This window comes from Chenopodium quinoa, unplaced genomic scaffold, assembly GCF_001683475.1.
Source record: "Chenopodium quinoa cultivar QQ74 unplaced genomic scaffold, ASM168347v1, whole genome shotgun sequence".
Taxonomy (NCBI): domain Eukaryota; kingdom Viridiplantae; phylum Streptophyta; class Magnoliopsida; order Caryophyllales; family Amaranthaceae; genus Chenopodium; species Chenopodium quinoa.
The window spans coordinates 630,664-702,752 of record NW_018742817.1 but is presented as its reverse complement, the minus strand read 5'-3'; the positions used below and the strand labels follow the sequence as shown (position 1 = coordinate 702,752).

Here is a 72,089-nt window from a genome sequence, read left to right as displayed (position 1 = left end):
TATTCCACTAAAATGCTTTAGGATGACTTAAAGTCTAAATATATGGCTCGGGATGCATCTAGCAAGAAATTCCTTGTTAGTAAATTTAAAAATTATAAGTTTGTTGTCAGTTGGCCGGTCATGGAATAATATCACGAGGTTTAAAGGATTTTAGAGAGTCTTAGGCAACATGAAATTAATCTTGATGAGAACTTTATAGTTTCTTCTATAATAAACAACTTGTCTTCCTCTAGTAAGATGTTAAGGATAAATTAAAGCTTAGAAAAGATAATATTAATCATGAGGGATAAAGTTCCCACATTCGGATTGAAAAAGAAAACTGGATTTAAGAAAGACTAAAGGAGATAAATCCTAGTTCTACCACTGTTAACATGGCGGAGGATGGAAAGTACAATGAGAGGAAGAGAGGATATGACTCAAACAAACAAAAGGGCAAAAAGCCTAAAGTGAGTGGTGATAGTAAACCCGGTCATTTTAAGAAGGATTGTGCAATCTCGAAGAAGAGATTGGGCAAGAAAAAGTCTCAAGGTAGGAAAGGCAATGCTAAACGATCCCAAGACAAACAAGGTAACTCTTATGCATTAATTTCATTTAATTCATTTATGGATTAGTGTGTATGATTTCTTAAATCAATTGTGTACAGGCTAATTGTTCGTGGTAGGGCGCATCGAGACATGTATGCAAAGATAGATTATTCATGACATTCATGGAGGTTGATGCTGGAATGATTTTCTACATGGGTAATGCCTATCGCTAAGGTGCTAAGCAAGTGGAATGATTTTCTATATGAGCTAGTGTTTAGGTTGGGAAAATGTCTTATTTAAAAATGTGTTATTTGCTCCCGAAGTTAGGAAAAATCTTATACCCGGTGCGATCTTGAATCGATTAGGATTTAAAATGGTTTTTGAGTCGGATAAGTTTATTTTGTCTAAAGGTGGTCAAATTGTAAGACTTGGATATTTGTGTGACGTTATGTTTAAGTATTTTTAATGCTTTTAAAGATCGTGTGTATGTTGTGAATGACAATTCTTCTCTATGGCATTTAAGACTTGGTCATGTTACTTATAAAAAGTTATATGTTATATTTAAGCATGATTTGATACCCATGTTAGAGAAGTGCAAGACATGCATGTTAAAAAAAATCACAAGGACACCAATTCTTAATGTTGTTGAGAAAAATACTTCCTTGCTTGATTCAGTGCATAGTGACTTATGTGATTTTCACAACAAACCTTTAGGGGGAATAAGAAATATTTGGTAACATTCATTAATAATTTTTCAAGATTTTGTTATGTTTATTAGTTATTTTCTTAAGATGAAGCCCTAGACAAAATTTAAAATCGAGTAGAATTGCAAACTAATAGAAAGATCAAAAGCTTAAGAACCGATAAAGGAGGCGAATACTATAATCCAAGTTATTTCCGAGAGTAGGTTTAGTACATGAAACTACCGCGACATATACACCACAATAAAATGGTGTAGCGGAAAGGAAGAATAGGACACTAGAAGAAATGGTTAATTCTATTTTGTCCTATTCGGGTTTAAGTGATGGATTTTGGGGTGAAGCCGTTTTAACGGCTTATTACGTATTAAATCGTGTTCCCATGAAAGGGAAAGATGTAACCCCACATGAGCTATAGTATAAAAGGGAAGCCGTTTTAACGACTTATTATGTATTAAATAGTGTACCCATGAAAGGGAAGGATATTACCCCATATGAGCTACTATAAAAGGAAATCAAACTTGGGTCATCTCAAAGTTTGGGGTTGTAGGGCAATTATAAAAGTGCTGGAGCCTAAAACGTAAAAAGTTAAGTGAAAGAGGAGTGGAATACATTTTTATAGGATATGTTGAACATAGCACATCCTATAGGCTCTATGCAATAAAACAAAATGGCTATTGGTCTGTTCATACCACCATAGAGTCTAGGGATGCATTGTTTAATGAAAATAAATTTTCGTCAATTCCTAGACCAAAGGATGTTACTCCAAATACCGAATCTTAAAATTTTGATCACGTTTTAAGAGGTAGATGATCAAACTCATTTAAAAGAGGCATCTACATCATCATCATAACCTAGGATAAGTAAGAGGGCAAGAAAAGAAAAATCCTTTAGTCCGGATTTTCATGTGTACTCCCTCCGTTTTTTTTTTATATGCATCACTTGGTGATGCGCGGAGTTTTAGAAGGGTAATATAATATTAGGAGTGGATGAATAATTTATTATAGCATAAGTAAGATGGGGACCATGAAAGAGAAAGAATGTGAGGGAGAGTAGATATTTTTATTATATAAGTGGGGACCATAGAGGAGAGAGAAATGATAAAATAATTTAAGTGGGGTTTAAAGTAAGAGAGAGAAATGATAAAATATAGTATAAAGTTTCCAAATAAGGAAGTGATGCATTTTAAAAAAAACACCCATAAAAGGGAAGTGATGCATTTAAAAAAAACGGAGGGAGTACTTGGTTGAAAGATCAAGGGATGATTTTTAATGTGGAAGATAATCCTTTAACTTATGAAGAGGCTATGAAGTCTCCAGATGCTTCAAATTGGAAATAAGCAATTAATGATGAAATGGAATCCATCATGAGAAACAACACTTGGGTGTTAGCCAATTTACCGCCTAATTTTAAACCAATAGGGTGCAAATGGATCTTCTAAAAGAAATTGAGGGTTGATGGAATTATTAAAAAGTTCAAAGCTCGGTTAGTGGCACAAGGTTTAACGCAAAAGTCTGGTATTGATTATTTTGATACATATGCAGAGGTAGCTAGAAACTCAACTAACTATTAGATTGTTGATTGCACTTGCGGCAATTAAAAATCTAGTGATCCATCAAATGGATGTCAAGACAGCGTTCTTGAATAGAGATCTAGAATAAGAGGTTTATATGCGACAACCAGAAGGGTTTGTTGTTAAAGGCCAAGAGAAAAAAGTTTGTAAGTTTATTAAATTACTATATGGGCTAAAACAAGCACCTAAGCAATGGCATCAAAAGTTTGACGAGGTTGTGTTGTTTAATGGTTTTAAATTGAACAATTTTTACAAACGTGTGTATAGCAAATTTGATGACAACGATCGAGGTGTCATAAGTTTTCTATATTTAGATGAGATGTTGATCTTTAGAATGGATTTGTCACAAGTTGAAATGACAAAATCCTTCCTTAGTTCTCAATTTTCCATGAAAGATATGGGAGAAGCGAATGTCATCTTGGGCATAAGAATAAAGAGAGAAAAAAGGAAGTTGAACTTGTCAAAATCTCATTACATTGAGAGAGTGCTCTAGAAATTCAATGTTAACAAAAAGTTTCACCTTTCTTTATTAAACACCTATGGAACCTAGCACAAAGTTGATACCCAATGAACGTAATGCAGTTTCACAACTGAAATATACTCGAGTTATAAATTGTTTGATGCATGCCATGACAAATACTAGGCCGCATATCGCTTTTGGTTCACTAGTAATCCTAGTATGCTACATTGACAAGCGGTTCGTCGTTTGTTGAAGTACTCGAAGAAAACCAAGGATTATGGTTAGAGCTATAGTGGGTATCTTTCGGTTGTTGAAGGATATTCAAGATACAAGTTGGATCTCAAATAGAGATAATTCATCAACGAGTGGATGGGCATTCCTATATGAGGGAGGTGCCATTTTATGGACATCTAAGAAGCAAACTTGCATTGCAGATTCTACAATGACATCGGAGTTCATAGCATTACATTGGTTAAGAGATTTAATGCATGAGATTCATTTGTCACAAAAGCCAATATCGCTAATTGTGATACACTGCGATAATAATGAACTTTAGCTAAGGCACCTAAACAAGTGTATAATGGTAAGTCAAGGCATATTGGAGTGAGGCATTAGCTAGAGATGTGAATAATAGGATGACAATCAATTTGGGATTAGAACTAATTACCAATGAAGGAGTCTTAACTTAACACCCAATAAGACATTAGGTCTTCGGTTCAATAAGATTAACTTTCTTTTTTGATAATTAGGAACTTGTTTAATCATCAAAGGTAAATTTCAATTTAGGAACTTGTTTAATTATTGCCGAGCACGAGGATAATTTTTCTGAAATTTGGTTTCACACCCGGTAAGGCCACCACCACCTAGGTGCGTGAGGGTTCAAGTTTCACAGGCACGGCGAAACCGTCGCCCGATTCAGGCGCAGGTTGTGCATTGAGTGACAGTTATCTTATTTGTTGGCTTGTTTATTTTCTTGGATATATAAATGTTCGGAAACATATGATGAAAATTAATTCAAGAAATTTATTATTTTTCTTTTAAAACCATTTTGAAAACTCCAATTTTCATCATCATAATTACTCAAATTTTGCTTACATTTGACCACAAACATACTACACATTGCTGTGATTGTTCCCGTTGCATCTCCTAATAATTTCGTGATACCCGGTGTGTATAATAAGGATCAAAATATTACTTTCGGAAAGTGATCTTGTTCACGCCTGAAGTGTTTAATTTGTCCGATTTTGTTCCCTTTTGTGACCCGGTAAGCAAATTCCCCAACATTGACCCGCGTGTGCCAACTACGTGATAGCCTTTTCTTCTAATTGTACTCTTGTTTTTCTCCAAAACACTACTTTTATCTTCGTCATCTAATTCTGCACTATGAAACCACCTAGCTTCATAACTCTATTTCCATCTTCACCTTTTTCATTTCTTCCAAAGTTTTAGCCATAAAAGGATGCATCTATTCTTTCCAATCTCACTTCAACATTCTTCTCTTTCCAATCGAACTCTTTTTTGTCCCAATTTTAACCATTAAAACTTCACACAAACCCAAAAATTGTTGCTTCAACCGCTAATTTTTTTCTCAATTCACCTTTAATATTGGCTCATGTAATTTACCCAAATAATTAAAAGAAGTTATTCTTTGTTCACTTTCAAGGTACTATTCTCCCAACCGTTAATTTTCAAGAGATTTATCATTAATGGTGGGAAAGTGGTAACAACAAACGAAGGACGATTCCCATCATCAACCAAAAATAAGAAAAGAATACCCCTAACTTATCCCATATTGTTTGACAATCGTGATAAATTATCTGATTTTAGATTGTAAAAATGATGGTAGACATACATGGTGGTGCTAGAAGGAGAGAAAATCAACATGCTAGTAATTCATGGGACATGATAGTAAGATGTGTGCCTATAAACATCAACATGACCCCACCTAAGTTGGGACCATTGGGTAAGGATTGAGCATGATGTAATGACTCCCAACTGAAAGAAACACAATGAATGTTTGCCACTGGCTTCCATCATATCAAATTAAAAGCACAAACCAAAGTTAAAAGGTTAAGGATTCGATTCGAAACGTGGTACAAAAACGTATATGTAAAACGTTACTCTTTATGGATCTGGAACGATTGGGTACGAAAAAAAATTTAATACTATATTTTTATTAACCAATAGAATAGGCCCAAATTATTGTTGTAGGTCAAAGGCTCAAAGACCATCCAACAATAATAAACCCTAGCCGCCATACTACATAAAAATAGACTAAATAGTAGATAAAATAAAAAAATAAAAATAAAAACTTCCATCATCTGCCTTAATCTTCATACATCAACAAATTTTTAACCTAAAATAAATATGAAACTAAATCCTTACATACACAGATCTACGGAAGAAAAGTTCTAACTTCCAAGCTATGAATCGGTTCGTGGACTCTAGAGCCTGAGTCGAGATGCATCTGTACCGCGTTCCGGTACGAACGAACCAGGTCGCGGTTCGGGCCAACATACCGCAAACCTTGTAAAACCAGCACAAACATTATAGTGAATCATGAAGATTTCATCCTCATTCCTCACTGGATTTAGAGAATCGCTAACATAAAATTCGAGCATCATTACAGTATACTATATATAAAAGGAAAAATTGAAAAAAATAATCCCACCTTTGCTCAATCTACTTAAAACAAGTCAAGCTTTGAAAATTATGGGACAAGCCAACCTTTGCACCCTATTTTCTCAAAACAAGTCTTTTTACCTACTACCTATTTAACAGGGTTTTTTTTTTCTCCTCCCACTCACCACCCTTCTCCATGGAAACCACCTTGGAAAACACCACTAGCACTACCCAAGAACCAAAGAACCAAATTGACCCTCGCTCGACCTGAAACCCCCCACGTCCTGACCCTAAACCACCACACTTCACTTCCCCACCCCAAAAAACCACTCTTTCCTACTCCCTTACCCCGAAACTTCCCTAAAACCCGAAACCCCAACCTTCGAAACCACCTTATAACCCAAAACCCCACTACCGAAACCACCTTAACCCACAAAAAACTGATTCAAAAATCTAACCTAACAAATGGACCAAAATCATTCAATTTTTCATGCTAATGCAGTTCAATTAATTGAAATTCCTACAAAATCTGATTTACAAGAATAAGGAAGCAATGAAAGCTTGAAAGCTTCATCCACCCCCAAAACCTCTTTATTCATCCCCATAAACAACCTTTACCTTACAAAAGTAAACCCCAACTATCACCAAAAACAACCCAAACCACCGGATCTAAAAAAATTTGCAAGAGAGGAGAAAGTGGCGGCCTAGCGGCGGTGAGAAGGAGTTGGTTCAGTAGGATCGGGGAAGGGCAGGGAAGGGGAACAAGAAAGGAGAGTAGAGGGTTGGTTCTTTAAAAAAAAATTCCAAAATAATTATTCTAAGATAAAAACCAATTAGAAGGTGACATGTGGCAAGTCACCTTTTAAAACCAGTTAATAATTTTAAAAACTGGTAAAGGACTGTTTTGAAAAAATACGGGGCAAAGGTTGGCTTGTTCCCAAAATTTCCAAAGCTTGGCTTGTTTTGAGTAGGCTGAGCAAATGTGTGATTGTTCTTTGCAATTTTTCCTATATAAAAACAAAGAGGATGTGTAGCATGACTCTATGCACTAGTTTCCCTCCAAAACTAAATTCTTTACAGGAAATTTTATTCATAGTAACTCTTAGATAGTTTTCCAAGAATGATTTCATATAAATACAAAGTATGTGTAAATCTTGAATTAGCTACACATATTTAAAATCTATATATTCAAAAATTATGAAAAAAATCTGAACATTCAAATTGTAAGCAAAAGTTTAAATTGAATTTCACTTATAAACATATCCCGAGCTTGGCAAGAATCAAAAACTAGTAAATAACTACCCCCTAATTACTTTGACTGGACATGCTCGCTAGTGCACAACTTTAACTATCAATTTCAGTAATCATCTATTGATATATAAATAGGTTTTTTTTTTTTAAAAAGTATACATTAAGATAAGTTCAACATAACATAAAAAAACTTTGTTTTCACAAATTAGTATAAAATAAAATAAAAAGGATGGTTAAAGTGGATGTGTGAATAGTGTAAAAATTCAAAATTATGTGAGTAATCTAAACCAGAGGGATTATAATGGGAACCAATGATAAGAATCAAACTACTCACATCACCTCAAGTGCTCCTGTCCAAAGACTCCAAACTTCAATTCAACATTCCAACATGCATTTGGACACTAAACATTTCAATTCGTGCCAAAAACATGAATTATTTTCATAATATAGTTAAATATTGCATCAATGCATTTCTAAAGCAAGTGCCAAAGTCCAAGAAAAATTGGAAGGAACACCGAGTTTGATGCCTTAAGCTTCTTTCCAAATTGCCATAGCACTTCATGCTTTAAACATCCATGGTTAATTTTCTATAATAGGGTCATTAAACATGGGCATAGATCATAAATTTTGTATTGTACAAACAGCATCATATAAATTCAGAACCATTACTACATAACAACACAACACATAAGACTTGCAAGAAACTTACAGCATCTTTTGCTTCTAGTTTCTCAGCCCATCCATTCATCACATAAGGATCATTTACGGAAACACAAACTATAGATTCAATCCCTTTAGCTTTGAATTTGTCAACGTTAGTCTTGTAGCTGGGAACATGTTGAGCAGAACAAACTCCAGTAAACGCACCCTGGAAATAACTACAATGTTAGAATTGCCACACAAGGGTGTAAAAAGAGGGGTGTCACCCCCTTAATTAAAACTTAATACGGTGAGTTTCCATAACTTGTTTTGGATGAGTGATGGTATACTTAAAGGCACATAGGTCATATGGAGAGTGAGATCGCTGGTTCGGGGACAACAAATCTTCTTTTTATTATGATTTACATCTTTCATTTAAGTTGCTTTCTTTGTTTCCTTTTTTTTTTTTAATTTTTCTTTTATTTATAGTAATCCTAACTATCTAGATCTAGTGTGAACTGATTTTTTTCATAACGTTAATATTCAGATTTTTTTTCATAACGTTAGTTTTGTTTCCTTTTTGTTGTTTTTGTTGTTGTTGTTGTTGTAGGACTATAACTCTAAATACATAGATTTATACAAATGATTTTGGTGACTGATTACAAAATGCTACCTCCGTTTTTTTTATTTTTTTTTTTTTTTTTTAATTACATTGCATCACTTTGGCTTTTACACTATTGATTAACTCCACTTTAACTTTATACTATTTATAAAGTCCACTAAAAATAGTAGTGATCGAAATAAAGCATTGGCAGGGTAAAATGAGTAGTGTAGCAAGTTTAAAAAAAAATAAAAAAAAAAATTACTCATTAAGTATTGAACAAAATAATATATATCTCAATTTATAAGTATTTATTGAAAAATATCCTTTATTATGACAATAAAATATCACTGCAAAAAAATTTAAATAAGAAAAAAAAATGTAAACCTTGAAAAATAACACGAGCACTTTTACAGTTTTCTTTGCAACAATAAAGAGAGATAAAAAAAATTCTAAAACCCCCCTCTCCCAGATAAAAAATTCTTGGTTCTGCCATTGTTGCCAGACTCCAAATATCGCACTATTGTACCACCCTTAACATGACATTAGCAAAGGAAGACGGACTAGAAAAGAAGCACTCTTAGAGTTGCTGGTCCCCAAAAATACTTTCCAACATTTTTTATTGAAAACATTATCTACCATTTTCTATTGAAAAACACCATCAAGTATCTAAAACAGGACCAAAATATCAAATCCAACCACTCATCACACCTTTGTATGTTAAATAGACTTGAAGAGTTTTACCTTGACAAATGGCCATCATACTTGTAACAGAATAAAGATAACTATTCAGAGCAAGTATCAAGATTCATTAAGTACATAAGTGAGAAAATCAGAAGCACCATTGATTTCACCTTTTCCTATAGGCATTTAGATTAGGCAAAGTTGTTCAAAATAGAGGGACACATCCTTAAGTTTGGTATCATTGCTAAATTCTCGATTTCTCATGCCAAAACATCATTCTTCATACAGTCTGTAGTCTCCTACTCCCCCTTGTTGATACCATAAGTTTCAAATGTACATATAACTTAGTAGCTCAAAAAAGGATTACTTAATCCCAAAAACAAGCCATTCTCAAGGTTGAGTTATACTACAACAATAAGGTCCTTGATTGTTTACATTGGATTACCGTAAATCACCCTTATCCCAATATAACCACACTCATTTGAAGAAAGTTTATTCAGCATTAAGTACTTTGTAGAAATTAAATTGCAGTTGTTGCCAAAAAACCAATCTTTATGAAGACATTTTGTTTTGATATGATACCGTAACAAGAACATAAACTTTCATATATGGCTAGCCACACCGTGTGGCCAGCCACTTTTTTTCTTTTTTTTTTTTTTGAAAGAATGGTCCAGATTACTCGGTTAGTCGGGATTACTCACTCGGTTAGGGGTTACTCGGTTAGTTGGTCAGGGATTACTCAGCTAGTTGGTCAGCGATTACCTAGTCAGGAGGTTACTCATGTGTTAGCCGGCCACATAGTGTGGCCAGCCACACAAAAGTTGATGTAAGTGAGGTGTTCTTACACAGTTACACCTGCATATACTTCTCTCATTCTGCACAAAGAGATTATGCTACCATTAATTTAATCTTCAACTAGCCTTCTCTTTCTTTGTTTAAAACTTTAAATCCTCAATTGCCAATTATATTCATTAATGCCTTATCTTTTTTATTCCGTTTTAAATTTTCATCAATATTCAATACTATTATTCTTCCAACTTCCATAAAAGCAATTCAATTTCCTCTTTGGAAAAAAAAAATCCCAAACAGGAACAACATAAAAGAGATTGAGGGAATAATAATCCTAGCTAAAAATTGGATACAATTTTTCAATTTAAGCAAAAGGAATTAAATTTTCGAGATAATTATCATAATAAAAATTACTCCGTACCATCCAAACAAAAAACATTATTAAAAAAAAAAAAAAAAAAAAAAAAAAAGTCATGATCATAGAAGACTTACAGGGACGCCAAAGATGACAACTTTCTTCCCCTGAAAAACAATTTCTTGAAATTAATAACATTTCCAAATAATTATTAGAAATTGAAATCGAAAAGATAACAAAATTAGGGGTAAAAATGAACCTTGAAAATGTCTTGCAAAGGTGTAGTGGCGAATTTGGAAGAGACTCCTTCATCGTAGGAGCAAGCCTTAGGAAGGGAAACATTGGGTGCGGCCGAGACAATGTCAGATCCCACTGCAAGAGATGCATAAGCCCTTGATGCTGCGATTCTAAGCCCACCAGATATTGGTTTCTTCATCATCGCCATTGTTGCCATTTGATTCTGTTTCTAGCTTTTACGGTTGATGATGCTATGAAATGGAAGGAGAATAGGAGATGCTTTTTCAGGAGATGATTTTCAAGAGAAGTTGTAAAAACTACCAAGTACTATTTTTGGGTTGGTGATGCTTGTGATTTAGCAAGATATGGTCCAACAGACATTTGAGATTGGCCCAAATGTTACATGTTTGTCTAATTGAGAAGGGGACTATTGCAAAAATAGATGGGAAATCAAAATAGTCAAAATACACAAGAGAGATGTCCAGAAGCCCACAAGTCAGATCTCATAATGAGATTCCATCCTAAAATCAATTGAAAATAAGAAGAGTAATCCACTCGGGTTATAAATTGAAAGTCATTTCCATTTTTTTTTCAATGTGGATCAAACACTACTCACACTTGCACATAATAGGAAGTATTCTATACGATGTCAATTCTTCAAAACAAAATATAATAATGAGTCATATTTGTTAAATATGTCTTGAATTGAGGTTTCATGAAGTACCGCATGAAGTCCGCCGAGCATGTCAGTGTCAGGTCAAAAGATTTGTGTTCTCAAATTTTTGTCTTATTAAGTTCTAAATTAGGGCACAAACATACTTTGGCAAATTCAGGATTTACATAAAAAAAAATATTTCCTTATTCATGGATATATTTCCTAGCCATTGTGATATTCTTTATCAATATGTACTATGGAATTCCTCAATACAATAAAGCCTTCGTCTTGCCTGCCTCTAGATATAAGCTATGTATTGTTAATGAACCACGTATATCTGTGTGTTTTAATTCCATTAGTTATTTGTTCTTTTCACATTCAGTATAACAAATTGGTATCAAAAGGCTTAAGTTTAATCTAAGTGAGAAAGATGTTAAGGTTGAGTATATTGATAATTTCACAAGGAGAAGCAATTTTATTCTATGGCAAATCATGATGCGTGCTTTACTTGGAGCAACAAGGGTATGGGCATCGTTTACAAATTTAGAGGTCATTGGATTTGGGAACAACTGAGATCCTAAAAGTAGGGATGTACACCGGTCAAAAATCAAAATGGACCGAAACCGGAATCATGGTTTTTGGAGGATCGGAGACCAGGCCTGAATAGTCCAGACCTGGAAAATCAAATCGGGTCCTATCTTAAACTTGAATGGACCTGGTTAATGATTTTTTCATTTTTTTGTTTTTTGGATAGACTTGTTATGATGTTTTAGACCTGTTTTATAATACACTAATTATAGAAAATTCCAATCACCAAATTACATAAATTCCATTAAGTCCCAACTGTTTCAGGGGTTTTTGTCCCTTGGGAGAGTTACAACACTAAGACTGGATTCAACAAAGGACGTCAATACCTGCAAAGCAAACGGACCGTCGGATGGTCGGTGGTCCGCCTCCGAAGATTAAGTTAGTAAGCGTTCGGTAATAAAACGTGCGGAAGTAAAGTTATCTGCTCGGATTCCAAGCTCAGGTAAAGTGTTGTCTATTCTTTGAAAATGACAACTCTGTAGTAAGTGACGTATTGTCCCGTATTGCGTGTTTTTCCCTTCCGTCATAAATGTAAGAATGTCCCTATTTATAGGGTCCTTTTGGAAAGTGTGCCCTCCCTAGGATCTGGTGACCTAGGAATTAAGTCACGCCGCAAAACGGCGCCTCAAGATTTGGGTCCTTGAAGGCCGCCATTCCATAGGCAATGACTGAGTGACACGCGTTACTGAGCCCAAAAGGCCTTTGGGCATCTTTTTGGGCGACACGCGTCGTCGTCTGAATGGTCCATGCTGGATCATCAGTCTGTTTTAGGACAGAAGAATGTCCGCCCTCCACGTGTCATCATCTCATAGGTCCAAATGGCACCTTTACTGAGGACACGTGGCATTTTCTGATTGGGCCACCTGGCCGGGTAAAAATACCCAAATCATTTGCCCCTCACAGGGGTCATGTGCATTGCACGTGGCTCCTGTGACAGGTGTCATCATATGACTGAGTGGATTTTCAAATTGTTTTTTGGGGGGAAAAATTAGGGTTTCCCCTTTCTATAAATAAGAGGGTTTGACTTCATTTTTGTTTTCACACCTTTGCGAATCTTGGAGAATCTCTGGACTTTTGACTCTCAAAGACTCTTAAAGACCCTGACTTTTGTCAAGCATCCGACACTCGGCTTTTCTGACCGACTGCTTCAGCCATCCAGGCGTCTCAAATACCTACTTCTAAGATAACCGCATGCTCTTTTCTTTTATTTTTTCTTGTGTTTTTCGTTTAATCAAATGGTTTCCCAAACGTACATGGCACGACCTAGGTTAGCGATCAGCCGGTCACCAGGGACGCCTGAATCTAGAACTAGGAGTGCCGAATGCCCGTTCGAGAACTTTCTTTTAAGTACATCTCCAAATCCGACAGTGTCTGTGCATCTGCAGGACACGATGGCTCGAACAAAGCAGACAACAAGGAGATATAGACCGGATGGTTCCTTTTACCATTCGGACAGTGAGACTCCAAATTCGGACAGCTCCATTAGGGTGCCAGCTAGTGAGATTTCTAAGCACCCCCCAAACCCCTCTTTTGACCTTCCCCAAACTCCAACTTACTACTCTCCCTCTTCTTCAAGCGGCACCCCCAGGGATACTATACTGCGGGAAGCCGACAGTCGGTACCAGGCCGAGCCTTCAGAACAGGCGCTGGAGGAGAGTCTAGGGGAGGACCCTGATGGCCCTAGTCGTCAGTCCCCTAGGTCTGGGGAAAGTTCTGATGACGATTCGGCCTCGTCATCTTCTGATAGCGCCTCTGTTAACTCAGAGGAGGTCCGAGCAAAAATAGATACTACAAGGGAGTCCTTGTCAATAGAAAAGGGGAAGGCTGGGCGGAGCCGAGTGCTTCCAGTCGCTTGGAGCGCGCCCCCTACTATCACCATGTCCCGCAAAGCAAGCGGACCTCCATGACATCCGGTCTTGCCAATTTCTGGCGCAAGGTCGTAATGGGGCATGGCTTCTCCTTGTCCGTCCCCAACAAGGAGGATACTATAACCTGGCCCTCCCTGGCCAGTTATAAGGACAAAGCCTTCGGCTGGTACGAGGCGGTCCTTCAGGCTGGTTTACGCTTCCCTCTCCATCCGGTCGTGGAGAGGATACTGGACGGATACCAACCGGGTATCTGGCAACTTGTCCCGAAATCATGGATAAATATCATCGGGTACGTTGCCGCCTATGAAATGCTGAAGGTGGATCCCAGCTTTGAGGCATTCACCCATATGCACTATCTCAGCCGAGCGCCTGCCAAGGGCGGCGAAGGCTGGTACACCTTGTCCACCTGCAAGGGGTACATGATGGCAGTCGGCAAAGAGAACAAATGGAAGGATTGGAGAACAAAGTTCTACATTGTCCATTCCTCTGAAAATCGACTAAACCAAAAATACAATCGGTGGAACAAGGATCCGCCCCTCCTGGCTGACAAGAGTGCCTTGCCCCCTCTCCCTAGGCGGGCCCAGGAGGAAATTTTTGACCGGGGTCTGTTTAAAGTGTTCGTTCGGACAAACGAGCATGGGGAGAAAATAGTCGTCCCCCAGAGCTACATTCCCCTTTACAAGTGGCTAGAAGATGGGGTTCTCTTGGCCGCTTGTGGTCTAAGCTTTGAGATGTCGAGAGGTAGTCGGCCGTCTGATTTTAAGTAAACTTAAATTTTTTTTCAGTGTATGCTTATAAAGCCTAACTCCTTCTTTTTGGTGCAGACAAAGCAATGGAGAAGCTCTCGGCAACAAAGAAGATGGTTGTCGTCTCTGCAGCTAAGTACCGCACCAACGTCCTCAACAGGGCGAGTGATGAGCAGAAAACAGTCGGGACTCCCAAGGTAGCTGTTTATGATACTTGGTATATTTTTTTAATAGAGGTTAAATTTTGCCCGCCTACTTTTCTGACGCCTTTCCTTTTGTTCATGCAGAGAGTTTCCACCAGGCCTTCTCCCTCTAAACAATCCCAACCCAAAATTCAAAAAACAGGGGCGGGTGATGTGAGTGCATCCGGCAAGAACCGGAAGCACATCGCTCACAGGCCCAAGAGAGGGGACGGCTCTACTCTAGAAGCTGACAGGGAGGTCAGCAAACCGGATGCCACTCAGGCATCAAAGGGTGGCTTTAAGCAACCCAGCACTGCTGTCGACTCAGCAGGAGAGAAGAGGCGTCATGGGAAGGAGAAGGAGGAGGAGGCTCAGCCGGACGGTATGAGCCGCATCTTTATTGAATTTCAATACTTAATATTGTTTCTTGGAACTTGACTAACTTATAATTTTGCAGCTCCTGTGCAAAGGTCGACCGTCGTCCAGATGGTCAAGGAGATGCTACGGGCGCTTGATCCAGAGGACAAGGCGTCCGTAAGAGGACTCGACACCCTTAACTTGGATGCCATCTTGGGGAACCTCTGCGAGGTAAAAAAGTTAGCTAAATTTTCCTTAACATTTAGCATATATCCGACTGGTTTTGACCATCCGGCTTTTTCTTATTTCCAGGCCATGCTGCGCGTCCAGGGGCTAAGACGGTCAATCTAGGAAAAATCGAAAGAGGTAACAGCCGCTAAAGCTCGAACCGAGTCCGCCTTAGAACGAGCTCAATTTGAAATTGCTCGGAATGAGCTTCTGACCCTTGATATGATGTATTCCTAGGCGGACGCCAACCTGCAGGTGAAGAAGGACCTGGATTCGGCCCGCTCCAAAATCAATGACCTTAAGGCCGAAGTTAAAGGCCTTAAGGAAAATCTTGAGCCTCTTCAAGAGGCCGAGAGGGCCAAGGAGCGGGTTAGCCGCCTGGAGGGGCGTCTGGCGAACCAGCAGGAGCAGCTAAAGGCCAAGTTCCAGTCCCGGGCTGAGGAGGAGAAGCAGGCCCTTGTCAAACAAATGATGGAAGACTATGAATCCATCATGCGAATGGCATGGGAGGCGGTACAGCCGGGTGCTGATTTTGGCATCTGGAAATCTAAGTTTGATCAGGCAAACGAGGATTACAATGCTGAACTCCTTCGCTAGGCTGAAGAGGAGGCGAACAAGGATGACGCTGATGGTGAAGAGGCCGACTCCTCTTCAGGCTCCTCCGGTGATGAAGACGGGGAAGAGGAGGATGATGAAAATGAAGAGCAGCCGGCAACTGATGATGCGGCTGCCAATGCTAACAATCCCTCTGCCCCTTAAAGCTTTTTAGTTATTTCTGCGGCCGAATGGCCATACATTTCATCTTCCGGCCTGCGTGTCTAGTATCCATGTATCTTTACCGACCGAGGGGTCGGGTAATTTGACAATTTCTCTGGCGTGGCCAGCAAACAATCTTACTCAATCGTCTGGTGACGATTGGGTCCTTTAATCTAAATTCATTCGGCCGTTTGGCTGAAATTATTCATATTGTTGTTCTTTAAATTTTTTCGTTGCATGTTTTTTGGCCAAGTATTATAACCTGTATAGCATGCAAATGTTCTTGCCCCTGGACGGATGTCGAGTGGTTTCAGTTGAGTGGATTGATTGACTTAGAAATTATTGATACTTAGAAGAGTATACATGGTTTCTAAGTCAATCAATCACTATGGTGATTGCCCCAAACCACGTGACAAACGGCCATCCAGAGCTAATGAATAATTGTTTTCATTCAGCCATTGGCTCAAACAAAATACAAGATTTTTTACTTAGCAAATTTGCTAAAAAGAAATCCCTCGCCTGTTTTGTTCTAAGAATTAAAGCAGGCGCTACCGGCCTAAGGCCTTGACGAGATAAGATGCTAAGTTTTAACTTAGTTAATTTTACTTTAGAATAATCCGCATGTCTTGCCCCAAGAGCAAAGAACAAGCGCATTCGACCCACAAGTCTCTTTTTTAATCTGCCAAGTATTTTAGCTCGTTTTCTTGGTAAGTAATAGTCCGCCTGTCATGCGTTTGGGCAAAAACAGGCGTATCTGGCCAAGGGCCTCATTAGTTGTCTTGTAAATCAGTAAAAAATTTCCGCCTGTCTTGCACTAGAGCAAAAACAGGCGCATCCGGCCTAATGCCTCAATAGCCTCTACTTATGAAACAGTGACCTTTTTCCGACTGTGCTTGAACAGTTAGAAAATTATGGCCTTTAAGATTTCACTTTTAATTAAACCAAACGACTACGAATGCTGCCTTAGCATTCGGTAGGGCCGCTTGGTGTATTTGTAGAGTAATGTGCCACCCAAATGGGAGATGCTTCTCCTCGACGAATTCGCCCGAATGGACGTCGTCGGTTATGTGACTCATGTTGGAGCAGACGGTCATACTCACGTTGGAGCAGACTGTGACCATTCGGCCTCTATGTGTTTTTCCTAATATCCGGCCATTGGCCTTAAAATGATTTTATCTGGCCTTATGCCTTTTAAAGATTTAAGCAAATATTCGTTTAAGTGTTGGCGTAAATTCAAAGAATTTCGTAGAAACGACTACTTTAAAGCAGTCGGCTTCTTCAGAGGGATTGGGACGTCTGCTGTTGGGACAGACGCTATCCAAATGCATTGGTTGTCTGTATTTTGTACATGCGCCACTAATAATAAGAAAAGACAAGCTGGAAATGAAGGCATATTCTCATTAAACAAATTTTTAAATGACAAAATTTGAGGTATTTATATTCGTACTTAGAAGTAGTACTTTTTCAAGTTGTCTACATTCCAAGTCCTAGGCAGCTTCCTGCCGTCTGGTTCTTCCAAGCGGTAGGTATCGTCTCTTACTTCCTCATATATTCGGTAAGGGCCTTCCCAATTTGGGGTTAACTTTCCCTGCTCATTCGCCCTACCGACTGCCTCCATTTTCCGTAGCACAAAGTCCCCCACTTTGAGAGGACGCTTGTGTACTCTCTTGTTGTAAGCCCGTGTCATTCTCAGACGGTAAATCTCATGGCGCAAGGCAGCATTGCCCCTGCGCTTTGGAAGTGAGTCCAATGCCAGCCGCATGGCCTCCCAGTTAGCTTCTTTGTCATATAACATGACTCGAATAGTCGGCTCATAGTGTTCAATGGGCAGGACAGCTTATGCACCATACACCATGAGGAATGGGGTTTCTCAAGTTGCCCCTTTAGCAGTCGTTCTGATGGACCAGAGGACGTGTGGTAATTCATCCGCCCAAAGACCACCATCCCGTTCAATTTTCTTTTTAATCCCGTCTAAGATTAACTTGTTGAAGGCTTCAACCTGACCGTTTGCTTGGGGCCGGCCGACTGATGCAAAGAATCTTGATACCCCTTGTTCTCCCAGCCAAGTCTTGAGTTGAGGCGTCTCAAATTGAGGACCATTGTCAAAAACCATAGACATGGGCACCCCGAAGCGAGTGATAATATTCCTCCAGATGAAGGAAATAACGTCTTTTGTCTTGATGTTTTTGACCGCCTCCGCCTCTACCCACTTGGTAAAGTAATCCACAGCTACGAATATGTAGCGCTTGCCGCCTGGGGCCGCGGTGTAAGGCCCAAGTATGTCCATGCCCCATTTGGCAAAGAGAATTGGGTTGTGGATGGCCGTCAAGTCTGTAGGCGGACGATGGATGAGCTTTCCAAAATTTTGACACTTGTCACATTTTTTTACCATTTCCATAGCGTCCGACTCCAGAGTTGGCCAGAAGTAGAGCCGCCTGGCCTTGGCAGCTAAAGACCTGCTGCCTATATGGGAGGCGCAGAAACCCGCATGTAAATCTTCGAGGGCCTCTCTACCCTTTTCTAGGGTAACACACTTCAATAGGGGTTTCAAGAAACCAGCTTTGAAGAGTTCTCCTTGTCTCAGCTCGAAGTTTGCCGCTTTCTTTTTCAGAGCAGCCGCCTCCTGAGGTGAATCAGGGAGCGCGCCGTTTTCAAGATAAGCCCGGATGCTGTCCATCCAGGTAGAGCTTCGGTCGAGAATTCCAATGGGGTCTTCATTAGATATATTCTCTTTCCCATGACCTCCCAGAAGACCGACCGAGGCGTTTCACAAGAGGCGGATGATGCTAGTTTTGACAGAGCATCCGCCTGATTATTTGAAGACTTGGGCACCTGAGTTAACTGAAACTCCTCAAGTGTACCAACTTCACTTTTGACCGCCTGCAAATATTTTATCATGGCCGGATGAGTGGCCTCGTACGTCCCATTAACCTGGAGTACGACTAATTGAGAATCAGAGTAGGTGGCTATTTTCCTTGCCCCTGCCGCCTTGCAGTACCGAATGCCGGCCAGCAGGGCCTCATACTCAGCCTCATTGTTAGAGACCTGGAACTTGAACTGTAGTGCGTATTCGTACTTATCTCCCTCAGGAGATTGACAGATAATCCCTGCACCACAGCCGTTCACAGTGGAGCTCCCATCCACATACACTTTCCAAACCTGGTCTGTATTGTCCGGTACAACCGGCCTTGTCATTTCGACAATAAATCGACGAATGGTTGCCCCTTTATTGCCTTCCTTGGTTCGTAAGTGATTTCTAATCCTTGCATTTCAATAGCCCATTTAAGCATTCGTCTAGAAGACTCCAAGATTGTGAGTGGCCGTTTGATCGGTTGGTCAGTATAGACTTCCACCGCATGCGCCAAGAAGTAGGGTTTTAGCTTCTTGATGGCCATGTAAAGGGAAAGGCCGAATTTCTCAACCATGGGGTACCGAAGCTCCGCGTTTCTCAGAACATGGCTAATGAAATACACCGGGAGCTGGATGCCGTCTCTTTCAGCTAAGAGAATGGCACTGAGGGCATGATCAGAGACGGCTAAGTACATGAAGAGCTTCTCTTTGGGCAAAGGGCTGACAAGCCTTGGCAAAGAGTGCAAATGAGTTTTCAGCTTTTGAAAGGCCGCCTCTGCATCATCCCCCCATTCAAAGTTGGTCTTCTTTTTGATTGCCTGGAAGAAGTAGAGACACTTGTCGCCAGACCGACTGAGGAATCTCCCCAAGGCCGACAGACAACCTGTTAGTTTTTTCACTTCCTTCTTAGTACGAGCCAACTGCATGTCGATTACCGCCTGTATTTTCTCAGGGTTGGCCTCTATTCCCCTTTGGTCAATCAAAAATCCGAGAAACTTCCCAGACTCAACACTAAAGACACACTTTTTTGGGTTTAGCATGACCTTGTGCCGCCTGAGTGTGGCGAATGTTTCTCGGAGATCAGCAAGATGATCCGCCTGTTGTTTGGATTTAACTATCATGTCATCAATGTACGCCTCTACATTTTTTCCGATTTGATTAATGAAGACCGTATCAATCATTCGTTGGAAAGTAGTAGGCGCATTCTTCAAACCAAATGGCATCACCGTATAACAGAACAACCCCTGATCAGTGACGAATTCCGTCTTTTCTTGATCTTTTTTCCATAGGGGAATTGATGTTTCTATTTTATATAGTATTTTACCCCCGTCCCTTGGTCATAATTAGTAGTGTTTTTGGCTCTTTAGAGCCACTTTTATTACTAATTGTTGTTTTCTAGTGTTTTCGTAGATTTGCTTGACTTTTGTAGGGATTTATGCTTTTGAAGTATTTTCTCGAGATATTTTGGAGTAATCACGAGCATTGGAGAAGCACGACCAGAGTTTATAGCCCAGGACCGGTTATAGCCATCGAACCGGTGATTAAGGGATTGGTATAGGTGATACCGGGGCATTTGGACCGAGTATTCAAGACCGTAAGAGGAAATCCAGATTGGCCCGAAGAGTTGGAGCCCAATCGAAGTCCAAATAGTGGGCCTAATGAGCCGCCTGGCCAAAAAGGCTGGCGCCCGGAGAGGCGCCCGGCCGGGCGGGAGAAGCTTTGGCTGGCTCCAGGTGACGCGCCCGGCCGAGCGCGAGATTAGTAGTAATGAGAAAAAAGGCGCGCCCAATCGGGCGCGTGTTATTGTTAGGAGACGCTTAACGTCGTTTTTATTTGTTTTAGTTTAGGATTTTTGTACGGAGTATAAATACTCCTCCGTAATACGATTTTAGGATCTCTATCTCTTTCCTTCTCTTTTTCTTTTACTCTTTCCTTACTCTCTTAATTATTCTCTTAGATTTCTTTCTCCTAAACCTTTGCTCTTAATTTACTCTTAATTCCAGATTATTTTGATAACGATTTCTCTTCCCTTAATCTTAGTTGTTTATTTTATTCCTTTCATCATGATTTACTTTATTGATTTTTTTAGTTTAGATTCAATTATGTGTGAGTAGTTTTATTTCTAAGGTTTATGGGGATCCATAAATAATATGAAGGGGTAATTTATTGTTGTTGATTATCAATGCTAGATTAATTTCCTATTGATTGATTTAATGCTCTGTGACTAGATTAGGCCTGATCTTTTATGCATGAGTTTGACAATATTGATTCGAGATTCGACAGATGAGAATTAATGTTAGGTCTAGTTTCAATAGGCAGGTTAATTTATAAATGGTTAAGTCGAGATTCGAGAGATGAGATTTAATACCGGTAGATTAATTCTGTGATTGTAATACGTAGAGAAAGCCCTTTACAATCTGGTTAATTGATGCATTGATGATTGACTATTATTGATTATTGGTATTGCATGATAATTTCTTATTGAATTGTTTTAACGCTTTACAATTGCGGCTTGTAAAAGTATAGCAATATTGAATTAATGAATCGAGCAGATGTTAATTTGATATTAAAGGCTATTTTCAATAGGAACTTAGATCTAGTAAATTGCGAGAGCCTGTTAGATCTATGTTGGTTAATAAATTGCGAGAGCCTGTTAGATCTATGTTGGTTAATAAATTACGAGAGCCTGTTAATCATGTTATTTATGCAATGTCAATGATTGATTATTATGTTTTACCCTGGAGTATTATTTATTGGTGAACCTATGCCCTAGATCCTTTTATATATTGTTTTCTCCCTATTCTCAATCTTAGTATTTTAGTTTCTTATTCAAATATAAATATTGGTTACTTTATAATCTAGATTATTTTAGTTAATTAGGAATAGAAAGATCCGTTTCTCTGTGGATTCGACCCTACTTCCCTATCTACATTAGTTAGAGGATTTAGGTATTACTTTTGATTTGGGGATACGACTTTACCCTGTCAGGAATCTGATGGAAACCTGAATAGGCGTCCATAAAACTCATCAAGGCATGCCCGGCTGTTGAGTCGACCAGACTGTCGATCTTAGGCAATGGATAACTATCCTTTGGACATGCCTTGTTGAGGTCTGTGTAGTCAACACATATCGCCAAGTTCCATTCAGCTTTTTTACTAACACAACGTTAGCTACCCACTCAGGGAAATTGCACGGCCAAATGAACTTGGCATCCAGCAGCTTTTTTACTTCGGCGGCTGCCGCCTGACTTCTTTCCTTGCCGTGGTTTCTTTTCTTTTGCCGGATGGGCTTCTTTTTAGGATCCACGGCGAGTTTGTGGACAGCGAGATCCGGGCTGATGCCTGGCATCTCCTCCACTTCAAAGGCAAAGATGTATTTGAATTCTCTAAGCAGCTGGTAAAGGCTTTCACCTAGCTTTGTAAACGCAACCGTCCCCACCTTAACCGTCCGTTCTGGACGGCTGTCGTCCAGAGAGATATCGATGTGTTCACCAGCAGGCTGGGGACGGAGATCATCCGACCGTTCCCCGGTCAGTGATTGCTATTGTTTTTCTTTTTTGACCACCACCAGCTGATCAGTCTTTCTTTTCTTTCCGGCTGGTGGGGCCGATTGTTCTTCCTCGACATCGTCGAGGTCGATCGTTTGCTTTCCCCGACCAGATGCTACGGCCACGGGCTTGACGTCCGAGAGGTAACACTCTTGAGCCGTCTTTTGGTCCCCATTAAGGGAACCGACTGTTCCATCATCCTTCTCATACTTGAGTAGCATGAGTGCAGGGATGATGACGGCCTTACACTCATTAAGAGTGGGACGGCCAAAGATGAGGTTGTAAGCTGTGAGCTCTTCAACCACTAGGAAATGGATAGTCATGTGCCGACCGTCTCCCCTGCTTCCCAGGCGGACAGGTAAGTCAATGCGTCTGACTGGGAGCACAAGTCCTCCCCCTAACCCAACAAGGGTGTGGGAGACCTCCATCATACTATCCAGTTTGTACTTGAGATTGGATAAGCATTTGAGGCTGATGAGGTCAGAGGAGCTTCCTGTGTCAATCAGAATTCGACCAAGCAGCTAGTTGGCGACCTTGCATTCAATGACAACAGGGTAATCATGAGGCCGACGGACTTTGCCTCTGTCCTTCTCGGTGATGACAACTTTAGGGAAGGCGGATGTGCCTGCCACATCCCCTTCTTCAACAGAGTTGACCATCTTCCTCAGATGGTCCTTGGTGCCCCGAATGGTCGGGCCACCACCGGCAAAGCCGCCTGCTATGGTGTATGCCGGTTCTTCATCAGTTTAGGCACTCACAGCAGGCTGGGGAGTCTTTTTCTTGGACTGCCCTTGATTTGCCTTTGAAGTTACTTTGGACTTCACATAGGACTTCAGCTGTCCTTTGTCGGCCAGACGGTCGAGCTCCCGCTTGGGACTGAAGCAGTCGTTCGTGTCATGGCCAACATCCTCATGGAAATGGCAATGCTTGTTCTTGTTCCGATTTTCAGCGGAACCTTTCATAGGAGTCGGCTTCTCAAGAGTCAGCCGATCCTTAATTTCCAAGAGGATGGAGCAGCAGTCCTTGTGGAATTCGTACCTTGGGACGTACGGTTTCCACTCTTTTTTCTTCTTTTGGGCCGGTTGATCAGAGTTATCAATGGCCCAGACTTGTTTTTTCTTTTTGCTCTCTTCTGGCTTAGGAGCCGGCTGAGAAGGCCGACTCTCTTTCTGTCGGTCGGACTTCTTATGGTCCGACTGATTATTGGAGGAGTAGAGTTCGGTCGCCTGTATATAGGCTTCCGCCTCTCGCAAGGCTCCTTGCAAAGTAAAGATTTGTTTGCGGACGAGTTTGTACTTAAAAGTAGACCCGTCCTTCAAACCCTTAAAGAAGTCTGTGAAAGCAACCTCATCAGACAACCCATGAATCAGGATTCGGACCAGATTGAATCGCCTAACATAGGAACGCAAGCCTTCTCTATCTCCCTGCTGTACATTGCCCAAGTCAAGGCTTGTCTTTTTGGCAAGGATGTTCATAGAGAAGTTTGAAGCAAACAAGAACGCAAGCGTCTTGAAGCTATTTATGCAACCAGCCGGCAGATCGCCAAACCACTGCTGGGCTATGCCCTTCAGGGTGGCTGGAAAGCAACGACACCATGCGGCATCATCCAACCCCTGTAGATACATGAGGTGAGTGTATGCTAGCAGGTGGTCTTCTGGGTTGGAGGTCCCGTCATAGGCTCCAACCAGAACATTTTTAACTTCAGCCGGCTGTACGGCTTCAGTTATTTCCCTGGAGAAAGCAGAGGGTTGATCCCCAAGGTGTTGCATCTTAAGCTGCCAGTCCATCGGCTGATAGCCGTATGCCGCCTGTCCTCCAAAGAGGGCAGGCTGCATGTAAGGTAAAACTGGCGCCTGGTACAATGGTTGTGCCATGTACTAGGCCGTCTGAATCATATGAGGACCAGACTGAACCCGTGGGCTTCTTGTGGAGTCTCATGTACAGACTGGGAACACCTCACAGAGGTATTCCGAAAGCTATCATGATAAGTCGACGTTGAAGCCGACTCTGTTAGCTGGGTCCTCTTCCGCTCAATGTATTGCCGAGCATCAGAGAATGTTTTCTTGCTACCATCTGGTTGTATGTGCCGGATGGCTTTTCTTGTGCCCGTTTCTGGGAAACGGAGCCGGGTAAGGTCAAATTGGGGCCAGGCCTTCTCCATAGGGGCAGGATGAGGAGTCGGCTAACGGTCCCTGACCGACTTCTCTTTGCCAGCTTGGATTGGCTTCTTGGCCGACTGCTCCTTTCTAGGAGTAGGCGACTTCTTTGAGGCGAGTTGTTTGATTTCACCCCTGAGACTGCTCAGGAGTCTCATTAGTTCATCTCGAGTGACGGGAGTCGATCCTGCCGCCTGGGAAGGATCACCTGGCCGCCACGAGGGCGTATTTGGCTGACCAGCAGTTTTACTTGGCCCTGCCTGGTCAGGGTGACGCTCCCGCTTTTCCTTACTGCAGATGCGTCTAGAGATGAGGGATCCATTTGGATCCACATAGGTTTCGACGTCAGCGTCGTCACCTAAGTCATGGTCCGTTTGGACCACTATGTCTTCTGGAGGCCGATTGGCCTCTGGATTCGGTACAGGTACTTTTGAAGCCATTTCAGAGGTACTCTCCCCTCAGATGGCGCCAAATGTTTCAGGGGGTTTTTTTCCCTTGGGAGAGTTACAACACTAAGACTGGATTCAACAAAGGATGCCGGTACCTGCAAAGCAAACGGACCGCCGGATGGTCGGTGGTCCGCCTCCGAAGATTAAGTTAGTAAGCATTCGGTAATAAAACGTGCGGAAGTAAAGTTATTTGCTCGGATTCCAAGCTCAGGTAAAGTGGTGTCTATTCTTTGAAAATGACAACTCTGTAGTAAGTGACGTATTGTCCCGTATTGCGTGTTTTTCCCTTCCGTCATAAATGTAAGAATGTCCCTATTTATAGGGTCCTTTTGGAAAGTGTGCCCTCCCTAGAATCTGGTGACCTAGGAATTAGGTCACGCCGCAAAACGGCGCCTCAGGATTTGGGCCCTTGGAAGGCCACCATTCCAGAGGCAATGCCTGAGTGACACGCGTCACTGAGCCTAAAAGGCCTTTGGGCATCTTTTTGGGCGAACGCGTCGCTGTCTGAATGGTCCATGCTGGATCATCAGTCCGTTTTAGGACAAAAGAATGTCCGCCCTCCACGTGTCATCATCTCATAGGTCCAAATGGCACCTTTACTGAGGACACGTGGCGTTTTCTGATTGGGCCACCTGGCCGGGTAAAAATACCCAAATCACCAACTGCCAAACATACTAAGTTTACAAACAAGTCATAATAAAGTCATAAAAGCAAAAGCAATTATTCTATTCCAAAAAAAAAAAAAAAAAAGCTTTACTTACCGGGTTTTGGTCAGCCTGACATATTCTAAATTTTACCCAATCTAGATTCCTGAATTTATTAAGTTTCAAGGAACCTGACTAGCCCTGAATCCATCAATGTAATTTTGGTTCGATCCAAGATGTCTAGTTTTGGTCGGTTTTTCAAGTTCGGGCCAGCTCGTGACTTTGGGTACACCCTACCTGAAAGAGAACGCATAATCAACAATCATGCTTTCAACCCTGTACACACCCTTTCATCACCGTCTAGTGGAACATGAAATCGACGAGCAATGGAGAAAAGGAGTCGATGACTAATCCACCGTCTTAAGCTCAGCGAGCGTTGCGAGCAATGTCAACCGCACGAGTCCAGCCACCCATGCACTCTATCTCAAGTTTTTTTGTATTGTAAATCTGGTTTTAATTTAGGTTAGGTTGTAGATCTAGCTTTGTTTTTCCTAATACTTCTGTTTATAGCTAATTTGTGATGTAATTGTAATACTCCGTATTAATTTATAAATTTTATAGTTATTTATTTCTGTATATTTTATTGGTTAATTTTTTATTTTTTTTAACTGATATTCAAATTTGGGTTTCAATCTACTGGTTTAGAATTATTTTTTTGCTGATTTTTTTTGGCTGATTGCATATCTAGTTTTTTTTTATTGGTTTTTTTTTTTTTTTTTTTTTTTTTTTTTTTTTTTTTGTGGTGGATGGTGGTTAAGGTGGGGCTGGTCCGATGGCGGTAGTAGTAAGGTGGGCTTGGTCCACTGGTGGAGGTGTAATGTGTGAGGTCGGGTTGGTGGAGATGTGACGTTAGGAGTGATGGTGGACTTTTTTTAACCATTTTCCAACGGACTTTCCGGGCCTTAGAATCTTGTCCGACGCTTGAAATTCTAGCGGAAGACTTTTTTGACAGAATTTCCGTCGAAAAATGTCGTTTTCCCGACAAAAACGTTTCCGACCACCATTTTCAGATGGAATTTCGTCGGAAATGGGTTTTACGATGGAATGCAGGGTACTACCGATGAAATTTTTAGTCAGAAAATCGACTGTTTTCATGTAGTGGTGTGTCATGTAGACGATATCATTAGCGAGGTCGCAGAACAAAATTCCGCATTAATTCAGTGGTGAAATTTGAGGGATGGTACGTACCGCTGATCTATTTATAAAGCAGAGTAATTTACTCTAACTATCGCTAATTAGATTTAGTATGGAACCTTGTTTGTAGACCGAAGTCTCCTCTTCCTTGTTTAGGTTGTTTAGACCCCTTTCATATAATCTTAAAATTTAACAAGGATAGTTTACTCCTATGCGAAGTTATATAATCCATATTGACTACTTTCACCCTCCATAAGTTAAATTAATCAATTGTATAAATAATTGATGACTAATTCAATAGATAATTGATGAATAATTCAATAATCTTCTCAGGGAATACTTGCTCCACCCTGAGAAGATTAAATTAGTAGTGAACAAAAATTAATGCCCGAAATTGCGGGACAGAAACGCACAATAAAGATAAGCCGACATAGCAAGGTGTACAACTAAACTAGTTCAATACTCAATCACACCGCCTAGCCAGTGGGCACGGGGTGGCCGTGTAATTCCAGGTCGTAATGTGTGGAAAAACAGCAGCTCATTGCCAGCTTTTAAGCCTCATTATTTGTATACTTTGAATATTATTTAACTGGATTTTTGCATTTTGTATAAAAATCTGGCACCACCAGGGGCGGAACTATGTAGGTGCATGGTGAGTCACGTGACTCACCAGCAAAAAAAATATCAAAGAGACCTCCTATTATAGATAGGCGGTCTCTTTGCTGCTACTGCTGCCTAATGCTGTCAGATTTTTTTAAATAACAAAGAGACCGGTTATTTAGATAACAGGTCTCTTTTCTGCTGACATTGTATATGAATATTTGTTGCGCTACTTTCTTTTTCATTAAAGAGACTTGTTATATTTAATTTTTTTTTAAGTTATCTCACTATTTTAATAACAGGTCTCTTAAGTTATCTCACTATTTTATTTTTTTATTTTATTTTTTGTGTACTGCGTATAATTTGTTAATAATTCTTGTACAATAAAGTTAATTTAATGTAATAATTTTATAGTACTATTTATTTGTAACATGTTATTTATTTGGAGTACGTACTCTCGACTTGTAAGATTGAATTTTTAAGTACTATTGTAGTATGGATTTTTATGTCCTATTTTTGGATTGAAATCATTTTGGTGAAATATATTTTTTATATATACATATATATAATTTTTGAATTGAAACAAGTGATTAGTTATTGATGGTGACTCACCAGTTCGAAAATCCTAGATCCGCCACTGGGCACCACTACACTATGTTTAAGTGGGGCCTTTTTGCCTGATGAAGACAATTAATGTTAAGACCAAGAAAATCCCGCGTCTTACGTTATCTACCTCTTCCACTTGTTTTTAAAGCTTCTATCATTATCTACTACGTAATTGCTTGTATTAATATACCATGCTCTTCAAATTATGATTTTCTGATTTATTATTGTATAGATCCGACCAGAAGAAGAAATTTGGAAAGGAATAAGAGCTAAATTAAAAGTAATTTAGTAAAATATTATATGTACTTTACTTTACTACGTATTGTTTAGACTTATGAAAAAGTGTAAAATATAATTGCAATTGATTTTTAGTTATAAACACGAGTGAAACTTCTCACATGTGAATCGGTATTGTTACACAGATCATGTTCTTGGGAAATGGGAGGAAGGGGTAGGGGAAAATAAGGCAATCACCATCCCTAAAAATTACAACTGGTAGGAAATTAATCCATGATCTTAAAATCATGAGGTGAAACAACCGATTACAACAAGTACTACATGGTTTTAATATATTTCAATTAGTATTGTAAATTTTCTCTCTTAGGATTATACGTACTTTATACTCCTTTCATTCATATTACTCGTTACAATATTCATTTCATTTAGCTAGTTATGTTTTTAAAACTTCCCACAATCCTAATTGGTTAACGATGATCTCACAGTAATTAATTAAGAGCAATCTCCCACTCTCTAATTCAATTAACCAAAAAAAATAAAGACAAACAAATTTACCCTTGTTAAATCTTCCTTTTTAATATAATTACAATTAATTATTAATGTAAATAATGTGTCATGATCAATAAGTCTTACTAGTATTCAAAGCTGGAGGGAATAATATCTCCCTAAATCCCTAATGGGGTCCATCCTTGAAACAAGTATACATCTTGAATATGTATGTCCTACAAAATACAAGTACATTTCTTTTTAAGCAAATATTATATACCTATTTTATTAAAGTTGAGCTTGACACCCAAATCATCACTACTATTTTCCTATACCTTTCCAATATAGATCATGGAACAAAAAGTAGATTCACAAGATATACTTACTTATTAGCACCAAAGAAGTACGTAGAAATCAAAGGATGTAACGGTTCTATAAAAACGGTTTTGATTAGAATTCCATAAAGTGAAGAGCATCTTCACTCGATCTAGATCTATAAGTAAATATTTCCTTCATATCGTTAGTTGTGTAGCGCGATTTTATCATTGTAAAGGTGAGACATTGATCTAGCAAGTAGCTAGGGCCGATAAAGTGTCCATAGCGATCTTCCTTTCCTTAGAAGTGCATGGTTTTTCTATTTTAATACTCAGTAGTCTGTTGAGCCCATGAAAAAACTCACGTGTAAGTGGTGTGTTGTCCCACATTAGTTGAGTGTATAAAGTGAGAGTTTATGGGTCTGTTCGGCAAAATTAGTTGTAGCTGTTGACTGTGAGCTATAGAGGTAGTTGTGAGCTGTAGAGGTAGCTGTGAGCTGTAAAATAGTAGCTTATAGAGGTCAGCTGTCAAGGTAGCGGTTCATATTATGAGTGTTCGGTAAAAGTAGCGATTGAAACTATAAAATACAGTTATTATTATTATTATTATTATTATTATTATTATTATTATTATTATTATTATTATTATTATTATTGTATCATATGTTTGATAATTTTTAAAATTTTATAGTATAATGTATATTCTAATAAATAATCAATTTATAAAATAAAAGATAAGAAAAAAAAAATAATACTCATAATAAAAGGATTAAAAGAAAAAAAAAGATATGAAATAGAAAATTTTAACATTATGGTTGACCGAAACAAATAACACTGAGTCAAAAAGATAAAAACATATTCATCAAAAAAAAATACATAAAAAAAAGGTTGAACGCTACTTTACAATTTCAAAAGCTATTTTTTTAGCTTTCAACAACAGCTACTTAAAAGCTACCTTTACCTCTAACACGTACTTAAAATACTACTTCACAAAACACTAATATTATTTTAAGGTAGTGTTTTGACTACGTCTAAAAGCTAACAACTACCTCAAAAGCTAATACCGAATAGGCCCTACATTGGGATGTGTACCCCACATTGAAGAAAAAAGATAATTATTGTGTCCACTTTATAAGGCTAAAGAAATTTCTTATTGCCATTGGCATATGGTTTTGAGATGGAACCTTCTTGGTCGTATAAACCGGACACTCGTGGCGGGTGTGTCCCAGGGCCACTTATCATACTTGTTAGATTCATCGTAATGAATATTTTCATAATATTTACTTTTATAATTTTTTACTAATACATGATCAAAGTCAAATTCGGTCAAAGGTGAACTTAGAAGACCGCATAAAAGCAAATGGAGCAAAAATTAAGGGATTGAGGGAGTAATTCGTATGTTAGAGAATATTTGTAGTGGGGTACACAACTCGATTCTATAGAGATACCAGAGTTTGATCTTACAATCTAGAAAAACTCAAGAGGGTAGACTTATAAAAATCAACGTTCCAAATTAAATTTCATGTAATTCAGATCATACTTCTTATGTTCACTCCGAACAATATTACACCTTATTTACTTGATGTAATTTGTATAAAGAAATTGCATAAAAAGTATATAAAAATGAATTTATATATAGAGCAAGAAAAATTGCTTACAATATTGCAAAATAGGTCTTAGAGTCTTTATTACTAAGACCTCCAATAAATGTTACAAAAATCAAGCTAAGGCTACTAATTAAATAAAGTAGCTGGTATTATTTTTATTTTGAATATACCAAATCTCATACTCCTTGGCTCTTTGCCCTGCCTTGCCCCTTAACACTATTCTTAGCTATATCATCTAAAAAGAATACTCAATATATAATTAATTATTGATTTTCAATCCTTAATCATATAAAATAATAATTAATAGCTATCCATTAAATTAATTAGCATAATCTAGTAGTTACTACAAATTCCAAGCCATAATTAGTAAACTTGGTTAATACCTATTGACCTAATTAGTAGCATAACAAGGCGGTGGAGATAGATTAGTATGAGCAATCATATTTCCCACCCTTCTGTTGGAATTAAGCTGTTGTTTGTTGTTGTTGTTCGATTTTGTGGTGTACGATTGTGATGAACGCTTTGTTTGTTTAGATTTCCTCCTTGGCTGAGATGATTGTGGGATAAATACACCAGTTCCCTTGCTCATAATTTCTCTCCTACAATTTTGTTGGTACAAGTATTGTGAGGGCATTATTGGTGGATGATGAATCATTGATCCTAAATATTCCTGTCAATCCAACATATAACAAAAAAAAAAATGATTAGAACACGCACTGTTTTAAAAAATATTGCTCCCTCCATTTCTAAAAGACTTTTCTAATCAAACAGAGTACTTTATTTTATTTTTTTATAATTTTTTTATACGGATAATTAGTTTTTTTTTTTTTTTTTTTTTTCTTTTTTGAGGAATAGTAACTCGAATTTACAAATAACTGTATTTTGAGAAAAAAAAAAAATGTTTATATCTTGTTTATTAAAACCAAAAGCAATAGTTGTTTAAAAAAGGAAGTGTAATGAAATATTAAGCACATCATTAAGAACAGACCATTAGCAAGTCTTTCTAGTCAACTGTTCGAGTTTGAATTTTAGTTCATTTATATTGTACAAATTAATCTCTCAATATTATCATTTTCCAGAGAAAAAAAAAAACATGATATTACTCCTTGTATTTCTAGATAAGATTGTTAAGTTAACAAACCCCAAGTTAGCAATAAACCGGATATATAATTCCCACTTATTTATAAAACCTAAAGTTATAGAGTATATCATATAAAAGGTGACAACTTTACGAGAAAAAATAGAAGGAAATTGAAGATGAGAAATTACCTGATGAGAAATCGAATGAAGATGGGCAACCGGATAATGATCGTTATCATTGTTGTCGTCATCTATCAAAAGAGAGATTTGCCTATTTAAATCAGCAAAGAAAAGATCATCTTCTAAGGCAACTTCCAAAGCCATTTGAACTTCAATTCAAAAACTTCTTGCTTCTTTTAGTACTTTTTCTTTTGGTATTCTAGCTTATATTTGTGATCTTTTTTTTTTGAATGGGAGAGGAGAATCAATGAGACTTAAATAAGAATGATAAATGAAGGGGGGGTCATGTGAGTTGGAGCACATGAGGGGTATAGCTATTAGCTAGTGGTAAATGCCGTGTTCGGGTCGGGTTTAAATTCGCGGTAATGCAAGAGGGGGAGTGTGGTGGGGGTGTTGGACGATCTGTCTACAGAAAGACTAAAAGAAAAAAGGGCCCACAAAAATGATGGGTACAAGTTGGGGGGATATTATATCCAGTTGGAGATTGCTAAAGATGGTGATAAGTAGCCGGCAAAGCTCCACAACCATGTTACATCCATCTGGTCTTTTAAAAGATATTAGATAGATAGATAGAACTTCATCATCCATCTTGTTTGTGTAATTAAATACTTGGTTGTGGGTTGATGTTTTCATATCCTTCATATCCATTTAAATTATTGATTGTGGTTTTTATTATTCAACCCAAGTGGGGTCCTACTTTGGTGTGAAGAAGTTATGTTATTTTATAGTATAGTTTGTTGATTGAGGAAAAGTCTTGGTCTTCAATGAATGTGGTATAAGATTTTGTTCAACTACATCAAATTTAGTAAGAAACTACTCTTATAAATATATAGGATAAAGGATTAATTTGAGTATTATTTGTGCAATTTGTTTTTGGTGAGGGTGTGTTTCTCTTTACTTCACTTATTGAATGAAACTTACTAGCTTTGAACTAACTTAGCTAAACATCTTAATGACTGTAAAGTATACCTGACAATCCTGACCCAACCTGTGACTCGAAAACAACAACCCGAAATATACCCAACTCAACCCATATTCGACCCAAAAGTGGAGTTGACTCAATATGACCAGGCCCGATTGTATTCGACCCGAACTGATTTTAACTATATTTGGTGTCATAAATGATTCAAATGGTTTCATCCCCAACCGTAATCGAGCTTACTTACCATATAAAATTATCGATTTGAGCTTCACCCACAATATCAACACAAAATGAATGGCCCGAACATGATTCGACAAGATTTTAATCTGACCAGAATATACCCTACCCGAAATTTACCTGACCCGAAATCTGTTTCGGGTGTTTTTGTGTCCCTTGGGAGAGTTACAACTCGAAGACTAGATTTGACAAGGACGCCTGAACCTGCAAAACAAACGGAGCGCTGGATGGTCGGAGGTCCGCCTCCGAAGATTAAGTTAGTACGGAATCGGAGTAAAATGTGCGGAAAATAGGTTATCAGCTCGGATTCTGAGTTCAGGTGATCTCTGTTTTAGAGAGCAATAAATATCCTAAAGATTAAGACGAAAAAATTTCAAGGTGTCCCAATTATTGGGGGAATCTCCCTATATATAGGGTCTTAGGAAAATGTGCCTTACCCTAGGGTTTAATGACCTAGGGATTAGGGCAGCGCTGTTTTGCGGCGCCCCTTGGGATTTGGGCCTTGAAAGCCACAATTCCCAGGGGGCATATATGAGTGACACGTGTCGTCCATCTGGGGAGTCCATTTGGACACCTCTAAGAGCGACACATGTTATTCTCTCATTGGTCCACTTGTAGGGGTATAAAATACCCCAAATCATTTGCCCCTCACAGGGGTGACGTGGCATGCCACGTGACGCCTGTGACAAGTGTAGGCCTCTGATTGGCCGAATTGTTACTTTTTTTACTGTTGGGGAGAATCTAGGGTTTTACCCCACGTTTTCACCCCCTATAAATAGAGGTTTGACTTCTCCTTGGATTCACACTTACGTGAATCTTTGGGAGAATCTTGAATCTTTGACTTTCAATGACTTGACTTCTTTAGCATCCGACACTCGGCCAATCATCCGCCTGTTTCAGCAGTTTTTAAGACCAAGCGCTTCTAGTACCTTCTTCTAAGGTAATTAACCGTCTGATCCTTTCTTTGCTTTATTTTTGCAATTTTCTTTTTCAAAAATGGTTTCCCAAATGCACCGGGCACGGCCTAGGTTAGCGATCAGCCGGTCATCGGGGACGGATGAATCTAGAACTACGAATGCCGAATGCTCGTTCGAGGACTCCCCTTTGAGTACTTCTCCAAATTTGACAGTGTATGTGCCCCTGCAGGACACCATGGCAAGAACAAAGCAGACTAGTCGGAAGTATAGGACGGATGGTACTTGGTACCATTCAAAAAGTTCAACAGTTTACTCGGATGTCTCCATTAGGGCGCCTATTTCTGATGTTCGCTATGACCCTCCGAGTAATGTTAGTACCTCGAGCTCCTCAATTTCTAAGGGAGTCGGATGATGAACAACAAACCTCCAGGCCAAGTGAATCGGTGCTGGATGTCGAGATGGGGGAGAACACTGCTGGCACCAACCGGCAGACCCCCGACTCTGCGGAAAACTCCGATGATGACTCTGAGTCATCATCTTTTGACAGCGCCTCCATTGACTCGGAGGAGGTGCGGTCCAAAATTGAGGATGCCCGAGAATCCCTCTCTGTAGACATGGGATCAGAGAAGGCTGGGCGAAGCCATCTACATCTTGGCGAATATAGTGTGCACTTTATTTCTTGCACGTCGCCAAGAGTAGACGGGAAAAGATGAAAGTCGACTTCGGCAAATTTATTTCAACCCATGTCATGGGACATGGTTATATATTGTCCGTGCCGGATGGTGAGGACACGATCACCTGGCCAGAGAAAGATAGCTATGGTGACCAGTGTTTTGGTTGCTATGAGGCGATCATTCAGGCAGGTCTACGCTTTCCTCTCTATCCGACTATGGAGAAAATTTTGGACGGATACCAGCTGGGTATCACAACTAGCCCCAATTCTTGGGTTAATATCTTGGGCTACGTAGCCGCCTGTGAGATGTTGGAGGTGGAGCCCAGCTTCGAGGTATTTGCTCATATGCATTACTTGAGCACGACTCCACAAGCAAGCGGGACGGTTGCTTTAATTTGACCAGCCATAAAAGCTATATGATGACGCTGGGGAAGGAGAATAAGTGGAAAGACTGGAGGTCTAAGTTTTATATTGTGTTCTCTCCAGACTTCCAAAGAAAAAGGCGGTACAACCGCTGGAACAAGGAGCCGCCCCTCCTTGCTAGAAAGAAAGCCCTGCCGCCTGTCCCAAGGCGAGCGCAAGAGGAGATATTGGATCGGTGGTTGTTCGAACCAACGAGGTGACGGGGGTAAAGGAGGGAACCCCCAGAGCTACATTCCCCGCTTCGAGTGACTCTTGGACGGGAGATATTTGGCCGCTTGTGGCCTTCGCTATGAGAAGCCAAGAGGTAGTAGGCCGCATATATTTACATTTCTTAGCTGCTCATAATGATTATTATTTTTGTCTGAGTTTTAACTCTTTTGTCGTATTGTGCAGACTTAGCAATGTCGAAGGTTCCTTCTCACCGAAAGTCGGCTGCACACTCGACAGCCTTTTACCATTTGAACGTCCTGGGCAAACGGACGAACGAGGTGTAGCCACAAGTCGGAACTCCCGAGGTAAAAAATATTTCTCACTTACTTGTTAAAATTTTGTTAAAGTCACAACTAACATGTGAACTTTTTGCAGGGTAGCTCGACCAAGCCTTCTCCCTCTCAGCAGTCGGGTGGTGACGTCAGCAAAAACCGAAAGCATGTCGCCTCCAAGCCAAAGAAGGGGACTGGCGCCTCCACCCCTGTCAAGATCCTCACAAAATCGGATACTCGTCAAAGAGTATCGAAGAGTGGCAAGCCACTCACTACTGCTCTTGGCTCAGCAGCAGGCGACATGTCGCCACAAGGGTGGAGGAAGGTAATACATTCGACCATACTCCACTTATTTTATTAGATAACACTGACCACAAATGCAACTGTATTTTCAAAATTCTTACTTATCTTATTTTGCTTGTTTTGATAGAGGTTTCGGTGAGGCCGATTGTTCTACAGATGGCCAAGAAAATGCTCAGGACGCTTGATCCTGATGACAAGGCGTCTGTCAAAGGAACCCTTGACCTAGACGCCATACTGGCACTTCTTTGCGAGGTAAAACTTGTATCCTTTGGGTCGAGTAATGATTTGGCCGAATTCTCACTAATTTCTTCTTTTATTTCGGCCGAGTGCAGGCTATGCTTCGAGTGAGTGGGCTTAAAAAGCCACTCAACAACAAATCCAAAGAGCTAAAGGCAGCGAATGCTCGGGCCGCCTCCTCCTTAGACAAAGCTCAGTTTGAGATTGCCTAAAATGAGATGCTAACTCTTGATATGATGTATTCCCAGGGGTCGGTCAACCTGTAGGTCCTGCAGAATTTGGACGCGGTGAAGAGGCGGATCACTAAGCTCCAAAATGAGGTTAAGAGACTCAAGCAGAAGATGGAGCCCCTCAAGGAAGCGCGGGAAAAGGCTGGCCACCTGGAGGGTCAGGTTAACAAACTCAAGGGTCGACTGAAAAACCAGGAAACTTAGCTCAAGGCCAAGTATAGGTCCTTGGCTGAGGAGGAGAAAACGGCCTTGGTCAAACAAATGATGGAAGATAATGACGCCATCATGTGTGCGACCTGGGCAGCATTGCAGCCGTCTGCTGATTATCGGATTTGGAAAACCAAGTTTGATGCAGATGGGTTTAATTCTCAACTCATGTGGGAAGCAGAGGAGGCGGCTGCCAATGTCGGCAATGAGAAGTCCGACTTCTCAGATGATTCGTCCTTAGGGGACGAGGGGGATCAGGAGAAGGAAGAGAAGAATGAAGAGCAGTCGCCGGAGGACGAGGCGGCTGCCAATGTCGGCAATGAGAAGTCCGACTTCTCAGATGATTCGTCCTTAGGGGACAAGGGGGATAAGGAGAAGAAAGAGAAGAATGAAGAGCAGTCGCCGGAGGACAAGGTGGCTGCCAATGCTGCTGAGAACCTCTTTTGATCTTTTAAGCTTTTAGGTATCACTTATGCGGCCAAATATTTTGCTTTTTTAGCATGCATGCCAAGTATTTTGTGTATCTTTTACCAACCAAGGGGTCGGGTAACTTGACAATTCCTGCCTTTGCCAATTAACCTTCATAGTCGTCAATTTTAACGGCTGTTTTTATTTATGAAGCATCCGGTCGTTTGACCGGTTTTAATTATATTGGTGTTATGCTTTAAAATTTTTAAAGCTTTTGATTTTTCATGCATAGATTTTTTGTCTAAGTACTATTAACCTGTATACGATGCGAATGTCCTTATCCCTGGCCCGATGTCGATTGGTTTTGAATAAATGGATTGATTGACTTAGAAATTATTGATACTTTAGGAGTATGCATGGTTTCTAAGTCAATCAATCACTATGGTGATAGCCCCAAACCAAGCGACAGACAACCATTTAGAACATACGGTTTTAATAACTTGAATGTATCCGGTCTAAGGCCTCATGAGATATAGTTCAGCTACTAAGTTTTTTTTTACTTAGCTTATTTTTTGAAAAAATAATCGTTCGCCTGGCTTGCCCCAAAGAAAGAAAAGGCGGTGAAATAGCCTCTAAAATGAAACAGTAGCCTCTTCCTGCCTGTACTAGAACAGTCCGAAAAACTCAATGCTTTTTAGATTTAAAGTTAGATTATATCAAACGACTGCAAGCGTTGCCTTAACGCATTCGGTAGGGCCGCTTGTTTTTGTTTATAGAGCAATGTGTCACCCAAATGAGAGATGCTTCTCTTCGACGAATTCACCCAAATGGACGTCGCCGGTTGTCAGACCCATGTTGGAGCAGACATTTGTTTAAATAGAGTGTATCTGGCCATTGGCCTCTTTTTAAAAAATTGATAGCTGCTAAGTCTTTGTGACTTGTAAAAGTAGAATAATATTAGGGACGACTGCTTTTTTGCAGTCGACACTTTTAGCCAGGTTTGGGGCGTCTGCTATTAGGGCAGACGATCCCTTTATAAGACAATTTAAACAAAGTGTTAAGCAAGTAAGGTCGTCTACACATTGTGTAGGCAGTACTCTGTAGAGTCTGAACATTGCCCGCCTACACATTGTGCTGGCGACGTTCAAATATCTATAGCAGCTTAAGCCTTGTCCGTCTGCACATTGTGCAGGCGGTGCTTTAATAAAATTTGAGCAGGGTCCGTCTGCACATTGTGCAGGCGGCGCTCTAATAAAACTTGAGCAGGGTCTGTCTGCACATTGTGCAAGCAATGCTCTAATAAAATGTTTAAGAGATAAGTCTGGAAATGAAGGCAGATTTTCATTAACAAGTAAAATATTTACAAAATTTCAGAAGTAGTACTTTTTTAAGTTATCTACATTCCAAGTTCTGGGTAGCTGCCTGTCATCTGGTGTTTCCAAGCGGTAGGTGCCGCCTCTTACCTCTTCATAAATTCGGCAGGGACCTTACAAATTTGGGTTTAGCTTCCCTTGCTCATTCGCCCTAACGACTACCTCCATCTTCCGTAGCACAAAGTCTCCAACTTTCAAAGGACGCTTGTGTACTCTTTTTTTATAGGCTCGAGTCATTCTCAGGCGATAGATCTCATGGCGAAAGGCTACATTGCCATTGCGCTCTAGGAGTAAGTCCAATGCCAGCAGCATGCCCTCCCAGTTTGCATCTTCATCATACAACATGATTCGAAGAGTCGGCTCATAGTGTTCGATGGTCAAGACGACCTCTGCACCATACACCATGAGAAATGGAGTCTCTTTAGTTGCCCATTTCACAGTTGTTTTGATGGCCCATAAGACGTGTGGTAATTCATCCGCCAATAGGCCGCCAACTCTTTTAATTTTTTTTATGTCGTTTGAGATTAACTTGTTGAAGGCTTCGACCTGATCGTTTGCTTGGGGTTGACCGACTGATGCGAAATAACTTGAGATCCCTTGATCTCCCAGCCAAGACTTAAGTTGAGGCGTCTCAAACTGAGGACCATTGTCAAAAACCATAGACATAGGCACCCCGAACCGGGTGATGATATTCTTCCAGATGAAGGAGATAACGTCCTTTGTCTTAATTTTTTGACCGCCTCTGCCTCTACCCATTTAGTAAAGTAATCCACGGCCACTAAGATGTAGCTCTTACCGCTTGGAGCAGCCGTATATGGTCCCAAAATGTCCATGCCCCATTTAGCAAACGGTACTGGACTGTGGATTGCAGTCAGGTTAGTGGTCGGATGATGAATTAGCTTGCCAAAATTTTGACACTTGTCACATTTTTTTAACCATCTCCATAGCGTCTGACTTAAGGGTTGGCCAAAATTAGTGCCGCCTGGCCATGACGACCAAGGACCTGCCGCCTATATGAGAGGTGCAGTATCCCGCATGCAATTCTTCAAGAACTTCTTTCCCCTTTTCTGGGATAACACAATTCAATAGAGGCTTCAAGAAACCTACTTTGAAGAGCTCTCCTTATCTCATCTCGAATCTTGTAACTCACTTTTTCAGCACGGCCGCATCCTGAGGTGAATCAGTGAGCGTGCCGTGTGTCAGATATACCCGAATGCTATCCATACAGGTAGAGTTTCATTCAAGTACTCCAATGGGCTCTTCATCAAATATAATCCTTTTTTCCATAACTTCCCAGAAGACTGACCGAGGCGTATCACAGGAGGCGAAGGATGCCAATTTTGACAGAGCGTCCTCCTGGTTGTTTCCAGACCTGGGCACTTAACTTAGATGAAAGTCTTCAAGTGTCCTAACTTCAGCTTTGACTGCCTGCAAGTATTTGATCATGGTTGGATGGGTGGCTTCATAGTCGCCATGGTTTTGGCTTACAACCAACTGGGAGTCAGAGTAGACGTCAATCTTGGTTTCCCCTTCTGCCTTGCACATGCGGATGCCGGGTAGCAGGGTTTTGTATTCGGCCTCATTATTTGAGGCCTAGAGCTTGAATCGTTGTACATATTCATATTTATCCCCCTCAGGGGACTGAGAGATTACGCCTGCACCACAGCCGTTCATAGTGGAGCTCCCGTCCACATACACTTTCCAAACTTGATCAATATTATCCGGCTCATCCGACCTTGTCATTTCGACAATAAATTCGGCGAATGCCTTCCCTTTATTGCCTTCCTTGGTACAAAAGTGATTTCCAGTCCCTACAACTCAATAGCCCATTTGAGCATTCTGCCCGAGAATTCTAGAGTCGTCCTTGACCGCTTGATTGAATGGTCAGTGTAGACCACATCCGGATGCGCCAAGAAATAAGGCTTTAACTTCTTGACATCCATGTAGAGAGTGAGGCCAAATTTTTCGACTATGGGGTACTGAAGTTCAGCGTTTCTAAGAACATGGCTAATGAAGTAGACTGGGAGATGGATGTCGTCTCTTTCACCTAAGAGAACGGCGTTGAGGGCATGATCTCAGACAGCCAGATACATATAGAGCGTCTCTTTGAGAAGAGGGCTAACCAGCCTTGGAAAAGAGTGCAGATGTGCTTTTAACTTTTGGAAGGCCGCCTCGGCATCATCCCCCTATTCAAATATAGTCTTCTTCCTGATCGCCCGGAAGAAGTAGAGGCACTTGTGTAGACACCCATTTGTGTCTCCCCAAAACCAAACCCAATGATGAGTACCTTTCACGTCGAATCATAATCGAATGAAGTGAAAGTGTGGAAAGTCTAGAGTTGCGGATAGTTTTAATTTCTTTTCTCTTCTCTCTGTTTTTGAAAACTTATTTTAAGGAAAACAGCCAATCCAGTTTGGTTGGACCATGATATGGGTCCAATAGTAGTGTAGTTGATTGGGCTTGCAAAGACCTTTCCAACGATATATTATAAGCCCAATTCCGATGAATATTGAGGAAGTTATGGCCAATTTACTAAACTGGGCCCGGTTTGAGCTTTATATACGGCCCAATGATCTAGAGGAGGGCCTAATATGATTTATCATTCCTAATGCAATTAGGAATGGTTTTAGTCTTCTAGATTCTTCTAGAAGGTTCTTTTCATTCCTAATTCAATTAGCATTGATAAATTGACTTTTGTTGACTTTTCAGAGTTTTAATTAAAATCAAAAAGCATTTTCAAGGAAAAGATACGATTTTTATCCTCCAGTATGGCAAAATTTTCTGATTTTCGAAAACGCGTTAAAAACAGGCTTGACGCTTGACTCCAGGCATTGGCGCCTGACTCCAGGCATTGGCACCTGGAACCAGACCTGGCGCCAGCCATTGGCGCCTGGTGCTAGCCATTGGCGCCTGGTGCTAGCCATTGGCGCCTGGCGCCAATTAGCTTGTGCTGGCGCCAACTCTGTTTTGCGTGCGCTAACCTCGTTTTGCGTGCGCCAAGTGCTCTATTTTGATATTTTATCTTTTTGGCTGATTTTCTCTATAAATAACGTATTAAAAACTCCGTTTTCATTCACCTACAATCAGTTTTCATTCGCAATCATTAATTCTCTAATTCTCTCTTAATCATTCACCAATTCTCATCAAGTTTTCTTAATTATTCTCTTTCTCTCTCTCTCTCTTTTCAAAACTTGCTTTTCAAATACAAAATTCCGCATTCACAAGATCTAGAAACATCTAGCCATATTCGAAGTTGTCTTCGTCCTAGACGTGAGAGGTTTAATTTCTGAGGGTTTGGTCCCAAATCTCTATTTCAATTATTTAATTTAATTGTTTTGTTTATTATTTTCCTTGAAGTTACTAACGTGTGTATTTTGTTATTAGAAAGAGGTACGAGGCATCAAAGTAAGTGCTTTAATGGTTTTAATTGATGTTATGATGTAGAAATAATGTTTATATTGTTATTATGATATTCCTAGTATCATGTCTAGGGTAACTTTAATATTAAATATGATAGTTACGATGCTTCCTATGTTCTTCCTAATACTTATGATTGTTAGTGTCATGTTAGGGATAAAGATTTGATTTTTATTGCTTAGTGACATGCTAGGGTTTGTTATTAATCTTGTTAGTATCATGCCTAGGATCTTGCTATGATTTAATATTAACATGAACATGATTATGATTATAATTGTTGTAATTTATGATGATTATTTTATTTATGATGATATTATTGTTATTATTATTCATGATATTGATTATTATTATGTTGCTTGATTTTTATTGCCATTGCTTGATAACGCCTTTTATACATGTTTAAAGGGAATTTGTACTTGTAATCACGCTTAATAAGATAATTAATAATCTTGTTTAGGGTTAATGTGATTATAATTCAAGTGATCGTCAATAATAGCTTATTTGTGCATTATATTCAACCAACATAGATAAATAGGTTTAGGGTTAATTTTATTGATTGCATGTTAATCAGGAAGCGCACATGAATACGATCAGAATAAAGTAGAGGTCTATTATTAGGGCAAGTTCAATCTCTTTTAGGTTGGATTTGTACCTTCATCCCCAAACCCTTATTTGGTTCTACACCTTATGGAGTTGACGATCTCTTGGATCGTTAAGGGGTGTAACCTTCACCCTGTGAACGGTTTACAAGTTCCTAAAACTTGTTGGTGACTCTTTTGCTCTATCTTCTTCCCTTTTGGACGCCACCGTACTTTAGTGTATGACCACAGTGGGGTTCAAGCTAGGGGTTTAACGCTTGAAATTTATTCCCTACAACTTGTCACCTGACCGACTGAGGAATCTCCCTAGAGCCGCCAGGCAACCTGTTAAACTTCCTTCATAGTGCGGGGCGACTGTATGTCGATTACCTCCTGTATTTTTTCAGGGTTGGCCTCTATCCCCCTTTAGTCAATCAAAAATCCGAGAAACTTCCCACACTCAACACCAAAGACACACTTTTTGGGATTAAGCATGACCTTGTATCGCTTGAGTGTGACGAATGTTTCTCGAAAATCAGCAAGGTGATCCGCCTTCTGCTTGGATTTGACTATCATGTCATTAATATACGCCTTTACATTCTTCCCAATCTGATTAATGAAGACTATATTAATCATTTGTTGGAAAGTAGCAGGGGCATTCTTCAAGCCAAACGGCATCACAATATAACAGAATAACCCCTGATCAGTGACGAATGCCGTATTTTCTTGATCTTTTTTCCATAGGGGAATCTGATGGAAGCTTGAGTAAGCATCCATGAAACTTATCAGGGCATGTCCGGCTGTAGAGTCGACTAGATGTTGATATTCGGAAGTGGATAACTATCCTTTGAACATGCTCTGTTTAAGTCAGTGTAATCAACGCACCTGCACCAGGTACCATTTGGCTTCTTTACCAGCATAACGTTCGCAACCCAGTCAGGGAAGTTACAAGGTCGAATGAACCCAACGTCTAACAACTTTTTAACTTCGGCGGTTGCCGCCTGACTTCTCTCCTAGCCATGGTTTCTTTTCTTTTGCTGAATGGGCTTCTTTTTAGGGTCCACAACGAGTTTGTGGACAGCAAGATCCAAGCTAATGCCTGGCATCTCTTCCACTTCAAAGGCAAAAATCTCTTTGATTTCTTTCAGCAATTGGTGCAAGCTTGCACCTAACTTAGCAAAAGCAGTCGTCCCCACCTTAAGAGTTCGCTCTAGCCGACTATCGTCCAGAGGAATATCAATGTGCTCTCCAACCGGCTTGGGACGGAGGTCATCTGACCATTCCCCGGTCAATGATTGCTATTGCTTTTATTTCTTGACCACCACCAACTGATTAATTTTTCTTTTCTTGGCGACTGGTGTGGTCGGATGGTCATCCTTGATTTCATCAAGTTCTATTGGCTCTTTACCCTGGCCGGCTGCATGCTGCAGCTGCCGCGGGCTTAACGTTCGAGAGATAGCATTCTCGAGCCATCTTCTAGTATCCGTTCAGGGAGCCAATTGTTCCATCATCCTTCTCATACTTGACCAGCATGAGGGAAGGGATAATGAAGACCTTGCACTCGTTAAGAGTGGGTCGGCCAAGAATGAGATTGTAGGCGGATAGCTCTTCAACCACCAGAAACCAGATGGTCATGTGCTAACCGCTTCCCTTCTCTCCCAGGCGAACATGCAGATCAATCCGTCCGATTGGGTGCACAACTCCTCTCCCAAACACAATAAGGGGATGGGACACATCCATCATGCTATCCGGCCTGTATTTGAGGTTGGATAGACATTTGCGGCTGATGATGTCTGAGGAGCTTCTTCTATCGATTAAGATACGGTCAACCTTTTGGTTTGCCACTTTGCATTCTGTGACCACAAGGTCATCATGTGGCCGACGGACTTTGTCTCTGTCCTTTTCAATGATGATCACTTCGGGGAAGGCGGGTGTGCTTGCCGCCTGTACCTCTTTAACAGAATGGACCATCTTTTTATGATGGTACTTGGTGCCCTGCATGGTTGGGCCACCCCCGGTGAATCCGCTTGCTATTATGTAGACCAGCTCCTCATTGGTTTTGGAACTACCAGTAGGCTAGGGAGTCTTTTTGCTAGACTGCCCAAAATTCTCCTTGGAAGTCACTTTAGACTTCACATAGGACTTTAGCGCTCTTTTGTCGGCCAGACAATCAAGCGTTCGCTTAAGACTGAAGCAATCGTTTGTGTCATGGTCGCATCCTCATGGTAATGGCAGTGCTTGTTTTTGTTCCGATTTTCAGCGGAACCTTTCATAGGAGTCGGCTTCTCTAGAGTCAGCCGATCCTTTATCTCCATGAGGATGGAGTAGATGTCTTTTTGGAACTCGTATCTTAGAGCGTACGACTTCCACTCTTCTTTCTTCTTCTAGGGCAGCTGATTGGAGTTATCAACCACCCATATCTCTTTTTTCTTTTTGCTCTCTTCTTGTTTTTGAGACGGCTGAGTAGGCCAAATCTCCTTCTGTCGGTCATACTTCTTTGAGTCCGACTGCTTATTTGAAGAGCAGAGCTCGGTCGCCTGTATATAGGCTTCCGCCTCCATCAGTGCTCCTTGGAGGGTGAAGATTTTTCTTGCGGATGAGTTCAAACTGAAGGTTGACCCGTCCTTCAGACCTTTGAAAAAGTCTGTGTAAGTCACCCCGTCAGACAGTCCTTAGATTTAGATTCTCACCAGATTGAACCTCCTGGCATAGGAGCGCATCCCATCTCTATCCCTCTACTGCACATTGCCTAGATCAAGGCTCGTTTTCTTTGCAGGGATGTTCATAGAGAAGTTAGAAGCAAATAAGAACGCAAGCGTCTTGAAGCTATTGATGCAACCAGCCGGCAGATTGCCAAACCACTGTTGGGTTATGCCCATCAGAGTAGCTGGAAAGCAACGACACCATGCGGCATCATCCAAGCCCTGTAAATTCATGAGGTGGGTGTATGCCAAAAGGTGGTTTTCTGGGTAGGCGGTGCCATCATAGGTTCCAACCAAAACATTTTTAAGCTTGGTCGGTTGTTCGGCCTCGGCTATTTCCTTGGAGAACGATGAGGGTTGTCCCAAGGTCTCGTAGCCGAAGCTTCCAGTCCATAAGCTGGTAGTTATATGCCTCATGTCCTTCGAAAAAGGCAGGCTGGATGTAGGTCAAAGAAGGCGGCCTGTATAATGGTTTAGCCATATACTGCGCCGAGCTGATTACATGAGGTCCCTACTGGACGAGACGACCTCTTGACGGGGTCCCATGTATAGATTGAGAATGCCTCGCAGAGGTATTCTGAAAGCTATCATGATGAGTTGACGTAGATGCCGACTTTGACAGCTGCTGGGTCTTCTTTTGCTCGATGTACTGTCGAGCATCAGAAAATGTTTTCTTGCTATCATCCAGTTGTACATGTCGAATGGCTTTTTATGTTACCGTTTCTGGGATAAAGACTTTTGAGAGGTTGATCTGGGGTCGGGCCTTCTCCTTTGGAGCAAGATGAGGAGTCGGATGACGGTCCCTGACCGACTTATGCTTGAGCTGGTTTCTTGGCCAATTGTTCCTTTCTAGGAGCAGTCGACCGCTTGGTGATCAAGTCTTTGATTTCACCCTTGAAGCTGCTCATGAATTTGATGAGCTCATCTCGAGTGACAGGGGCTGATCCTGTCGCCTTGCATGGATCAGTCAGTCGCCCTGAGGGCTTACTTGTCTGTCTAAAGGGCCTGCTTGGACCCGCCTGGTTAGCATTGCGCTCCCGCCTGTCTTTATGACGGGTGCGCTTAGAGATGAGGGATCCATCATGGGCCACATAGGTTTCGATGTCTCCATCGTCACCAGAGTCATGGTCCGACTAGACCAGTACATTTTCTAGAGGCCGATTGGTTTGTAGAGGCGACATAGGTAGATCTTGTGAAGCCATCTTAGAGGTACTCTCCCCCACAGACGGCGCCAAATGTTTAGGGTGTTTTTGTGTCCCTTGTGAGAGTTACAACTCGAAGACTGGATTCGACAAGGATGCCTGTACTTGCAAAACAAACGGAGCTTCGATTGGTCGAAGGTCCACCTCCGAAGATTAAGTTAGTATAGAATCGGAGTAAAACGTGCAGAAAATAGGTTATCTGCTCTGATTCCGAGCTCAGATGTTCTCTGTTTTAGAGAGCAATAAATATCTTAATGATTAAGACGTAAAAGTTTCAAGGTGCCCTAATTATTGGGGGAATTTCCCTATTTATAGGGTCCTAGAAAAACGTGCCTTATCCTAGGGTTTGATGACCTAGGGATTAGGGCAGCGCTGTTTTGCGGCGTCTCTTGGGATTTGGGCTTTGAAAGCCGCCATTCCCAGGGGGCATATCTGAGTGACACGTGTTGTCCATCTGGGGAGCCTATTTGTACACCTCTAAGAGCAACACATGTTATTCTCTCATTGGTCCACTTGTAGGGGTATAAAGTACCCCAAATCAAAATCTACACGACACCTGACTCAAAACATACCCGAATCAGCCCAACTCAACTTGAATGTTAGCCGGCCTAAAATGACCCAACTTGAAATTGACTCGGCCCATACCTAACTCGAATGACCTGTTTGCGAGGTCTAGTATGAACATATACCAAAGAATAGTTACTCCCTTCGTGTTTTAATAAGTGTTACAGTTTGACCGACACATAGTTTTCGGCAATCTAATTGACTTAAATACTACCTCCGTTACAGGTTATGTGCAACGATTAGACATTTTCCCTCTCTGCTTTATGTCAAATCGTTGTACATAACCTGTAACGGAGGTAGTAAAAAAAAAAAGAGGTGAGTGAGGTAGTTGAAATGTTAAAAAATTGTAAAAGAAAGATAATGGGATTAATAATTTATTGAAAAGTAATGAATGTGAGAGGAAAGATAAGTAGTCGTGGAATTAGTGGGGACCATGAGATGAGTGAGATATAATATTTAAATGTAGTTTTTTGCCAAATAAGAAAGTGTAGCACTTATTAAAACACGATCAGATTTGATAAGTGTAGCACTTATTAAAACACGATCAGATTTGATAAGTGTAACGCTTATTAAAACACGGAGAGATTATATAAATTTAATTGACAATTCATTCTTATAAGATCAACCTTAACTGGATTTGTTGAATTTTGGACCAAAATAATGTAGAAATACTTAAACAAACAAACAAGAGAAGAATAGAATGAAACTCCCTTTGTTTTACATTGTTGTTTGTTTTAAACGACAAAAGAATTCACTACCACCACAACACTACTAATTCACTTCTTCTTTCCCTCTTGCTCCGACGATTGTGCAAAATGCAACCCATCGCCACCCCTCTCCTCACCTACCTTACAGCCACCCCCCTCCCCACCCTCAAAACCCTAGTCGTTGAGAGAGCTTAGCAATGGTTGCACAATTGACTGAAGATATAAATTTGACAAGGAACGCAACCACCATACAATTGATAACTACCATCAACTGACTAAAGATGCACGTGGAGAGAGGTTTTAGCCGCACAGAATGGTCTATCTAGAGAGGGATGGGGGGAGGGGGGTTTCGGATTAAAGATGGTGGTTCGGGGGGGGGGGGGGGGCGGCATGGGAAAGAGGAGGGGGCTAGGTGGTTCAGTTGTGAGGTGGGGTTAGGGTAAAAGGGTGGTGGTATAGTGGTGGCTGGGAAAGGAATGAAAAAGCCTAGTGGGGGTGGGGAATCAACTTAGAAGACTCTGGGAATGAGGGCAAAGGGAATAGAAAAAAAGGCCTAACAAACATCAAAGGGAACAAGGGAAATCGATTCCCTTTCCCTTTGATGAATACCTCCAACCAAATTACCCCTAAGTTCCTCTCCTTTTAACTTTTCAAAAGAATAATAAAAGACCCTGTTGAAATCACTCCCATCTTTTCTTGAATCCAAAACCTCACTGGAGCTCCAGAAGTCACGGCAGAACAAAAAAAGCATCTGTGGCAGTGCAACAAAGAGAAACAACTGCTAAAATTATTAAAAACACCCCAAACAAGTACCAAAATGATGTACAGATATCAATCTAGTAGATGAGTTTGTTGATCAGATGTTCACTAGTCCCACTACTTTAGAAGGAAATGCAACAAGCAGCCAAAAGCCTGTTGCCAGCAACATAACGGAAGAACCAACCTACCTAAGGCTCTTTCCGTGAACGGCATACAGATTAAGCAGCTATGAAATCTACCCCTTCTAAAAGTAAAATGGCAGAATAGTAGTTAAGTACCACCCCCAAGCATAAGCTCTACCCAGCCAAAAAAATGATGGTCAGGGCTCCAAAGGTCCTGATTACATCGATCAATGGACAAAAATTGAATTTGGCGCAGGAAGAGGATGGTAACAAGATATAGTTCACATATTATCTACCATATAAAATCAATGTAACTATGCACCACCAGCGGTATCCATATCTGTCATCCCATCGGCTCCCTTGAAGAAAACACGTAATTTTCTTAACCCAGATGTTTTCTTGTCGTTCTTGCTAGATGTGCCATTCACATGAACAGTGCCACTGGGAACTCTTCCCATCAAGTCAAATAATGTTTTTGATAGATTTGATCGCGTCTCCTGTTCGAGTGGTCCCTGCATGTACAGATTTTGCCCTTCGAAAATTACACTGACTTTTGACAAATGCAGCTTCGGATGCTTCTCAAGTAGTTCAAGGAACTGTTGCACCATAGAACCATGAGAAAAAAGTTAGCCTAAGCACCCATTTCAAGATACAACAAGACAGCAAAGGGAAGGAACAATACTCTAGTTCATTGGAATCACAATATCCAACCCCCCCCCCCCCTCCCTCTCTCCCCCTTTAATCAAGCAATTTAATGACAGGTTCCAAACCAAGCAGAAATGTTCATGGTTTGTGCTAGACAATGCAAGTGTGCACAAGCAAACAGTTAATCTACTCTACGGACAAGCATGATCGTAGATTCATAATCCTTGCAATTCTACAGCGTGAAAAAGAACTAGCCACTCCACCTAGAACTGTCCTATTCAAATGATAAGTCAAAGTTTGTATTCCTGTTTCCAAAAGATGTACACATTTACTACAGTCTTCACAAATTCTGTCTGGTTAAAATCTGCTCAATATGTAGTTTCTAAAAGGTAATTTTTACAACTTTGATAGTAAGGAAATAAAGATATTGATAATTACGAAAGCGCACATAAAAATGCGATAAAAATGGGTACAACAACAACAACAAAGCCTTAGTCCCAAAATGGTTGTGGTCGGCTAACATGAATTGTCAAAAGGAATCTTACAATTTAAAGAAAATAACATAACAAAAATAATCAATTGAAAGACTTTGAAGAAGGTGAGTGAAGTGAGTAAACAAAAGAGCATTTAAGAAAAATTAAAGGGGGGGGGTTAAAGAGAGCCAAAATAAAATTCAAGAAAGTTTTACAAAAGTGGTTAAGTAAAAAAACATAAAGGTTTAAGCAAAATTTAACAAAGGAAAACAATACAATTTATAAAACATTAGTGGGCTAACATAATAAAATTAAATCAATCAATCCAAGCTTTAATCCCATAAGTGGGGCTACATGAACCAAAAGTGATTATTCCATGTATTCAAATTAAATACGTAAATAAATATAACAAGTATATATATAATCACGACATTTCGTTGACGTGAATTTATCCCTCCACACCACCCTATCCAATAACATATTTTCCTCAATCCCCAAAATCAAATGGGTACATAAAAAAAATAAAAAATAAGAAAAAAAAAATTGAGGAAGCAGATGTTATCAAAATAATAATTAAAATAAGTTGATGTCTTTGAAACTAGTTTTTGGGCACATTTATAATTTTCGCTTTTGTAAAGTGTTTACCACATAAAGTCAAAGATAGAAGACAAAGATCACATATCTAATTATGCTTGTACCCTTGTATAGTTCAATGGTGATTAATTAAAAGTACTTTTTACATTAATCGATTAAAAAAGTGTAAAATTTGTATCATTGATGCAATATATACAATCTGGTAACAACTGAACTTCATATAAACCTAATAATATTTCCAACTTGAGATAAAATTAGAAAAACATTCTCATATGGAGAAGTCCCAAACAATAGGCAAAATTTGGAAATTCAGTACACTATTCCCTCCTTTCCTTACATAAAACGCATAACGCATGTGGATACACAGTGTAAAGAGTTTTTGGATGATATAATTATATTGTGAAATAGGGGCAAGTGAATGAAGTTTTTATTGAAAATTGTAATAAAAGCGGTTCAACAGAGTGAATTTTATATATATATATATATATATATATATATATATATATATATATATAAAGGGTTTAAATGACCGCACACTATTCTTTAGAGTTCAAAAAAAAATAGGCATTTAACATTATTGAGGGAAAATAGGTAAATAAATATTTTAGAGGCTACATTTGTCCGAACATTATTTATAAGAGTTACTCCGTATCTCAAAAGGTAGGCAAACAATTTGGTTTAAAGAAAAAAAAAAACAAACTCATAATCAACACACACAAATATTAATAAAAAAAAAAAAAAAAATTAAAAAAATAAAAAAGGAAAGAGGGGAGACAATTCCCAGTAATTAAAACTGTATAAGATATAATCTTTACAAAAACTAAGCATCTGTAGTAAAGGAGAAAGGAAAAAACTTAAGGACCCATCAAAATCAATTTCATTAACTATCCCAGCACTACCGTTGATCATTAGTTAACAGCAACTAGCAGGGATACAAGTTCCCATGACTGAAAAATTTCTTCAAGCAGAAGTCCATAATAGCTTTTCATTATGCCACGAGGAACACAGTATGAGTGGCTGTCACCATAACGACTTACCCACCATTTCTTCTTCTTCCCCAGAAATCAAACCACCAAGAATTAAGCTTACAATATTAATGGCTAACCCATAAGATACCCCCACCTCTATTTCTAATCATAGCTACTCTACAACCACTCAAAAAAAACTAGGTAAGCAACAGGTTCTTGGTGACTTACAAATCCATTAGGGGGACAATAGAAGGGGGCTTAATGATACAAGATTTCCCTTGAATGATGTCAGGACTCAAAACAACCAAAATCCCAACAAGATTGGGAGATGCTTTTGATTATAAAACCTGGCAATGCATGTAGAGAAACCAAATAAAATCGATTTGAAAGATGAACCAAAAAGGGAAATATGATGAGAATCCCTCAGTGTTATGCCCCAAATAAACTCTTAAACTGATCCTTCACAAAGACCAACTGACAAGTAAGAAAAAGCAGCCACTTATCCACTTCCTTCACAAAGATTCAATACTTCTATGTCATTATCTAATCTACATTAATTTTAACTTATTCAATAATATGACCTTCATAGGCATGCTCCGTCAATTAAGCATCATTTACCACCTAATTAGCCACAAGAACGAGTCCAAAAATGTCTACCCTCCACAAAGGGACTATCGACTGTTAAGATTGTCAAAGATAGAACCCCCGAATTGTGAGAAAGATAACCCAACTAAACTCTGAGTAAAAATCTCTTTCTCTAAACTACATCCCATTTATAAAAACTTGTAATATTCCTTTATTAAGTCTTCTATCATCTTCTTCCCACATTAATGAAAAAACTGGGACCTAGGTACACAAACAATCTAGAGCTAACACAAGGTCACTCTCAATAGGGATATTGCACCATATTTGGGTGGCTATGCGGGTAAGTCAAGTACTACGTATTAAGTAATGAATGAACATACCTCTACCCAGTTGCCCGACCTTATTTTTATAGTATTGAAGTATACTAATAGATCATAACCAAAGCAAGAGCTCATACACTATGACATGCATGAATTGCACAGCTTATGCAAACTTTTTTTTCCTATTGGATTGTGGTGGAGAAGATATTGTATACTATAATTAGAGCAGGTGGACAGATGGATGAGTAACAAATGTTCAAACGGGTAGTGAGGCAGACCTGTATCCTATTTTGTAGCCACCAATGTGGGGTTTGTACACATTGCAGATGGCACTATGAAACTTGTAAGTGGGTATGCAAATGGGAAAATAACCTTAATTGTCCCATTGCCTAATGGAAGCCATCATATCAGCATTCAGACAGTCACACAATAAAGACATGGAACCCAACATCATGAACTTCACAGTAAAGGAAAGTACTTAAAGGTGATGAGAAATATTTCGAATAAACCTTCTGCAGAGTGCAAGAAGTATCCAACTCCATATGAACTCCAGGACCACAAACAATACAATCGATGTTCTTATCAAAGTGTGTCACTTGAGTGTGTAGACCTTCAACTCCATTGAACCTGCAATAATCATAACATGTTACAAGTAAGACGCATGTAATTCAATAAATTGAACACAAAATATATTTAGAAAAAAAGGGGAATGTAGAACGCACGTCAAATAATTGTCCATGGTTTTACTGCATCCAGATACAATCTTCAGTGTTTCTAGTGCGCAAGCAGCTGATATAATAGCATTAGTCGAAGCAATAGCTGGTATAATATTTTTTACAACTCCCTGAAAATAATTAGAGCAAATACCAGTTACACAAACACAATCCTGATATTAAGACCAAAGACTCCTTTTTTGAGCGAGGAAGGAGAGAGAACTAGTACATTTTGAAATTGCAGTTCCTCAAAAAACAAGTCTAATTTAACGAGACAGGAAGGTGTCATCACAAACTGATAAACTATACAAAAAAAAAAAAAGAAGCTCCTTCTTAGTGGGCAGCCACTTCCATATTTTTCACAGGGAAGAAGGGTTGGAAACAATAGTGAGTAGTTGTCACTCGGCAATAAACTTAGAAAAAGAACGTATAGATACAGTGGAGAATGGATATACCGGGTAAATTTTTTATTTTTTATTTTTTTTTACTGTGGTCCTGTTCTAAACTAAGGCACAGAATATACCAAACGTTCATTTTGGGCAACAAAAACAAAAGAAAAGCAACAATATGGAAAAGGGGTAAAGAAGTTAGACTTCTCCCTTCCCTCCCCTTTTTCTTCCCGCTCTTCCTTCCTTTAAAAGCCCACATACCTGTGTCAGAGAATATGTGACTCCAGGAATGCCAAAAAGCTCAGCACGCTTGAGAGCCTACAAAGTACAAGAAAGTTCAGACAAAAGAAGAGATATAATCTCTAATCAATTTAAAAATGGGTAAACCTAATCCACCTCTTTATAGACCCATTGCATATCTTCAGGATCATCAGGATCAAAAGTTTTGCCACTATGAATCTGCACATTGATCAAAATGTCCAATTACACCAACAAAATCATGAGGTGGAGTACAAAGATCCAAAAGATGAGAATGAACAAGTTTGCAACCTCATCCCATTTAATTAAATGGGCATATTCTATACAATGAGCAGCAGTTCTAGGCGTCTCTGCAAGAGTGCACAACGGAAACTTGACTTGCGGAGGGAAAAGCCAGATGGTACATTCAAAACAAGGTGTCATTCCTGGTATGATTACTCTAGCATGACCCTTAAAACCTTCAGTTCCACCATCCACCATAGGCTTAACAGTCGCATCTATTGGATTTTCATTCTCATCATACTCTGTAGCAACAAAAAACGCCACTATAAGCATAGGTATTAAGAAGCAAAAACATCACATTAGATAAATAGGCCACAAATAAATTCCAGCAAGTATATATAGTTGTTGATGACCAGTAAGCAACCATCAGAAGAATTCTTCCACTTCAGGAAGCAAGAGAATTTCAAACTGTGATAATTATCTAACACTTGTCTCTATAGAAGAGACTTTAAAAGTCAACAGCAGAGACAACAAAATAAATTCTACAGAGTTAAATGCCCAACAAATTAAGGGCCACAACAACAACAACAAAGCCTTAGTCCCAAAATAAGGGTCACACTCAACGTTAAAACCAACAACAAATGACTTTCCTGAACCATCACACTCACTAAATTTCTCAGCCTTTTCACATATGTTAGCTGTACAGGTTGCTATACATACCATTTCCCGACATTACAGAGCCCACTTTCCTTACGAACAAATAGCAATATGACTCTTTTATAAGCTGCAGTTAGATAATTATTGTAAGATAATTAAGACAACAGCTATCATGAAAGAATAGGAGGCCAAACTTAACTACATAACAGAAACAGAACATGATGGAGTTTGCATAATAACTACAAAGGCTAGCCCTAGCCAACTATAATCTCCTTTCCTCTCCACTCCTGAAAACTAAATACATAGTATCTGAAATACATGCATTCTTTTGTGGTCCATATGTATGTACTCCAGTCCAAGGCTTTCATGATTGATTACCTCTTACAAAGAGATTTGATTTCGTAACTTCTCCTCTAATCTCAAAAGAAATTCAATAAAGGATTCACTAGAATATAATCCAAAATAATTATTATCAATAACATAATTTTCAACATGTAACTAATCATTTCCTATAATTAGATAGAAATAAAAAAAATAATAAGATTTTGATCTCATTATCAGAGTTCGAGATTTGGGTAGAAAGGAAGGTACAACAAACAAATAGATGATTACAAATTTACGATCAGCATATACGAGAGTGGGGGAAAAAAAACAAAACAAAAAAAAAGGTCAGCATAGGGCATAGCAAGGTAGCTGTTAAATCTTCTGTGAGCAGATAAAAATTACAAAGATGAAAGGAACATACCTAGAAAACTGCAAGCTACTGAATTTATATAGCTCCTTGCTTCAACAGAGTCTAGCCCAAGAACAATTATTATGAAATCATTGTAGAAATCAATATTCTTATCCTCTATCCGACAAAAGTGCGGAATAATTTTGACACCACTAACTCTTTCCATTACACGTTTTGCAGCAACCTCAGCCTTCGGCTTCCCCACATCTTCAAGCCTGAGTAGAAAGGAGATGAATTAAATATTTTAATTCGACAGAATTCATGGACTTTAGTGTTATAACAGGTGCAATATTAAAATAAGGCCTTGTAAACATCTGTATTGCCCCATCCTAGAATAGAGATTGGACTTAATTCAGTAATCATCATAAGATAATAAGCAAAACAAAAGCAGCTTTAGGAGAAGCGTTAGGAAGAGATAATATTGTACAATTATTTCCAGCAAATTTCAGCCTGAATGCTAAAACTCAAATATTTTTCCATCGCTGTTATTCTATCTGGAGTCTGGACAGTGAAAAGTTGCTGAGTCTGCCAACTTGGTTGTGCAATTCTAACCAAATATACAGGATTAACTTTCAGCACATAAAAGAATCCCAAGCTACAATTCACTTTATCTACTAGTTCAGTTCCAAAGTTAACATGTAATATAAAGCTACAAACAGTTCTACGTTAAGAGTCGTATGTTTTGTTACTATCCATTTATCCTATTTGTAATTGTATTTATCAAAGTGCCACATATAAGCATAAAATTGCAAACAATTAATTAACAACAGACTGGTCAGCTTAAGTTACCAAACATGGAGATATTAATGTAGATCTATGTTAGCTTATTAACCAGCCCTAGCCCCCAAAAAACAAGGATGGCTTAAGAATATTACAGATTAGGAAAATTAAGTAGCGAATGAATATAAAGGATCAAAGCACTATATAAGAGAATGTGTCTTAAGAATATTACAGATTAGGAAGATTGAGTAACGAAGGAATATAAAGGATCAAAGCACTATATAAGCGAAGTTTCATGTCACTAAGTAGCGAAATAGTGTAATAAAACTGCACCGCCTCCTATAAATTCCACATACATAGGTAAACTATTTTATAATGGCCTCTCTGTCAATTTGTTTCATTATTATGCACGAAGCCCATCTCTAATCAGGTTCTGTTTTTCAAGTGATTATTTAAGGTTTATATTCATGGGGCCATGGCTGAGAAGCAAAGAAAAGGTTTTCGGCCACTGGAGAGGGAGAATAGCTATAGTCTCTTTCTCAACGACATCTACCACAATAGACAAACATGAATTTTAATATTATACTAAAAAAATGCACGGACATTAAAAAAATGCCCATTAGAAGATTCAATGTGTTAATATGCTTCCCTGTCCATTGTCCAAAGAAATATATGCCTCTTTCCCCCTCCAATATATTTACAGTCCATTTCACTTCTCAAAACCTTTCAATCAAGGATTTCTCAACTTTCATATAGATTGTTATAAAGAGCTTTTTTGTTAGTGTCAACATCATCAAGTTATTAAGGGACTATTGAGGTAGACAGCCTCTATGCCCTTGTTGATTAGGACCCTAGCCGTGATATTTTGCTTGCTTACTAAAATTTAAAAGTCAGACGCACATAAGCATGCAAAATTCAATTGAATTTAATTCAATTGAATTTCGTTCATCTTTTCTACCAAAATTTTAAGTTTTCGACAATTTATTTAAAAGTTCAAGAATAATAAACATTCAAATAAGTTATATGAGTTCACATAGATTCAGTAGGATCACTCTAAGAGAATCGGAACTGTTCAAACAAGTCCAAAAAAGATTTATGTTCAAATGTTCAATCAACTTACAAAATTTCAAGTGAAGAGGAGAACCTAACCACATTACAAAAAAATAATTTAAATAAAAATTCACAATTAAATACTTCTAGTATCTCTATAAATAATTAGGAGCCTTTACAAAAGTAAGTTGAGGAGTGCTCTAAATGAAAACTAAGTGATTCTTGAGAAGAGAAGCAAGTTCTATTTCATCAGAGTTTGATAGTTGGTACTTACATGACACTACCAATGAAATCATAGTCAAGTTAGCTTGCCCAAATCTTTACATTAGTCAAAGGCTGGAATTATCTACTTCATCAATCTTTGCACAAGTCGGATATTATCTAAATCCAGAATTCTATACTCTCTACGTTTTATAAGGAGCATTGACCTTTTTAAAGCGATCGCTTCTTTTTTAGAAATCTTCTATTGGTATTTATTATATTTCTCTCCTCCCATAGTCCCCACTCTTACTATATTATCACTATCCTCTCACATCTCTAATCATTAAATAAACTCTATACCTGTCTCATTTTTTTTTTCTCATTTTCAAAAATTCCTAACAGATCCCATCTTTACAATAATTTACTCAATTAATTCTAGCGCCAAAGACCATGAGCTGATCAAAGTGGAAGTGCACTGCGGTGTGATAATCCCAATCAAGTAGGTTGTGAGGAAGTTGAGAAAGCTTTGTATGATTGCATTGCGAGGTTTTTCTGAATGTGGAACACTAAGACAAGATACTTTGAAAGTTGAATTCATTCTAAATCCCCCACTCTCTTTCGCTATTATATGACAATAAGACAAATGCCTAATCGGGTCTATGATAGAAGAAAGGTCAAGCAGCCAGAGCAACAGTAAACGGCAGCAACAGCAAGGAGCATTTCAAGGCATCAAGACAACTCCAATTAAGCAGAGGACAAAATTAATTAAGAAGAAGAGAAGGAAAGAAAGCAATCTGTTTCTATTATGTTTCTTATGGTTTTTCTATTTATGTCAAGTAGTCAAATGTTAGCCTTAAGGTCAACTTTGACCATTAGTAATCCTAGTATAAGTATTGTAGTTTGTGCAGCAAAGAGAGTATCCAGAAATTGAGTAAGAATACATTAGAGAGTTGTAACCTCAAGTTGCTAGGAGATTGGTAGCCTTGAGCTACTGCTTTTGTAAACCTTTCACTTAGTCAATCAATGAATTATCCATCCTTCTCTTAATTATATAGCAAGCTTGTTCAATCAATCTTAGTCTATTACACTTTACACAAATGAACACCAAATCATCAGGTAATAACTGTTACAATTTTATAAAGGAAATCGAAGTTTTCTATCTCAAAAGGAACATAAAGATTAACTTTTTACTTTACTTTCAATATCAGAGTGTTGGTCTTGCTATAGATCTTCAAGTCCCAACCTCGAAAGTTTTGTCACAAAGGTTCTTAGGACTTGGAGAGCTACTGCTTGTGGGAAAAATCGAGGAGTTTTTAAGCTTGTAAGTAGCCTGTTGTCAATTTACTTTAAAATATGATAATATTTCATGGGTGATGTAACTTAGAATCTTTATTTTTCACAACATAAAGAAGACAAACCAATTTGTCACAAAGTCGATTTGATGACATGGTCTTTATGACAGCTTTGCTGTGTCGATACACAAGAAAAGACACCATTGATCCCATTCTGTCAAGTGACTAATTAAGAGAATAGGTGACAATGATGATGATTTTGTGTATGATGGTGAGGACTTGACATGAAGTGGGTTGGTAAAGCCACTAAGCTTATAACTTTATCTATAGTGAATAAATTGTGTTAATGATAATATTCATCATATAAATTACTGATGTTTTAGTAGAACGCCTAACAAGTTCAAAGAGCTAGTGAGCTAAAATGTTTGCTTTTCTCTCTAATTATTATTCATTTTGATCGTAAGATTTGTTTCACTTTAAGTCTATAATAAGTACTTTTTTTCACTTCGAGGCTGGTAATAAATCGTGCTTCCTTTTGTCAATTTAAACATTAATTACATATAAAGTAAGTTGTTTCAAAAACAAATTGTGGTTTTTTGAGATTGGTTTTTTGAGATTTGATACACGCCATATATCCAAAAGTGGATGCAATTTTCCGCGCTTTTTAAAATTAAGGAAATTTTGTAAATAACCACCTCTAAAAAACTCTCTGTTGTAAATAACCACCTTATTATAATTTTTTTTTTTTATTTAACAACCTAACCAAAAAATAAATTGTGCATATGACCACCACTTAACAGTTCTGTTAGGAAAACTGTTAAGGAGGCCCACAAGTTACAAGATACCCCTAATTGCTTCTTCTAATTTTCGATTTTCTGTACTCTCTTACCCACCAATTTTTTTTTTTTATTTTTTTTTATTTTGAGGGAAAAACTACCCACCATTAATTTCTTCAATCTACCTACATTAATTCCAAAAATTCAAATCCATCCTAAACTAAACAACAATTCTACAAATTGAAAGAGCAATTCTACAAAGTAAACAGCAATTCCCAAAATTCAACTCCAAGGAAAGCGATTCCGAGCAACAAGTACATTGTAGGAGGAGATTAATTCGGCCAACAAGGTGTAATTAGGTATGTAATTGTTATTTAATTGTGCTGAAATTGAAAATTCAAACTCGTTAATCATAGTGTAATTGCGTTAAGTAGTCGCTAATTTCTGAAATTGAAAGTTAGGGTTTATATTGAATTGAAATACGGGAAATTGGTAATTATAATTTATAAACAAGTTGTTTTTGTTTGCACTGTAATTATGTAATTGGAAATTGACAGTAATACTATTTGGCTTGAAATTGCAGGTTCACTAATGGCTTTCAACACTACATCTTCCCCTTCAAAAAGTTAAACTTTTGACAGAAGCATACAAAGAGCAAAATTGAATAGGATTTAATCAGATTATAATAGATTGAGGATCCTAATGTATGTTTAGTTGAATTTTGAGAATTAATGTGGGTATATTGAAGAAATTAACGATGGGTGCTTGAAAAGAATACAGAGAATTAAAAATTAGAAGGATTGGGGGTAGCTTTTAAACTTGTGGACCCCCCTAACATTTTTCCTAACGGAACTGTTAAATGGTGGTCATATGCACAGATTATTTTTTGGTTAGGTGGTTAAATAAAAAAAAAAATTATAATAAGGTGGTTATTTACAAAAGAGAGTTTTTTTGGAGGTGGTTATTTACATAATTTCCTAAAATTAATTATTCAGTATTCACCTAAGAGAATATTTAATTTAATAAAAACTTATTTTTCCTCTAATATGTTAAAATAATGGGGAAAATAGGGCCACTTTATACTGTCTTGAAATCTACCATGGTATCAGAGCCCGCATTGTGAGTCTCTCTAAATTGGGTATTTAATTGCTATTGGATAAAAATTTACCTCGACAGGATGTCCAACCCCTAAGAGGATTTATTTCTAAGCCATAATAATCTATAACCAACAAACCAGAGGGAAAGAAAATCAAAAGTACATTATTTCATCTAACTTGGTTTATGCACCAAGAAGTTATAGACTAGTTTTTGCCTATGCACCATCTATTTCACTTGAACTCTTTATTCCACCTCAAACATATTTTCCACCCTCCAATATTATATGGACACTTGGCACTTCATTATGAACCAAAATCGTAAAAAATACCCGTATGTTGTATCTAGTAGCCCATTATGCATTAAAAAAACATCCACTAAATCTATACCCATGTCTAACTCAATTTGGGTCCCGGTAACATAGCCCCTTAGGCTACCAGCTATCTAACACTAAATTCAGAACAAAGAACCCAAAGTAATGTGGGGAACAATGAGAGGGTAAAAAGAGTACTCTCTCTAGTTAACCCTAAGTGCATCATTTCCTTTTATTGAAAATTCTCTATTGTTTTTTAATTACATCTCTCTCCTTTCACGGTCTACACTCCTACTTTTTTTTAATTATTATTATTATGTCTTTTTTTCTCATCCCTTCCTTTTGAATAACTAGTATCTACTTTCAAGTTAACCTCTTAAGACGGAGGGTGGAGTAGACAATCATGGAGCATGTGTATGCTATGACACTCAAACTCAAATACAGGTTAAGTATTGGATACGGGAAAGAAACTTTTGAGAAGTATCAAGATTTTACATTTGGACTTCAAAGACAAGAATGATATTTGTTTTTTTTTAAATGAAATGATAATAAAAAGAAAATCTCAGATAGTGTTATTCATGTAATGGGAAATAGAGAAAACTAGTTAGTAGGTCACAACTCATTTCAAGGGGAAAAATAAATAAATGAGTATATGACTATAAAGGGTAATGGAATCAGCTCTCAGTCAAAAGCAAAAGGTTAAGAAAACAAGAGATAAGTAGAGACTTAATTGTTAGCACATGACCCTAATTAAGGGCAGATTGACCCTCAACTGGCCTTTTTTTTTATATGGAAAAACTGCCTTTCTTCTGCAATCGTTCACTCCTAAGTATCCCTCTCCTCAAGGAATCCACCCCGCATTACATGTACATGATTCGTCAATGGTGTGGACATAGCTACAACAAGATAATCACAGCATGTATGCAGAGATAGATAAGCTACAATTTGCACTATAAACAATACTTGTATAACATAACAAGTCCTAGAAAACTGCAATAGAGCATTTTTCATCAAGAAGGATTGCCAAGATACCTAGGAAATACGAAATCTCTCTTACCACCTTGCAAATTGATTAATTAGAGAGATTGTGAAGATTTGACTTTTGAGTTGCCTCTGATAACTTTTATCATATATACTTCCACTATTCTTTTATCACTGCAACTTCTTTATTTTAGTAAGTTTCAAAACTATGGCAACAATTTTACTTTCGGTATGTGTTCACCTTACAGGTCTGTCCTTACGACCTTACCCAAAACCACTTGTATTTCTCTTCTCTTTAACAATCACATGGATCTTTTTATCCGAAACTCCCTCTTTAACTCTGTCTAAAAATTTGTGCAGCCATCCACATGCAATTGTTGCAATAATAAAAAGAACAAAGGTTTTATATATATATATATATATATATATATATATATATATATATATATATAGGGGAGGGATCCGGTGAGAATAGGTCCATTGAGAATTCATACTTATATGAGAACTGATTTAAAATTTAGAACAGGTTAGTAAAAATTTAGAACATATGAGTTAAAATTTAGAACATGCGAGTTAAAATTTAGAACATGTGACTCAAATCAAAATTTTGAACATATGAGTAATAATTTCGAACATTTGTGTGAGTAATATGTTTAGAACATCTAATTTAAGAATTAGAACAACTTATTAAAAATTTATAAAATTTTCTATATGAAATTTTAAACATATGAGTAAAATTTAGAACATCCGATTTAAGATTATGAACATGTGAATAAAAATTTAGAACAAACTGATGTAGAATATAGAAAGTGTGAGTAAAGAATTTAGAACATACGAGTAAAAAAATTGAACATACGCTTTAAAATCTGGAACATATGATTAAAAATCATAGAACACACGTTTTAAAATTTAGAACATATAAGTAAAAATTGTGGAACAAGTTATTTAGAATTTATGACATCAAACTTAATTAATTTATGGTTTAGAGCATGTGAGTACTAAATTTGAACATTTGATTTAATTTAGAACACCTAAGGAAAAATTTAGAACATCAGATTTAAAATTTAGAACATACGAGTAAAAATTTAGATTTAGAACATAAAGAATGTCCTCACATAAGAAAAATTCTCACGAGAGTCTTCCCCTATATATATATATATATATATATATATATATATATATATATATATACATATATATATATATATACACATATATATACATATATATACACATATATATACATATATATATATATACACACACACATATATATATATATTGAGATCCGGTGAGAAGTATGTTTATTGTGAGAAGGTGAGAAATAGAGATACATCAAAAATGTATTATAGGTACATTAGTTATATGTTATAGATACATCAAACATACATTATAAATACATCAAAAATACATTATAGATATATTATAGATACTTTGAAAATACATTAAAGATACATTATAAATATATAATAGATACATTTCGAATTCATTATTGCAGATACATCAAAAGTATAGTCGTGATTTATATAGTCTTTATTACAAGTCATAAGAAAGATTGATATTCTGATAGTCTTGATTTTGCTCCAATCAACATGCCTAACGTCTCCACTTCATAATTTCCCAATTGTGATAAACAAACAACACTATCAAGTCTCTCGATATCATAATTAATCAATCTAACTAGCTGGACAATGCAATATCTGATGTATCAAGCTATGAATTCTGATTTTTCATCCTTCATAATGGAAATCATAATCAATTAATCATCACAATAATTAAAAAAAAATCAAGATGTATTTTAATTGCAGAAAATTAATGAAAGAGAAATTCATGTTATTGATCCGAAAATAGCTCGACGAAGGATCTCAAAGTTCAGAGCTTCAAAAGATAGTGGAGGGTAGTAGTGGATAGCTGGATACCATTAATGGAGGTTAGAAGCTTGACAAGCTTTTAATAAATAAAGAGAGAGAGAAAACAGTTTAGAGAGATGTTGGTCTAATTTACAAGAGTTGACCGTGTTTTTTATCCTCACATTAGTTCTTGAAATCTTGACCGTAGATATTTACATTTAAAGGGTTGAGATTGCTAACCCTTCTCACCTTAAGGAAGCTTCTCACATGAAACTAAGTCTGAACAAAATTTGTTTGGATATAAGACAATAGAGCACAACTTTAGTAAACCTATCTGTTGTTATAACATCCATTCTTCTAACTTTAACTCATTACACCAATGATTCCATTAATACAATTTTCATAACTACCTCTTTCATCCAACATCCAACTTAATCGCCCCTTTCCGTCCTTTTACTCCACGCCAATTGACGAGACGAGAGTAAGACAAAAGGAAAGTAAGAGAGTGAGTGTTGTACACACACACAAGAAAAGAAAAAAAAAAGTAAATATAAAAAATATATATCCTATATATAAAGGGAAAAAGGGTTTTGGGCGATAAATTTCACTTTTCCAAAATACCCTCTCAATTTTATCTTTTTTATTTTTAAAAAGGTACAATTCTTAAAAATAAAAATAAAAAAAAAATAAAAAAAAAACAAAACAAGAAGACTACCACATAAAATAAAAATAAAAAACTACCATCTGAAAAGAAAAATAAATAAATAAATAAATAAAACCTTCCACTTTAAAAGAAAAAACAAAGAATCGAGTCTGATATATCCACACACGAATTTCCGTGTGTCGCTTAGCTTGTAAGAATAAAAGTAAAAGGGCAAAAAGCACTATACACTGCTGCCGAATTTTTTGGTTAAATAGATATCCATGCCTATTTTATATGTGAATTTATTGTCAAAGAATATTCATTATCGATGTGACCACCCCCTCCTTCAAATGTCAATCTAGTGATTTGGTCATCAAGGTTTGTAGTCTACCCAAACTACAGTTTGTAGAAAGAAAGAAACTAGGTTTCTACACAACCATCAATAGACTTTATTGCATATTTTGAGGTTGAGAAACCTTGTACCCTAGAGATAAATGTGTGCCTTAACTATAAGGACTCTAAGTTCACTTAAATCTAAACAAGTATCCACACACAACATCCGATTATTAACTTGAATCTCATTGATATCCCAAGAGTTTAACTATACCTAGTCATATAATTCACAATCCCAGGATTTTCACCATACCTAGTCATGTAATTCAAAACTAATTGAGAAAAAGGAGCTTAATCTTTGGCGGTTGAACACCTTTAACGTATCGCCGATTCAGGAAACAAGATAACTTTTCGCTCTAGCATTAAAATTCATTACACATTCTTCTACCTTGAAAGGAGCAGGAGCTTCTGACTAATATGGAAGATAAAAGTTTGAATTTGTCATTGGTAGCATAATCATACATCAAAAGCCTATTGTGAGCAATTCTGCAAACTAAGAATCACGGGATTCAGTTGATCCCTGCATCAGACACTGAAGCTTTACTATCATGGAACTCAAATGAAGATGTATTGATGCAGATGGCAATGGCACTACCAAAGATCAATAAACCTCAGCAAGAAGTGTATAGTTTGTGATCTTCCCAATTCTACAAACTACGAACCTATCATTTAATAGTAGTCTTACACCAAAACCTGCCCAGTAAATATGAATTCCAACACAACTAATGCACTCAAAAGAAAGCATTCTAATTCCATCGAAACTAATAACAAAACCCACAATAGAAATAAATTAAAAACATCAAATAAAGTTGAGAATTATGAGCAAGAATATAAACCTGAATAGAAATTGACGATTGAGATTGGTAACTTCAATACGGTCCATATCAATAACATCAATGTTCTTAAACCCCGATAAAGCCAAGTCCTTCAACAATTCACATCCTAATCCACCAGCACCAACCACCAAAACTCTAGCCTTATCCTGAATAAAATCCTTCAACTGCAAAATTCAATCAAAACCCACGAAAATTAAACCCACCCCATAAAAGAAGACAAAGTCAAAACCTTTACGCACACCTACTGTTTGTAAAAATGCCTAAACCAAAATCAAAACTTATCGATCACAGAGCCAAAAGGGGTGAGAGAGCAACAAACCTCAATACAGGATTGAAAGTTAGGATCGACGAGACGGCCGGCGCGCAGCAGAAGGCGGTCAAGGTCTCTGGTGCGGCTGTTGACAGTAGATTCCGCCATTGGAACGTCAGTGCAAGCTTGCTGAGCGTCCTCGAGTTGAAGATTATCTAAATCAGTATGCATAAATTTGGGTTGGATTGTCGAAGAATTATAATTGGCTTAGTTTATACGCTTTTGAGGGTTTTCTGTTTGTTTTTACAGAGTATTTTATTTTGTGGGTTTTCAGAAAAATCACTTTTTTTTTCACCTCGATTGTACTGTTGGGAAAATGCAGTGGGATGCTCTGTATTTTTCCGGCAGCTCCTTGTCGAATTGTGTTTGTCAATGGGGGTAAATTCTGAACCTGAGCCTTGTTAAAAACCCCTAGTCCAATAAACTCTTAACATTGTATTACTCCCTCCTCTTGATGGAATATTTGATTTTATCTATTTTGATTCGTCTTGATGAGTTTATTATTATTATTTAACTTTAATAATTTTGTGATACTAAAGATATCTGTGGTCAAAGATAGGTTAGAGATATTTGTCTTGTTAATCGTTGCAAATAATATGAAACAGAGGTAGTATAAACAATTAAATGCACTCTCCTTCAAACACAAAAAAAAAAAAAAAAAAAAAAAAATCTATTAAAAATTGAGCAAGCCTCATTTTATAACCTAGATAAACAAATTATGTTTACCAAATGGCAAAATATATTTTTTTTACTGTTTGTGGCGCACTATGACAAGTTGGATAGATTTTCAAAGTTAAAACTGTTAAGTCTCCGTTTGCTACTATTAATCATCTTCTTCCTCTTTTTCATATTTTTTCTTCTCAACCACTTTAATCTTCTCCCTCCAATCTCTGCCCATTTTCACCTTCTCTTTCAAGTCCGTTGGACCCCATTTTCGCCGCTAAAATGAAAACCATAATAACAAAAGGAGAAATTAATGACATGGTTAACCCTTAAAGAGTAACTGAGTTTTCCTTCCTCCATTAAATTCGACTTCGCATCATCACTTCAGGCGACAAACGAAAACCAAATAATAAAGTGAAAATAACGGCCATGGTTAACCTAAAGGGTTGATAAGCTTTTCCAAAAAAAAACATGCAGGATTTGATCCCTTCGTCATATACTATAAAAGTGTATTTTACACCATTGAAATTGAAGGTTGAAAGAGGAGAGAGAAAACAACAAAATGTTGAAGGAGGAGAGAGAAAACTAGAAAATACAAAAAAAAGTTAAAAGAGGAGAGAGAAAACAACAAATAACCAAAGTTAGATATAATTTATATATATATACACCACAAAAGGTTATAAACTCGTATTTCCTCTTAAATATCGTATGAAATTAGTAATTCATGACAAAAAAAAAAAAAACCGTGTAAATCAGTGTAATTAGTGTATATATTTTTATGATTCCTAAATTTATACGATTTTCTATTGTGTATTTAATGCTTATATATAGCCTTAAGGGCTATGTATAACATATTTCTTTTTCTTTTAATTTTTTGATATTTTAAAGGAAAAATTTGTATATTAATCCCAATTTTGGGTTATTTATTTCTATTAATCCCAACTATTAATTATTTTAGAATAATTCCAATTTTGAGGGTTTTTTCTTCGAACGATCTCCCTAAAAATTGATCAAACATAAATTTATTCCCTACATGCATCGATTTGAGAAGTTAATCCCACAATGTTATCCACATAGGATTTATTGATTAGAGCTTCTTAATTTTTTTTTTCTAGTTAAACATAGAACTGCTAACGGTGATAGCGGTTCTGTACATTAAGTTAGCGGTTCTAATAATTAAATAATATCACATAAAATTTCTTTTTCACTTCCTTTTGTCTAATAGAACCGCTAGCGGTGTTAGCGGTTTTATTGTAGAACCCCTATCACCGTTAGTGGTTTTATGTTGAAAAAAAAATTACAAAGGTCTAACCAAGTAATTAATCCTACTTGGACAATATCATTGGAATAAGTTAATAAACCGATATATATAGGGAATAAATTTACCTTTAAGCAATTTTAAGGGAAATCGTTCCTTTTTCTTCTAACACGTCATGACAACAAAAGCCAACAACTTATTATAACAAGTTACATGACACATGTTAAGCCCTTATTTATCCAAATAATAAAAGATTAAAAATAATTTTTTTTTTTTTTAAAAAAAAGGAAAATTTGTTAATTATCACCCTTAGGGAACTTTGACTCACTCAAGAACCCTGGTGATGAGCAATTTTTATTGATTTTATTTTCTCTCACCTTGGCTTCATTAGTGTTGATCAATGCATCAAAGAATATTTTATACTCCACAAAGTAAGAATTGTCATGTAATTATTTAAATGTTACAAACAGAAAGGGATGATGAAGATATAAAATGAAGAGCCAGAAAAAAAAAATTAAAAAATATGGATAATAGAAAATGTAAAATACTTTTGAACGATCCCAATTGAGAATGATTAATACAAGTAAGTAATTATAAGAAGAGGACCTTGTTCAAACATTGGAATAGGGCTTAGTAGGAGTTGAATGACCTTTTTACATCAAAAAGATTGTGTATTTTTATATTTTGTTTGGATAGAAAGAATGGAAGGAAAAAAAGAGACGAAAAATGGAGGAGGATGGTAGGGGTGTCCATTATTTGAATAAAGATCGAAATTCAATCCAAACCGAATTATTAATTTGGATCGGATTCAAACTATAAATCATATAGGATTAGATTGAATTTTTTTTAAAAATTCGGATTTTCAGATCGGATCGAATTAACCTTATTTGGAACCAAAAAACCGAAGTAACCAAAATATGAAACCATGCTTTTACAAATAAGGATACATTACATTAATCATGTAAAATTTTGTTGATGATTACATTAATATAAATTATGTAAAATTATGCTTTTAATAACCGTATTAATTAAGAAGAACTATGTATTTCAGACTAGGCTTTTTATAATTGCATTTTTATTTTTATAATCACTTAAGTCCCTAAAAAATTTGCATTGTATTTTAATTTGGATTTTTGGATCAAATCCAAATAACCGAATTTTAATTTGGATTGGATCGGATTGGATTCATGAGAAATTCGGTTCGGATTGGATTTAAAAATCAAAAATTTATTTCGAATCAAATTGGATTTGGCCTAAATCCAAACCGAAAACCGAATAGCACCCGTAGAGGATGTACAATATCTCTTATTATTAGGGAAATGAAGGGGAAGTAGAGGGAGGGATCCATTTTCCCTCTCTCTTTATTAAGCACAATCCATCCAAATTAGAGAGATTTGGAAGAGAAATGAAATTGACTTTTCCCCACCCATCCTCTTCCATTTTTTTCTTTTTTGACAGGGTAAAGTCGTATCTCCTAATCAAAAGTAATTCCTAAATCCTCTAACTAATGTAGATAGGGAAGTAGGGTCGAATCCACAGAGCAACGAGTCTTTCTATTCCTAATTAACTAATATAATCTAGATTATGAAGTAACCAATATGTAAATTTAAATATAAAACTAAACTACGGAGATTAAGAATAAGGAGAAGACAAAGAATAAATTGATCTAGGGCATAGGTTCACCAATAAATAATATTCCATGGTAGAACATAATAATCAATCATCAATGTATACATTAATCAGATCGTAAAGGGCTTTCGCTACGTATTACAATCACACAATTAATTTACCAGTATTAAATCTCATCTTTCGAATCTCGACTTAACCATTTATAAATTAACCTGCCTATTGAAACTAGACCTAAACATTAATTCTCATATGTCGAATCTCGAATCAATATTGTTAAACTCATGCATAAAAGATCTGCGCAAATCTAGTCACAGAGCATTAAATCAATCAATAAGAAATTAATCTAGCATTGACAATCAACAACAATAAATTACCCCTTCATATTATTTATGGATCCCCACAAACCCTAGAAATAGAACTACTCACACATAATAGAAACTAAACTAATCAAAGCAATAAAACAAGACATGATCAAAATAATAAAATAAAATAACTAAGATTAAGAGAAGAGAAATCGTTACCAAATAAATCTGGAATTAAGAATCAAATTAAGAACAAAGTATAAGAGAGAGAAACTAATCTAAAAGCTAAGTAGAGAGAGAAAATCTAAGAAAATAATTAAGAGAGTAAAGAAGAGAGTGTTAAACTCGTTTTACGGAGAAGTATTTATACTCCGTAAGAATCCTAAACTAAAACAAACTTAAACGTCAAAATTAACTCCTGATAATTACACGCGCCCGATCGGGCGCGCCTTTTTCCTCTCAAGTACAATTCTTGCGCCCGACCGGGCGCGACTTCGGGCGTCGACCTTTGCTTCCCTCACCCGGCCGGGCGCCAGCCTTTTTGGCCAGGCGGCTCTCTTGGGCCAATATTTGGACTACGATCCAATTCTTCGGGCCAATCTGGGTTTCCTCTTTGGGTCTTGAATACTCGGTCCAAATGCCCCGGTATCAGATATATCGAGCCCTTAATCACGGGTTCGATGGCTCTAACCGGCCCTGGGCTATAAAAATTGGCCGTGTTTCTCCAATGCTCGTGATTGCTCCATAATATCTCGGGAAAATGCTCCAAAAGTACAAATCCCTGCAAAAGTCAACCAAATCTACGAAAACACTAGAAAACACCAATTAGTAATAAAAGTGGCTCTAAAGAGCCAAAAACACTACTAATTACGACCAAGGGACGGGGGTAAAATACTATATAAAATAGACACATCACTTTTTCACCTCCCCTTTGTTTCCTTCCTTTTTTGTTATCCAATTGTTTACTTACATTACTCCATAATAAATCTATGTTTGGATGAAAATGGTGAAGGGATAAGGCAGAGAAAGGAAAAAGTGGTAAGTAAAAGAAAGGTGAGGATGGAAAAAGTGGTAAGAAAAAGAGAGGTGAGGGAATTCCTCTATAATTTTCTTTCCTTTCCCTAATCTATGTCTTATCCATATAGGAGAAACTAGTTAAATTTCCATGCAATGCACGTACGTACTTTACTAAATTATATACTTTCTCCGTTTCTTTATAGTTGCAAACACACACTTTATCACAATATTTTTAAAAAGTGGACCTCACATGTTATAATACACTTAAGATGGGGTTAAAAGGTTGTTAAGAGTATAATCAAGTGGGCCATGGTGTGCTTTAATTAAAGGTAATAGTACAATTTTCACCATAAAAACCTTCCTTTTATAGTGTGTTGCAACTATTGTGACATTTTCACTTTAGGGAAGTGTTGCAACTATAAAGAAACTAAGGAAGTAATAAAGTACAACAATAATTCATGTGTAATTGTTGTTTAATACAGAGTAATTAATACAACAAAATTGTAAAATACATACAAAAAATAAAGAGTCGACACCAATTATTAGAAATTATGAAATATATAAATAGAAATGGAAAATTTGTCGGGAATACTATTACCACCTTTCATCGGTCTTCTAAAAATGGAACTGTAGACACCCATTTGTGTCTCCCCAAAACCAAACCCAGTGATGAGTACCTTTCACGTCGAATCATAATCGAATGAAACGAAAGTGTGGAAAGGTCTAGTGTTGCGGAAAGTTTTATTTCTTTTCTTTTCTCTCTGTTTTTGAAAACTTTATTTTAAGAAAACAGTCAATCCAGTTTGGTTGGTCCATGATATGGGTCCAATAGTGGTGTAGTTGGATGGGGCTTGCAAAGATCTTTCCAACGATATATTATAAGCCCAATTCCGATGAATATTGAGGAATTTATGGCCAATTTACTAAACTGGGCCCGGTTTGAGCTTTAAGTACGGCCCAATGATCTAGGGGAGGGCCTAATATGATTTATCATTCCTAATGTAATTAGGAATGGTTTTGGTCTTCTAGAACATTTTAGAAGGTCTTATCATTCTTAATTCAATTAGGATTCTTCAGAGTTTTAATCAAGATCAAATAGCATTTTCGATTGAAATTATATTATTTTATCTTCCAGTACAGTAAAATTATCAGATTTTCGAAAACGCGTTAAAAGCCGGTTTGGCATCCAACCCCAGGCCTTGGCGCCTGGAATCAGGATTGGCGCCAGACGCCAGCCATTGGCGCCTGGCGTTAGCCACTGGTCCTGGCGCCAAGTTAGTTTTTCGATCTTCAGACTCTGTTTTGATAAATTATCTTTTTTGGATGTTTTTCTCTATAAATATCGTATCAAAAACTCCGTTTTCATTAATCATCTACAATCATCTACAATCATCAATCATCAACAATCATTTTATGAATTACCAATAATCAACTCTCTTTATTAACAAATCGTTCATCAATTCTTTTCATCATCTTCATCTCTTCATTCATCTACATCATTCATTCATTCTTCCCTTAATACTTTACTTTTTCACACAAAATTCCGCATTCACAAGATCTAGAAACACCTAGCCATATTCGAAGTTGCCTTCGCCCTAGACGTGAAAGGTTTTAATTTCTGAGGGTTTGGTCCCAAATCTTTCTTTCAATTATTTAATTTAATTGCTTTGATTATTATTTTTCCTTGAAGTTACTAACGCGTGTATTTTGTAATTAGAAAGAGGTACGAGGCATCCAAGTAAGTACTTTAATGGTTTAATTGATTTCATGATGTAGATATCATGCTTAGATTGTTATTTTGGTGATTCCTAGTATCATGTCTAGGGTATCTTTAATTTTAAGTATGATTAAAAGTATGATGCTTCCTATGTTCTTCCTAATATTTATGATTATGATTATTGATTATTATTATTATTAATGATGTTGATTATTTATTATGTTGCTTGATATGCATATTATTATATTGTTATTGCTTGA

General features: G+C 37.9%; 3 protein-coding genes across 5 annotated transcripts in view; all 3 read right to left on the bottom strand.

Annotated features, from left to right (window-relative positions):
* LOC110725920 (peroxiredoxin-2F, mitochondrial-like) overlaps positions 1-10,814 on the bottom strand; it is a 14,331-nt gene extending 3,517 nt beyond the window's left edge. Inside the window, exons 1-4 of one of the 3 annotated variants that reach the window (XM_021905386.1) lie at positions 10,752-10,814; positions 10,456-10,715; positions 10,334-10,363; positions 7,838-7,996 (exon numbers count right to left, since the gene is read on the bottom strand). In XM_021905386.1, coding sequence (XP_021761078.1) covers positions 7,838-7,996; positions 10,334-10,363; positions 10,456-10,650 — 384 coding nt within the window. In that variant the 5' untranslated portion in view covers positions 10,651-10,715; positions 10,752-10,814. Of the gene's footprint in view, positions 1-5,403; positions 5,782-7,837; positions 7,997-10,333; positions 10,364-10,455 lie in introns of those variants that run through there. The other 2 variants (XM_021905387.1, XM_021905385.1) reach the window with 2 other exon arrangements.
* A 19,718-nt stretch (positions 10,815-30,532) lies between these two features.
* LOC110725919 lies at positions 30,533-32,322 on the bottom strand. The gene is made up of 2 exons (XM_021905384.1): positions 31,773-32,322; positions 30,533-31,173 (listed from the first exon to the last, which is right to left on the bottom strand). Exons 1-2 carry the CDS (start codon positions 31,905-31,907, stop codon positions 30,895-30,897), a joined length of 414 nt encoding a protein of 137 aa, XP_021761076.1. The 5' UTR covers positions 31,908-32,322; the 3' UTR covers positions 30,533-30,894.
* Positions 32,323-48,101: 15,779 nt separating this feature from the next.
* On the bottom strand, positions 48,102-65,705 carry LOC110725918 (NEDD8-activating enzyme E1 catalytic subunit-like). Its single transcript, XM_021905383.1, has 9 exons — positions 65,253-65,705; positions 64,934-65,097; positions 54,796-54,998; positions 53,463-53,695; positions 53,310-53,372; positions 53,175-53,231; positions 52,534-52,655; positions 52,321-52,438; positions 48,102-48,822 (listed from the first exon to the last, which is right to left on the bottom strand). Exons 1-9 carry the CDS (start codon positions 65,412-65,414, stop codon positions 48,541-48,543), a joined length of 1,404 nt encoding a protein of 467 aa, XP_021761075.1. The 5' UTR covers positions 65,415-65,705; the 3' UTR covers positions 48,102-48,540.
* Between the last annotated feature and the right edge of the window lie 6,384 nt (positions 65,706-72,089).

Coding starts and splice junctions, on each gene's coding strand:
- LOC110725919 (XM_021905384.1), bottom strand. CDS start 31,907: ATGGCTTTGGAAGTTGCCTTAGAAGATGATCTTTTCTTTGCTGATTTA. Junction 31,174..31,772: donor TTCATTCGATTTCTCATCAG/GTAATTTCTCAT, acceptor TTGGATTGACAG/GAATATTTAGGATCAATGAT.
- LOC110725918 (XM_021905383.1), bottom strand. CDS start 65,414: ATGCATACTGATTTAGATAATCTTCAACTCGAGGACGCTCAGCAAGCT. Junction 53,373..53,462: donor ATTTAATTAAATGGGATGAG/GTTGCAAACTTG, acceptor ATCAATGTGCAG/ATTCATAGTGGCAAAACTTT. Junction 53,232..53,309: donor TGCAATGGGTCTATAAAGAG/GTGGATTAGGTT, acceptor TGTACTTTGTAG/GCTCTCAAGCGTGCTGAGCT.